Genomic DNA, 71,555 nt, shown 5'->3' with positions numbered 1-71,555 from the left:
GGAGTTCGGCGAGCTTCCCACGGGCACCATTACAGTTCCAGTGCAGCAGGAAGGGGAGCTGCCCAGCTGTGTTTGCGACAGGAGTTGTACTGGCCATGATGGTGTTAGGGGACTACACAGACTGATTAAAGTGGGAGGAAGAGTTTGCCATGATTTGGTCGGCGGCTCTGCAAGCATTATTGTGGCTTGAGTCTGCTTTATGTGAACAATGATGCCAGTGTGTGCTCCAGAGGGAGCAGTAGCGCAAAGAAGGTTCTGAGTCCTTGAGGGACCCAAGCGCAGCTGGAGACAGCCCGAAGAGTCATGAAAGCGAGCTTAATAAAGGCTGCCAATGATTGAGTAGCCAGCGATCCAGAAGCTGTAGGAGGCAGGTTGTCAGTGGGGGCAGTCACATTTGAGGCAGGGGCTGCTGTGGTTCTTCCTACATGTGTATTGGGGGCGTAGGAAGAGCTTTGAGCACTGGTGGAGGGAACTGCGGGCTCTTTGACAGGGTTAGAAATAACCGAAGAAGGCTTGGGTTGAAGAGCCTCACTATAGGAGCCTTTGTTCACTCTTGAAGCATCGCTGCCGGTGGAAATGGAAGAAGACTTGCCTGTGTTGGCAGAAGAGGGGCCCGTTGTCTTAGAGGTGGAGCTCTTCGGTTTCGACTTACGGGACCGCAATGTCTTGCGGGCCTGAACGGTGTTCACGTTATGCTTCTGACTGTATCTGAGTGCGGCCGTCTCGAATTGTTTCACAGGGCACACATGGTCTTTTGCAGAGTGCCATTCACCACAATTGGAGCACTTAACTGCACTGGCCTCTGAACAGTCTGACGTGCTGTGGGCACCTGCGCAACATAAACACACTTTCTTGCTGCTGCACGCATCACTAACATGCCCAAAGCGGCCACATTTAAAGCACTGTGTAGGACGATCCTTGTAGAGGAACACTGGAAACTTAACTTTCCCGATGTGTATAATCTTTGGGATGGGGCCGCGCACAAAACAGATCTTGACGCGCTCACCTTTCTTGTCCATGCGACGCACGTTAGAGACACGAATTGGCGATCGAATGAGCTCCAAGATTTCAGCATCTGTGAGGGAAGTGTCCTTGACACGAACTGTCACAATGGAGTCAGTGATAGGAGTGGGCAGAAAAGCGACGACCCCGGTAGAGCAGAGTCGCGACAGACCTAGTGGTTTGTTAATTCCGCCAACAGTGCGCACATCCACAGCAACAATGTTTTTGGCACAGTTGACACACACCTCGGAGATTTCATTCGGTGCTACGGAATCGAACATCTCCAACTTGCGCAGCTGGAAGGTTGCTACAAAGTGCCCCTTTTCTGTTGGGCGGAAGAGGACGGTTCGTAGATTTGAAGGGCCCTTAGTGGAGGAAGAGCCACTTTTGACAGTATCACTCCCAGAAGGGCTGCTCGGAAGTCGACGGCGGCGTTTCCGCAGCCTTGAGGGTGTCGTGAAGCCATCCGAAGAGTCCTCCGCATGGCGCATTGTATCGTCACTTGAGCGTGATTCGACGTCGCTGCTGGACGGTAGATCATTTCCAGTAACCTGGTCAGAGCTTGCCATCTCTACGCTGGAAGCAGGGCAGGCCGCGGTGACAGAAGCGGCTGCCGTCCTTAGAGCGTGAAGTCGCCTGTTGACGACGTCGAAATTCACCGCCGGGAAAGGGATGAATGCAGAAGGTTGATCCGTCATAGATCTGAAAAGAGCAAAATCCCAGAGACGTGGGCCCCTAAGCGACCGAACGGCCGAAGGTGAAGCGGAGCCGAAGAGCTGTGCCCAAACGCGTCCGCTCACGTCGGAGACCAGAAGGACAGTGACTGCCAAAGGAGGGAGCGAAGACGAGAAGCGTCCTCACCCTGCGAAAGACGCGAAGAGAATGGCTTCAACTGGTGGTGGTGGTGGTGTCGAGTACCCCTTGCCGTAGTTGGCCACGCGAAGTGCTGGCAGCGTCACGACTAAACGGGGAGGGGGGGTGAAGAGTCCACGACGACGGGGGCATCGCTGAGGGCACAAGCAGCCAACATACAAAGGGGGGTCTTCAGGACCGGAAGTAGGGGGAGGGGAAGGGGAGTTCAAAGGTAGAAAGGAGGTTTAAGAGGGTAGAGTGGTGCAGTTAGATGCAAAGGTGTAGATTCGCATCCTTTAAAAAGGAGGCGATGGAGGCTGTTCGCTGTCTTCTCACAGCAATAGTGGATCCGTGATATAGATAGTCTTCGAGGCTGATTGTAGAGTTGGTCAGAAGCGGAAGGTGCTGATTGCGTTGAGACTGATAAGCAGGGCAGTTGACAAAGGTGTCGTGCACTGTTTCCTCTTGATTAGGGCAATGAGGGCAATCAGGCGAGGTGGAGAGTTTGTACTTGAAGAGCAGGCTGGCAGTGAGGGAGCTTCCACTTCTGAGGCGATGAAGTGCGGTGGTGATCGCGCGATTGTAGTGCCGAGTTGGCAGGGGTTGTCGCTGGTGCATGGGATGAAGCCGACTGACCAGTGAAGGGGAGGGTAGTAATGTGGCCACTATCCGGTGGGGCTGAATTTGTGGAGGAACCGGGAATGTTGCGACTCGAGAAGTGTGAGCGAAGTGTGGCAGGGCATCAGCCTCTTCGTTTCGAGGGATGCCTAAATGCGATGGGATCCATTGTAGGGTGATATTCGTGCCTTGGCCGGCAGCAGAGGTGATTGCCCGTCGAATGGAGCGTACAAGCACTGATGTATCATCAATGTTCACAAGCCTACGAAGTGATGCGGCAGAGTCCGTGAGGATGACAACTCGATCGGCTTGAAAGGGGGCAACTGCAATGGATGCTTGAAGTATAGCGCAGAGCTCAGATGTGGTGGATGAAGGGCAGGGGCAACGAAGTTTGACTGCCCAGCGAAGATGGTGAGCAGGGATGACGTAGGCAGAGGAGGCGGTGTTGGCTTGGTGACAGATGGAGCCATCTGTTTAGACATGTAGTGCGTGCTGATACACTGTGTGTACATGGTCAAGGGCTTTGGCCTTCATAACGTCAGCTGAATAGGCTTTCTTTCTAACTTCTGAGGCCAGGAATGTCAAGCCGGACATGTGGGAAAAATTCCCTCCAGGAGGGGAAGTGCTGTGGCAGGTAATGAGCCTTGTTGGGAAGCTGGCTAGGTAGTTTGAGAGCCAGAGTGCCAGGAGATGTATCAGAGCATTTCTTTAGTGAGGTGAGAAGGGAAGATGCAGTGCCGGCTTGATGTAGTCTAATTAGAGTACGTAGTGAATAGACACCAGCTTGATGTTCAAGAGGTAGAGCGGAGGCTTCGATGAGGGTGTCATTCACGTTGGAGAAGGATGGTAGTCCTAGGGCTACTCTTAGGCCAGCTCTGTGAAGGCGATTAAGTTGTCGCCAGCCAGTGGGTGAAGGGTCAATGTATGGAAGAGCATAGGAAAGGCGACTGTGGATTAGAGCCTTGTATAGAAGGAGGAGACTGCGTGGATGATTTCCCCAGGAACGGCCACCCATTCGCTTCAAGATGTTGAGGAGAGGGCGACAGGTGCTGACCAGATGGTTGACTTGATGGTTCCAGAGAAGCCTTGAGTCGAAGTGGACTCCAAGGTATTTAGCGTGGCGAACTGATGGCACAGGAATGTTCCCGAGAGTTAGGCTGGGGTATCCGTTAGGAAGATGACGGCCAGGTGCAGTGACGGGGAGGGCAGCACTTCTAGACGGAGACAGTTCAAGTCCTTTTAGTGCAAGCTTGTTAGCGAGGTGGTCAAGAATAGCTTGCGCTGAAGCCTGGAGTCTTGTTCTGAAGTGACCAGTGAAGGTTACACAGATGTCATCAGCGTAGATGAGGAAGTTGGGTGTGACTGATGTGTCAGGAAGATCACAGTGAATGTCGGCGAGTGGGAGGTTGAAGAGGATGGGGGAGAGAACCCCTCCCTGAGGTACTCCTTTGGTAATGAGTCGGGTGGTGCTAAGTTGACCAGAGACTGCGACGTTGAAGGTGCGGTTGGTGAGATAGGCATTGAGGTAGGCCAGGAGCCTGCCATTGACTTGATGCCTTGTAAGGGCGTCGTAGATGGACTGATGACTAAGGTTGTCAAAGGCTTGCTTAGCGTCCAGAAAAAGGACAAGGGAGAGGTTGCGGCCAGCGAAGGCTTGTCGTAGCTTGGCGGAGAGAGTGAGGAGGGCTGCGGCAGTAGTCCGTCGTTTCCTGTATGCACACAGGTGATCGGGTAGCGCTGAGGTACTTTCGAAAAGCCAGAAGAGTCTACGTTGGACCATACGTTCCAGTACCTTGCCAACAGCAGAGGTAAGGGCAATGGGGGGAAATTGTTGAGGGTGGAAGGCGTCTTTCCGCGCTTGAGAATGGGAATGATGTGAGCATGTTTCCAGCTGGGAGGTATGCAGGAAGTGGCCCAGATGTGATTGTAGTAGTCTAGCAGCTGCAGAAGGGCAGGGCCCTCTAAGTTCTTTAGCATTTGGTAATTGATTCCATCAGCTCCAAGGGCGGATTTCCGCTTGCAGCGGGATAAGGCATGCTTCAGTTCATGTAGAGAGAAGGGGTCATCAGTGGGCTGCGTAGGATGTGAGCCTGGGGGGATGAAGGGGTGAAGAGGGTGTGGTGGAACAGTGGAGGTGGAGAGAGTGTCGGCAAAGTCATTTTCAAGATGTTGTGAAGTCTGTCCAACAGCCAACGCGAGTGAAGGCAGAGCCTTGGACGGAGTGGGGAGACCATCAAGAGACTTGATGACTTTCGAGATGGAGGCAGATGCAGAATGTGGCGTGAGAGATTGAGTAACCTGGTGCCATTCGTGTCGACGGAGACGAAGAGCATAACGTCTGAAGGCAGCTGAGACCTTGTTGTATGCAGTGCGATGGGCAGGTGAGCCAGTGCGAAGTAGAAGCCTCTGAGCCCTTCTTCTGGCTGCTCGTAGAGACAGGAATTTCAAGTCTGGTCGTGGCTGCTTGGCTGATAGGAGGACTATCTTAGTCGCGCGTCGAGCAGCTGTAGTGATGGCTTCGAGAATGTGGTCTGAAGAGGATAGCTCATTACTGATGGTTCTGAAGAGGTCCCAATTGGTGACATGATATTCACGTTGAGAGGGAGAGGCTGAGCAGGAGGGAAATATCCTGATGGGGTAGTGACCAGAACCCCAAGTGTCAGGGTCAGTCTTCCAGTGCTGAGAGTGACATCAATAGCACTGGTGTAGTTAGGAGGACAGAAGTAGGTGGGAGAGCCGTCATTGAGGAGTGCAAGTTGAGAGGAGTCGAGCCATTGAGCCATCTTGTTTCCATTGCGGCAGTTGCGGCGGTTGCCCCATAGGCTGCGTTTTGCGTTGATGTCCCCCCCCCCCCCATTATAAGAGGACAGGGGCAGAGTTGAATGATCTTGTCAAAGAGACGTGTGTCTCGTGTGTGAGAAGGAGACAAGGAAGATAACTGTCCGTTTGAAGAAGAACAGTCTCTGTTCGAAATATCGGCGGCTTCTGTCCTGAGGCAACTCCCTTCCTACATTCTACCGGTTCGCTGGATTTCTACCCATCTATGTCTGTTTGCCTTGTATTTTACAAGCGGCAAATTCGGCGGCGTTACTGCACAGATGAGATACGTCGACCGGAGACTGAATAAGGTCTTTGGTGACAAAGACTGATGCTCGAGAGCGACCATCGGGTTGCTTGGATAATGAGTGATACCCAATGTAAGGGGCAAGACGGAAGTGTTTATTGATCATAGCTTCTTGTATGAGTAGAGCTTCAAAATTGTTCTTGGAAAGTTCACTTTTAAGATCACTGTATTCGTTGCTGAGGCCACGAGCATTCCACTGGAGCACCCGCGGCAGAAGGGGCAGGAGTGTGTTGTGTGACGCCATGATGGTCAGTAGGAAGTCGGCAGTGAAGCGATGGGAGGAAGGTCAAAGTTCAGGAGAGGAAGCTGAGGATGGAGCCCTCAAGTGGGATGACGAGGGTGATGGTATCCCGCCATGCTTGGGGAATACCAGGCCACTGGAGGAGGGCACGGAGGGCAGAGAAAGCAAGTCGCATGAATGTCACAAATACTTGTTGTTGATGAGACAAAGAGGGGGACAGCAGGGGCGGAGGCTTCATAGCGAGTGGATGTGATAGCAGGAGTGTCAAGATGAGCAGCAGGTTGCAAGGCGTTTGTAGTGGCATGGTGACTGCTGTTGTGACTGGTAGTCGAAGAGGCAGGCGAGTGAGCAGCTTGCATAGCGGAGCTGGAGGTGGTCCGAGAACCAGAGGCAGAAGAGGCTGAGGGGCTCTGTCTCGCAGAGCCCTGGTTGACGTTGGAGGAGGCGGAGGTGTTGTGGTTAACAGCGTTCGAGCTGGTTTTCTTATTGCCACGAGTGGCTTTCCGAGCCTCCTGAATACTGACATTATGCTTGGCAGCATAATGGTAAGCAGCAGTCTCTGATTGCTTGACAGGGCAGGATGGATCGGAGGCTGAGTGGGGTTCACCACAGTTGATGCACATAAGGGATGTTGGGTTAGGACAAGTGATGGTGGCGTGCTCACCAGAGCAATTGAAGCACGAGTTTTTTCGCTGGCAGTGCACACCAACGTGGCCATAACGGCCACACCGCTGACACTGTGTTGGTCGATCACGAAATTCAAAAACTGAAAACTTCACTTTCCCAAGATGCACTGCTTAGGGTAGTGGTCCCCTTTCAAAGCACAAACGAACTAGGATGCTGTTTCTGCCGAGGAGGCGGTCACTGAGCACAGGAATGTCGGATTGAAAGCACTGAAGGATATCCTCATCCGCGAAAGAGGTATATTTGACACAAATGATACCTTTTGTGACTTTCCGTGACTGCGGCACGAAGGCAAAAACTGAAACACTGCACAGGTGGGTAAGCTGAAGAAGCTTGTTGACACCGCCGATGGTTTTTACATCAACACCGGCGATGTTTCGAGCACTATTAACACGCACTTCACTCACTTCATTAGGCGCATCAGAGTCAAGAAACATTTACAGTTTACGTACAGGAAAAGTGGAGGCAGAGGTGTCTCGATGAGGGGGGCGGAACAATACGGTGCGAGAACTCACACACTGAGACACTGAAGAGAATGTACTGGTGACTGTGGTGCCACTATCACTACCACTGCTACTGTGGCGATCTCGGTGTCGACGTCGTTTACCCTGACGAGCTGGAAGCTCGAAGCTTTCATTGTTTATTTCACTCATGGAATGGTCGTCTTCAGAAAATGACCGGAAATCGGTGTCGGTAGTAGGATCTGGGCTGGAACGGATTGGGGAGGCTGTTGATGAACTGGCAAGAGGCTGTGAACCAGCTGGCGATGTTGACAAGTTGGCTCGTACGAGTACAGCTGCCGCTTGTAGCGTGTGAAGACGGGACGGCACCTGTTCTTCCAGGTGAGCAGGTAGCTTAGAGGTCTCAGAGCCAAAATTCGCCATAGCTCTGGGAGCCGTAGAAAGGCGCAGCGTAATAGCGCAGCGAAGGTCAGACAAGCGGCCCAGACGCGCCGCGAAACGCGTCGGTCACAGCGGAGACGCAGAGCCGAGGAGGAGCGGTGCGAAAGCACGTCCGCACCCAAGGAGAGCCAGGAGAAGAATGAGCGGTCGGCGGAAGAGGGAGTGCGAAAAGCTATCCTTTCACTCTGAAGGTTGGAGGAGAACTGAGGCTTCAACCGACTGGCCAGTGTTGCCAAATCTCGTTCGCAGGGAGTCGCTAGTGGCGCCCCGAAAAGTCGCTAAAATTGAAACTGAAAATCGCTAAAAAAGTCGCTGCCGCTATTGTGCCCCTTTTCTTCGTTGCATGTTATGAAACAATATGGTGACAGCCCTACCAAGATGCTTCAGCGAATGAGCGCAATGGATGGCCAACATAGAACATGAAGAAATGGGCATGAGTGGATAAGAATGAGAGAAAGTAAATGAAATTCGTCACCTTGAACATCTTCTGCAGAACTTTTTCTCGTTTTGTCACCGGAGGCACTGAACATGGTTTGTTTATCGTTTACAAAAAGTTTCGATGCCTTCTCGTGTTTTTGCGACCTGCTTGTCTTACAACCTCGCATAAATCTCACGCTTGCAATATAGGTGCACAGCACCCTTGTGTCAGTCTTTGACTGGACGAAGCTATCCCTTGAATACTAGCAGCATCACCCAGCTCATGCGGTATTTCTGATGCTACTTAAGAGATTTTTTGGAAAGCGCTTGCGTCTAGGCCACGTGGCGCGTCAGAAATGGGGCAAACTGGAAACAGCTCAAAGAAACGAGCGCTGCGAAGAACAACGAAACTGCACGCTGCAGGGAACACGCTGAGAGATCTCCGTTACAGGTGATTGGCCCTTAGGAGTTAAGGCCAGCAAAAAGTGGCGCGATTTCATAATATGAAATCGCGCCACTTTTCTCTCCCAAACATATTCTTCACTAGAGTTTGTCGGCCACTGAAATGTGACAGGAAAATCACGAATCTTCCTGACTTTATGAAGGAATATTTGTGTCACTAAAAAGTCCCTGCACATGTCAGAAAGTCACCAAAAAATCCGCTAATCCCAAATACAAAATTTTGTCGCTAAACAGACCCCAAATTTCGCAGCACTGCGACTGGCTCCCATGTCCACGGCTGGATTGCTCGCCGCGCCGACCAATCGGAGAGCAGCTCGAAGTCGCTAGAATGCCAGCGGCCGCCGCGCGCGATATGCTGCTCCCGCGACGATCGCTGCCCTGTTTAAATTCATTCTCTGTCATTGTTTCAATTTGCGTAATCTGTCACCGTGTGCGTCTGTCTGTTCTTTCCTTCATTTATCTATTGATGCATAGCCCTTCTTTTTGCCACGTTTTGAGGTGGAATTTTTTTCTTTTTCTTTTTCAAGTACAGCACTCTGGCCCCTTGTGGAAACGGCCAGAACAGTGCCGAAGCTAACGAACGTGAATGAATGAACGAAAGAAAGCATGCATTCATTTCTGACGTGTCGAGACTGCTCGTGGCGTCCGCTGCCCAAAACGGCCCCTTAATGGTGCTGCTGTGCTCGTACTTTTGCTGCAGCCGGCCAGGCGCTTATTTTGCACTGTGCGCGTTGGCAGCGGGAAGCAAAAGGTAGCGAGCGAACGCAACACTAACACTGCAGAACCTCTTGTTGGCTGTTTTCCATGCTAACGCATAAGCGAGCCTCACGCTCAGGCTTCTGGGTGGCCCTGAAGAGGGCCGTTTTTTGTGTCTGCTGTTTTCGTGGGCGCTGGTCTGGATATCCGCGGAGCGAGTCGCCTTGCCAGCGAAGCCGTAGAGGGTGCGCTTGGCGTGCTCGGTGTAAGTCACAGCGTCGCGGATGACGTTCTCGAGGAATACCTTGAGCACTCCGCGGGTCTCCTCGTAGATGAGTCCAGAGATGCGCTTCTCGCCACCGCGGTGAGCCAGACGGCGGGTAGCTGGCTTCGTTAGAAGGGAAGCTTCTTTCTTCTTTGTAGGAGATACAGTGTAGGAGGATATGCTCTAGGTCGGCAGTCTCCTGGCATTGAGCGCATAGTGGGCTGTTGGCAATCCCAATTTTATGTAGAAAGGCTGACGTGAAGGCACTACCAGAGCGGATGCGATGTGTTGTGGCTGCTTTCTGCCTTGGAAGGTCTTTGGTGGGGCATTGGGTTCGATCAGAGGTGGTGGTGCCAATAGTAGCTTGTTGGATGCTTCCTATGTATCTGGATACTGCAATGCGTGTGGCGTTGGGGTCGAAGGGGGCTTGTATGGAGGGGGAAGGTTGTGCGCTTCTGTGGCCAATTTGTCGACTTGCTCATTGTAGTGTCCGCATAACGTTCCTAATTTTCCAGTACAGGACGTCCTCAGGTTTAGGGTGTTGTAGGCGGGCAAGAGCGGCTCGAGAATCAGAGAGGATTACCACTGCTTGTGGTTGTGCTGTTGCTAGTCCTCTTACTGCCTGGAGGAGGGCGGTCTGTTCTGCTGTAGTCGAGCAGACTTGCTCTTGGATGCGACCCTTCCACGAAATGTCCAGTGCTGGCATGTAGTAGGCTGCAGTGCTGGAGCCAGATGTTTGGTTCACAGATCCGTCAGTGAATACTTTGAGCTGCAGGTGATATGCTTCCTCGATGAAGTCTTGTGTAATCAACTGGGCGACCAGAGGTGAAATGTTGTTCTTCTTTCGGATATGGGGAATGGATGTTCTAACTTGGACGTTACAAGCTAGCCATGGTTCCCTGGGACGAGTAGCTGGAAGCAGGGGCTTGGCCAAAATCCTGAAGGTATGGAGGTGGTTGCCGAAACGGGAGGATTTGTGGGATTCTATTCGTCTGATTATTTCATTTCCCGCTGGCGTTTTCCTGAGTCTGTGAAACTGAAGAAGGAGATGTTGGGGGAGGCAAGACGTAATGAAGTAGGTTTTGCTTCTGCTAACATTTCGACGTTGCTGGCGGCCTGTGGAAGCCCCAAGGCGGATTTGATTCCTCCACGGTTGATGATATCCAATTTCTCCATGCCTGCTTTGGAGGGGAGGGTGAAAGGCAAGCCGTGGAGGATTCTTGAGATGGTAAGGGCCTGGTGCACCAAGAGTAGGGAGTGAGGAAAAGATCCCCACGTGGTTCCACAGAGTCTCTTTTGTGGATTGCGGCAGAGAGTCGCTGTAGCCTCGATGGCAGTCAAGTATGGCCTCCAGGATAAGCGTTCGTCAATTATGAAGCCGAGAAGCTTCTGTTCTTTGACCCTGGGGATCAGATTTTCATGTATGTTCAAAGTGGCGGGGTCTTTCCTTCTTTTCTTGTTGATTATCATGTAGGTTGACTTCTCTGCGGAAACGGAGAGGCCTGCTTTGTCCAGGTAGTCTTTGATGGCCGTGAGGGCTTTCTGGATGCTTCTGCTCATCTGAGCGAAATTAGTCCCTGTTGTCCATATGGTGAGGTCGTCAGCATAGACACTAATGTGTACAGGAAGAGAGAAACTGGGGATGGCAAAAGTGATACCAGCCATTACTATGTTGAAGATGACAGGGCTAAGAATGCTGCCCTGAGGCAATCCTACTGGAGAGGGTCTTGTACTGCTTAGAGTAGTTCCCAGGCGAACTTGCATCGTTCCTTCTTGAAGGAAGCCGAGAATGAAGCGGATTGCACGCCCAGTAATCCTGACGTGTTTCAATCTGTTGACAACGACTTGAGGTGTGACGTTGTCAAAGGCCTTTTTGATGTCTAGAAAGGCTGCAAGGAGGGCTTGTCGGGTCTTTTGGCTGCAGTCGGTGTCGTTGTTGGCTGCAGAAGAGAATTCGAGAAGGGTGTCCGAGGTGCAGAGGTTCTTGCGGAAGCCAGTCATTGTGGATGGAAGAATGAAGCGGGTGTCCTGGTGCCATTGCAGCCTGGCGAGGACCATTCGTTCCATTACTTTTGCAATGCAAGACGTCAATGAGACTGGTCGATAGGAGCCGGGTAGAAGAGGAGGTTTTCCTTGTTTGGGGATGGGAACTACTATGAAATGTTTCCAACTTTGAGGGACGGTGCCTGAGGCGCCTATATTGTATTCGTCTAGGAGTCGTTCCTGTGCTTCCATTGTGAGATTCTTGAGAGCTTGATATGTTACACCATCTTGTCCTGGGGTACTAGGCCTGGTACTGTTGTGTAAGGCAGTGGTGACTTCATAGAGTGTGAAGGGAGCATCCATGGTACTGGGAGTTTCCTTGGGGAGTTGGGCAGGGGCTTGCGGAGTTGAGCCTTGCGTAAAAGTGTCTGCAAAGAGTTCAGCGGCTTCAGTTCAGTTCAGCAGCTGGAGAAGTGGTCTGTCCTGGGGTCTGGGAGGGTTAGGGGTGGCTCTTGGTGTCCTGGCAGGTCCTGGTGCCTGCGCTGCCCTAGGCAGCGTCAGGCTGTGGAAGACCGGAGGGTGGCAGCTACAGGCGGGTGTCCAGGCTGTATAGCTCAGGAACTGCAGCAGCTCCATCTGGATACGTCTGCGATGGTGTCGTGGGCCCATGGGGTAGATCATCCAGGCTGTGGTCGGTGATGCCGACGCTGGACAGGTTCCGAAAAAGATCTCTCCGAGAAGCAGTATCTCTGCAGCGGGTGATTTGGTGAGTGACACTCTCCTGGACACCGCAGCGTGGATCGTCGACCTGGCCGATCGTGAAGCCGTACGCCCGTGTGAAGGCACACGACGCACGGAGCCTGAGCAACAGCGATGCCTCGTCCCTGGATAGGCCGGCTGTGATTTAGGGTGGGGGTGCTGTTCCTTCCGCCGATGGCTTGTCCTGGTGGAAGCTGCGCACGTGGAGGGCGATGGTCTTCTTGGCCTGGCTAGTGGTGGATGGTGCTTGACGGACCAGGGTCTTGGTGGTGGCCTGCTGCCAGGGCCTTGCTGGTGGCGAGTGCATGCCGCACACGACACGGGCATTCCGCCGACGCCCGCTGGCCCAGCATTTTGCGGGGGGCGCGAGCTGCCTCCCCGTTGGCCAGAGAGGCGCCTCCGTCGTGGCCGGAGTGCGAGCGCCGTATGCAAGCATCAGTCAGTCGCCCGCTCGCATTCCAACAGATGTAGCACCTAAGTCAGGCAGACGAACAGGTGGCAAGGAGGAGCCAAGCGCAGATACTGAGCCCCAAGTTCTTCCAAGTACCCTCACCTTAGGTAAGAGCCCTTTTCAGGGCTAAACCTGTGATTTCTTTACAAACAGCTCTTTTCAGAGCTAAACTCTTAGTGCGTGTATCTGATAGCTCACTCCTGAGCTAAAACTCTTTGTGTGTACTCTTTATTGTTTGTGCTTTGCTTCGCATTGTGTTGTGAAGTGCAGTGCCGCGAACTATAGTGCCGTCAAAACTAGTGTTGTGCGTGTAGTGCTGTGAGGTGCAGTGCTAAAGAAATTGCAGTCCACTGTTGTGCTGTGAGGTGCTATGCCGTGACACGTAGTGCAAAAACAGTGTAGTGTAATAACAGTGTTGTGCCTTAGACCAGTAGACTGTGGTGAACCATAACATTGAACTCAAGTGACTGACCACATCGACTGCCTTTGCCATTCTATTGTTTATGTACCGTGACGACAATCTACCGAGATGTCGCTGGAAAAGGTCCCGCAAAACCACGAGCGTCCAGCCACGCCTACCTCGAACCACCAGCCACCAGTGGTTATACCACCAACGCCGAAGAAGAGTAAAATGAACGACGACGGCAACGCTTCTCCGCCGTCATCACGTCAATCGAGTCCTGAACGATTCATGAACAATGACGACACCACACCCTTTATGACTGTCATCTACAAGAAATCCAGAAGAGCCGGCATCCCGGTTATCTTCAGCCCGGTGGACCCCAAAGCTTCCCTTGTCGATGTAAACCCCGATGTGATCGCCACTGAGGTACTCCAGGCAACCCAAGAGCGTATCAAAGACCACCACTTCTGAAAGGATGGTAGCCTGACAATCACCGTTGCCACCCTACCCGCAGCACAGTCACTACTCTCCCTAACTTGCCTTGGAAACATCGCCATCACCACCAGAATCCCTGACTCCTAAGCAAGAAACATAGGAAAGATTACCGGCGTTAGGACACCCTACTCTAACGAGCAACTCCTGGACTTCTTGTGGCCCTGTGGAGTAGTGGAAGCACGAAGACAGAAACGCTTCCACAAACAGGCAAATGGAGAAGCCACCTGCTGCAACACCGACAACATCATCCTCACCTTTAAGAGTGAAATAACAATGCCCGACGATGTCAGCCTGGGGTTCAACAGGTACAAAGTCACAGAGTAATTTAGCCCCACCCAGTGCTACCGTTGCCAACGCTTCGGACATCTCGTAAAACACCCCTACACCCCAACGTACACCCCTACAGAGACTGCACCACCAAGAAGGAGTTGCGATGCGCCAACTGCAATGGTCCTCACCCAGCGAACTAAGGTGGCTGCCTGAAACGGCGAACAGCAATCGCTGCAGCAAAGCGCAGTGCCTGCGAAGAAAAACCCACTCGAGACGGACCTGCAAACCCAGAGCTTGTACAGAGCAGGCACAACGCCAGAAAGCAGCCGATTCCTTAACGAAGCGTCAGATGCTTCCCACCCCTGCCCAAGCAAACATCTCACCAACCCCAGAATCCCGCGGCGGAGAAACCCAAGCCTGGGACTGAAAATCAACCAGCAACCACAGTAACAAGCATATGGGACTTAAAAGCTGCCGAGCGTGAAAAGCCCAAGCCACAACGACCACCTAAAGCCGCCAGCATTCCCAAAACCCGAGCACGAATTAAGGGTGAAGCGGTTCCTCCACCACCACATGATGCTCCTCAACCAGTACTCACGCATGCACCTCGGACAGCGCTCTCAGGAGCAACACGGTTTGTGCTCACGTTTGTGCTGCTGCTCGTCACTGCGCTCCGTACCCTCATCGCCGCCATACCAAATTCTACGAACATTCCCAAGTTAACCAAGTCATGGCCCCCGAAACGCAACTTGCCAGCATCCTCACAGCACTCCAGCATGGATTGTCGACAAACAAGATACGAGCAAACAACAGTCTTCCAATGGAACTGCCACTGGATGCAAGCGAAAATCCCCGACTTTACGGAGTTTGTGTCATGTGCATAGCGGAAGGACGCTTTCCGCCATGCTTCATCCTCCCTGGATACATGACATACGAATCTGAAAGACTATCTGGACCTAGTAGAGCAGCCCTTCAAATCAACTGTTCTGAGCCCCACAGCAAAATCCAGACAACAAGCACCAATGCAACAGAACTATGTGCCTCCCGTGTTCGCATCGCCCAAATGGACTTCACTGTTGTCAGCCTGTACATCGAGCCCAAAACCCGGATCAACATTTGTGACTTGGTGAGTGAACTCCAAAAACTACCCGCCCCGTATGTGATCTGCGGTGACTTTAACGCCCACAACGTCATCTCGAGCTCCTCAACCACGGATAAACGAGGAGAAGACAATGAAGTGCTGCTAGACGACCTAAACGTGTTTTTGGCTAACGACGGTCAGCCGACGTTTGCTCCTGCCGACACCGTCATCCACCTTGTGCTCGTGCCCCGCACCATGCTATCCAGAATCACAAGCGTGACTGACATCGAAACCCATGGCAGCGACCACTTCCCTGTGCTCACATCGCTACAAGATCCGTCCCACATCTCGAAAAAACACGCTGTCAAGAAGACAAACTGCGGCAGTTTAAAAAAAAGCACTTGAAGAGGCTGCCTGCACTGAAATGAATATCGCCGATTTCCAGCAAGAAGTGCAACAACGACTTAAGGAAGCAACTGTATTATTCAACGTACCCGCGATTGTCCCATACGTCAACGGAGAATGCGAACGTCTACGTGCCATATGACGGCGAGCTGGACGCAAAGCGAGAAAGACGACATCCCCGGACGAGAAGCCAGGAGAACACAACGGGAAATACGGCGACTATTTCACAAGCTGCGCATCAAACATTGGCGAGATCTATGTAACAAGATACAAAAGAACTCCTCCATTGGCAGGCTGTACGACCACATCAGGAAACAGAAAACACAACCCGGTCAAGACCATCCCTTCACGGCCCTTGCTCTGGCCCCGGACGTTCCTGTCAAGCAACTGGCTGGACAGTATTGCGCAAAGCAGACAGAAAACGACAACAACAACACAAACACGGACCAAACACCCCGTGGAGCACACTACATACAAGACATCCCCCTGGAGGACGAATTTTCCATAGATAAATTGACAGCCGCACTGGGTTCCTGCCCTGCTAAATCCGTACCTGGCCCGGACGGAATCACTTATCAAGCGTTACGAAACCTCGGAGAAAAGGCACTACATCATGACCAGAATTCAGGGACACGACACAGAAAGCCGGCTTCGCGGGATAACAGACAACCATGCAAGAAAGCCGACTTGACAGATTTGCACGAGGATATGGGAGGAGGAAGAATTCGGGGAGGGTCGAGGAGGAGAGATAAGAAAGAGAACTTTTAACGTCATCTGCACGGCAATAACACTGTGGGCACGCGGGGCACACACGAGAGCTCGTGCTCAGGTAAAAAAAAACGCAACGCGTGGCTCAGAATTGAAATATGCATCAAGCCTTTTCTGTTGGTTGGATGTCGTTGCGAAATCAAAAATCGCGCTATAGAAGCTCGTGAAGCGAAATGATTGGTCCGCGTGAGAAAGGCATGATCTTAATATTAATAATTGGTGGCGCCGACTATGATCATGAGCGACGCCGCTGTAGATACATTGGTCTACTTGTGAACAATTTCATGATGCAAAGGCAGCTATGGCCTTAGTGTAACCTTTAGTGGAAGCTAATATGAGCGATGTACTCGAGAATATTTTCTATTGCAACTAAGAAAGAGTAGACAGGGACGTCCAGAGATCGCTATTGCAGACCTGCTGTTCGTCAATCAGTACCAATGTAGTACCAATGCGCTAGCTGCTGGGCTGTCGCCGACACACAGGAGCTGCAACTACGCAAGTTAAGCTAGTTATCGAAAGAGTCACATTGGCGAATGTTCAGCCGTTCTGCTTCTACAGGGACAGGCATGAACTAATCCTATACTGTGCTATTTTATCGAAACTACTAAATTACGTCGCGCCTACGGTAGTGATCTGCAGGCAGGTAAAGCCAATTTTATGAGCAAGTGTACCTGAATTCTAAGAAATGGAATAAAAAATACTATATGATATGTGTATAAAAAAAAAGTACCACACAAATGATTGAACCCAAGAACGCAAATCCGTAATGCGCTCACTATACCACGAGACCAGCAACGCAACAACACAGCGCGAAGAATTTGGTTAGAAATACTCTGAAAGCCATCGTAGGCCTATCGCGTACTTTTTTCGTCGTGGGAAAAAAATTAGGACCTCCTGCAACTGCGCGTAAAGTTGCAGAGCGCACAAGACAGGTCAGTCTTTCATGTCCAAGACACTTTTTGGGGAAGCCCTAGTTTTGACGTACTTAAAGGATTAAGACACGCCAATGTATTCTGCCATGAAGCTAACACGGCGAAAATAAGTCTCTCAGGAAAAAAAGTGTGACGGTCTCATGCTACCAATCCACTTGTGGACAATCGAGGAACCTTCTGCCATCACGCCTAGATGTGGACACTTTTTTCAAACCCTCAGTACTAATGAATATTTTACGGAAAGCAGACGGAATGTATAGCTTCAATGGAGGGCATCGAGTTCGCCGGTTAAGCCAACTTTAAGAGTAGGTGTCCCGCAATTCTGGGAATGCAACTGCTGAACTACTATAACAACATCTGGAAAACTGGCAACATACCCCAAGAATGAAAGATTTCAGCCATCAAGCCCTTACGCAAGCCTTGCAAACACCCCACCTCACTTGAAGACTTCAGACCCATCGCCTCAAGCAGTTGTGTTGGAAAGCTGCTGGAGAAAATGATCTGCGCCCGCCTTGAGTGGTACCTGGAAAGCCACAAGCTCCTCCCCGAGTGCTTGGCCGGATTTCGCAGTAACCGCAACACCATGGACACCATCACATTGCCCTGACAACAGACATCGAACAGGACAAACTCCTTGGATTACTACCCGCGGCAATATTCCTGGACATCAGCAGAGCTTTCGACAACATCTCCCACCGAGCCATATCACGTCACTCATCGACATAGGAATCCGAGGACGCCTCCTTCAGTACATCAGGAACAACCTGCAATTACGCTACGTCTACATGGAAACACCACAGGGTCCAACCAGCCAACACGAAGTTACCAAAGGAGTGCCCCAAGGAGGCATCCTGAGCCCCATTCTTTTCAACATTGCCCTGCTGAGCCTTCCAGAGCAGCTGCCACCACAAGTCAGCACCTCCATGTTCGCTGATGACATCTGCATCTGGAGCTCCCACGTCAACCGAGCGTACGTCGCCCGGCGCTTACAGGCGGCCGTCGACACAACAGTGACATACCTCCGCAAGCGGGGGATGTTCGTCTCTTCCAAGAAAACTGTGATTATGCCATTCACAAACCGTTCCTTCGACAAGTACCCATTAAAGATAAACAACCAGGACATTACCATCGCCAAAAGCAACACGTTCCTTGGAGTGGTACTCGACAGCCAGCTTACATGGTGCAAGCAAGTGGAAGCCATGAAGACGAAAACAAGCACACTGCTCAATGTCATGCGCTCCGCTGCCGGCATCACGTGGGGCCCACAAAAGCCAGTTCTGCAGCAGCTGTGCGGCTCCATCATCCTGCCAGAGATAACCTACAGCCTGCCCTTACTCCACAACCTGAGCAAGACATCCACCTACAAGCTCGAATGCATAAATTCAGCAGGACTCAAGAAAATCCTGGGACTGCCGCGCAGCACACCCAAGAGATAATGAAACATCACCTGCGACATCTCTCACGACACGAAGACCACCCACTCGCCCGGATAGACATCAGCCGACCTTTCTCTGGCTATGGAAAAGCTGTATCCGTACTAAAGCCAAATGAACCGACTGGCTACCGCAAACCTAAGACGAAGTTCCCACCATCATGGAGGAACAACAGGCCATCAACAAGCACTACCATCCCGGGACTAACAAAGAAAGCAGACACGCCGCAAGAAGTCATCAAACAGCTCACCCTAGAAATCTTAATCAACCTAGAAAGACAGGACCGCGATCTACACGGACGGATCAGTCACCAGCGACGGAGCCGCTTCTGCAGCCTACATCCCATCTACCCAGACAACGATCGGAAACAGACTGAGCCACAGGACGTCATCCACTACAGCCGAGCTTCACGGGATTGCATCAGCCCTTGCATACGCCGAAAGTCAAACCTCTCAGAACTAGATCATATTCACAGACTCCAAACCAGCAATTTCCACCATAGCGTCCTGTGCCGGGAACCACGCCTTCAAGGAGTGCACGACGTGGAAGGAGATCCGGTGTGCCGAAGCTAAGGAGGAGGGGAGGAGGAGGAGTGTCGTTGGGAGGAACCCGAGAGGTCTGCCTGCCTGATTAGGCGGCATGTTTCTCGGGAAGGGAAAGGTGGTGGAGAGGAGGAGAGGAAAGGGTGAAGTGGAAGCCCGAGCGGAATCCGCTCGGGGGGAAGATAGCTGCGTCCATGGGCCGACTTCAGGGGAACTGTGCCGGCATACGCCTATTACACATCTGAGGGAAACCCAGGAAAAACCCCAGACGGCACAGCCAGCCTGCGGATTCGAACCGCGGACCTCCCAGTCTCCAAGCGCACGCGTTACCGCTGCGCCACCGGAGCTGGTGCGGAAGCTAACGAGCGATAGTAGTAGTAGTAGTGTAGCGTAAGGAAAAGGGTGAGGTCTGCCTAGCGGGCTGCTGGCAAGTTTCATCCATTGGAAGGGGGAGGGAGGGGGGATTGGGAAAGTGAAGGTGATAGGTGGAAATTAGGGAGGGGAGGAAAAAAAATAATTTGGTCAGGACGGGAAAGGGCAAGGGTTTGGAGGAGTCAGCACGGGACTAAGTCCGCAGGTAGGGTCCTTGCTTGATATATAGTCTTAGAGGAACCAGCTGGGCGAGGCACACTCTGTGGGTAAGTGAGCAGGATGCTTTAGGTAGGGAGATGGAGACAAAGCGGTGAGGCTACAGTCTCAGGTTGAGTTGGGTTTCTTTCAGGAACTGAAGTAGATGGTGCTGAATTAGTCGTCGAGTTCGGTAAGAACTCATGGGGTAGATGAGGTTTGTAATGGTAGTGTCTGTGATGGCCTCGGCTTTTAGTCGCTGGAGAAGGGTTTCTCTAGCTGGAGCTGTTGCGCTGCACCGTTGGAGTAGATGGGAGATACTTTCTGGTACCCCACAGGTGGTGCAGAAGGGGTCGCTCGAACGGTTTTGCAGGTAGAGACGCTTCCTTGTGAGGTCTGTGGAAGTTCTGAGGCGGAGAAGAAGGGAGGCGTCCTGACGGCTTAGTCCAGCTGTGGAACAGGGTGGTGGTAAGCTATGGCGCTCCTGCGTTGACAGGTGTCTATGGAGGCGTCTGTATACACTTCCATGTAGTCCTTGTAGTTGCTGTGGAGGCAGTCGGCTGCGAGTACCTTAGCGACGATGTCCGGTATTTTGTTCTTCTTTTTGATGCCGGTAAGTCTTGTTTGAATGTTAACTTCGTTGTATGTCCAGGGTGGTTGGGTCTTGGCAGGGGCAGGGGTGTTGTTGACAAGGTTGCTGAAAGTTAGCAGAGTTGCCGAGAAACGTGTGTCACTGCGGGTTTCGAGCCTTTGTAGAAGCGCTTTCCCGGCTGCGCTTTTGTGGAGTCGGGCAATCTGCTGGAGGAGGTGCTGGGTGGAAAGCAGCTGCAATGGTAGGGACCTTGCTTCTGCAAGTGTTGCGTCGTTGCGGGTGTTGTAAGGAAGACCGAGTGCGTGCCGAAGGCCACGGCGGTGTAGCTTTTCCAGGAGGGCCAGGTTGGTCTGACTGGGCATGGCGTAGGGTAGTCCAAACATTATTTTGGCTACGGTAGTAGCGTTATGTATTGTGACGGCTGTTCTCTGTGGGCATCCAGAAGAGCTGCTGCCTAGGCGTTTGACGAGATTGAGGGTCACAGTGCATTTCTTTTTTGTGTCCTCGATAAAAGGCACCCAGGACAAGCGGCTGTCGACGGTGATTCCAAGGAATTTGTGTCGTTTGACTTGCTCGAGCGAAGCTCCTTCCAGTGTTACGGGTGGTAGGTTGGACCATTTTCTGCCGGGTCCAAGGAGCATTAGCTTTGTTTTTTCGGCCGATAAGCTAAGTCCCGTGCTTCGGACGAAGGCGTTAGTGACGTTAACAGCCTCCTGGATTGCTTTTCGCAGTTGCGATCTTTCTGCTCCCTTCCGGCTGGCCCATATGCAGATGTCATCCGCGTAGAGAGAGCAATGGATGCTGGGGCAGTGTTCTTCAAGCGCCTTGGGGAGGCCTGCCATGACGATGTTGAAAAGCATTGGGCTAAGGACACTCCCCTGTGGCAGTCCGACGCTCTGTTTTCTCGGCGTACTTAACGTGGAGCCGAGGCGCACTTTGAGGGTCCTATCAGAGAGGAGGGCGTGGATGAAGACTGCCGCCCTACCACTTATGCCGACTGTTTCAAGGTCTTTCATGATGATGTCCACGGGCACAGTGTCAAAAGCGGCCTTGATATCGAAGAAAACAGCCGCTGTCTGTTGCTTGTTCTTGGCTGCATGGTCAACGTCTGCGATTAGTTCTAGTAAGGAGTCCTGGCAGCTAAGATGTCTTCGGAAGCCGGTCATGCAGTTTGGAAGGGGGGACTGTGTTTCTAGCAGCCAGGAGATCCGTCGGTGGAGCATCCTCTCTACCAACTTTGCAATGCAGGAGGTTAGAGAGATAGGGCGGTATGATGAAAGCTGGCTGGGGGGTTTGCCACTCTTTGGGATGGGGACAATGATGCTCTCGCGCCAGGTGTGAGGCAAACACCCTTGTTCCCAGAGGTTGTTTATGTACTCTAGAAGCCTTGAGGCTGCAGTTTCAGGAAGGTTTCTAAGGCACTGATTACTAATCCCGTCTACGCCCGGGGCTGACTTTGCCTTGAGAGTGTGGATGGCGCAGGAAAGTTCCGACTTGGTGAAAGGCGGGTCGATGGCACAGGGGGCTGTTGGTGGAATGTTTGTGACGGGTGTGTCCCTTCCTTCGCCAAAAGTATCCGCGAAAGTTTCTGCAAGTGCTTCGATGGACATATTTTTGGCAAGGGCTAGCGATGGGAAAGGGTTGGAGCCTTTGGCGAGTCCCATTAGTGACTTTGCGACACTCCAAATCTTCCTAGCTGGAGTGTTGCCTGTTAGGGAGGCAGAGAACGCTCTCCACTGCGACCGCTGGAGGGTATTTGCGTGTCGTCGCAGAGTCGCAGATATCCGCCGATAGGTGGTTAGATTTTCTGGAGAGGGATGTTTGCGTAGCGTTCTCTGGGCACGACGGCGCACTGCACACAGGTTGAGAAACTTTAGATCAGGTTTAGGTCCGCCGGGGGCAGCTGTCGCGATTTTGGTGGCAGATGATAGTGCTGTGGTGATGTCACTGATGATGTTTCCGAAACCGGATGAAGACGTGAGGCAGGAGCGGAATAGGGTCCAGTTTGTCACAGGGGTCTTACGTTTAGCGGCACTGTTCTTGTAGGCTAGGGTGATGGTAATAGGGAAATGATCACTTCCCCATGTGTCCATGCCTATTTCCCAATGAGCTGGGACGTCGGGTGAGTGGAGTGTCACATCAATGGCGCTGGAGTGTGGTGCGCGAAAGAAGGTGTGTTCGCCAGTGTTTGCCACCATCAGGTCACTCTCTTCTAGTGCCTTCACTATGTCCTGTCCTCGAGTATCTGTCCTGTTTGAGCCCCAAAGGCTATGATATGCATTTAGGTCGCCGCAGAGAAGGAGCGGTCCAGGCAGGGCGGCCCTGACTTGTTGCAGGTAATCAGGCGGGAGTTGTACGCTGGTGTCGCTGGTGCATGGGCGGATGTACAGTGAGGCGACGGTCAGGACGTGGTTGCCAAGTTGAATCTTAACTGCGACCAGTTCGAGCAGCTCAGAGCATAGCTGTTTGGTCGGGAGCTGTTGTTGCGGCAGGCGCTTGGCGACGAAGATGGCTGCGCTGCCATTGGCGGCGTAAGGGATGGTTGGCGTGACGTACGCGCTGTAGCCGTTAAGCGTCATGTTGACTGGGAGATTGGCTTCCTGCAGGCACAGCACACTTTAGCTTTTCTTCGCTAGGTGCTGTTTAAGTTCGTTTAGTTTAGAGCGTAGACTGGAGCAGTTCCACTGCAGGAAAAGGTGGAGAGGGGCACTGGTGGGGCTATCGCCCATGATGGGTCGGGGGGAGCAGGTTGTTGAGGTATGAGTGACCTCAATGGTATGCTGATTTACGTTGTTTGAGTGTGCTGCCATGTTTGGTTGGTTAGTATTGTGGTACAGGGTAGCGTGCCTGGCCAGGGAGTGACATAAAGGCTATTAGCGGGTGAAGAATCTTGTGATGGTGTCTTCCAGTGGGATGACAAAGGCAAGAAGGGAGCGGAGGGTAGGAGGAAGCCCTGGGCATTCCACGAGAGCGTTTATCACCTTGAAAGCAATGCTGATGAACGACACAATTATTGATTGGGTACCGTGGCCATAAACTGGCGCGTCTGGTCGAGCTTCTTTTGGTCGTGTGTTTGGTGTGCTGTTTATGAGGGGCATTGCTTTGGTTGTTGAGGAAGTGTTAGTCTCGTCTTCCTGCCTTTTAGTTGCCTTCGTCTGTTTGGATTCTTTGGACGGGAGCGTTTTGCTTTCCACAGCGTTACTGTAGGAGTATCCTTTGGGCCTGTCCTTGTTTACTTTTGGCTGAGAGCAGGAGGCTTCTTGTTCAGCTGTGGGCAAAGTTGCTATACTATTTGCGGGTGGCTGGCGGGATTGTTTGACGGTAGGTGCAGCATCTATTCGTTTAGAACCATGCTCCTTTTTCTTGAGGATTTTGCGAGCTTTGTTTATGGAGATGTTCTTTTTCAGGCCATACCTGAATGCAGCAGTTTCCATTTGTTTGATGCGGCAGTCCTTGTTTACTGCAGAATGTTCGAGTCCACAGTTAAGGCACTTTTCTGGGCTGTCTTCTGGGCAGTCGTTTTTGGCGTGGTCGCCTGCGCACTTTAAGCACTTTTCGACACTGGAGCAGGTGGCACTCACGTGGCCAAAACGGCCTCACTTTACACACTGTGTGGGTCGCGGCCTGTAGTCACTCACTAAGCACTTCACAGTACCGATGTGCACCACTTTTGGGCGAGAAGATGCTGCAAAAACGACTTTCACAGATTCGCTGAGTTTGCCGAGTCTTCTGACACTGCTTACGGTAACAGGTGATCGCAGCAGCTGCAGAAGATCTGTGTCGCTGAGCGATAAGTCGGTCACACGGATAACACCAGCGGTAGCAGACTTAGAGGAGGGCAACGAGGCTTTCACTTGAAGCGTACACAGTCGTGTTAGGCTGAGGAGTTTGTTTATTCCGCCTGCAGTTTTTACGTCAACTGCGACAATGTTGTACGATCGGTTCAAACGGATTTCTTGTAGCTCGTTTGGAGCTTCAGAGCTAATGTATTCTTCTAATTTTCTGATGTTGAGTGAAGTTACCTTTTCGTTTGCGCCGATGGGCCTGAAGAGGACGGTAAGGTTTCCACCTTGTTGACAAGAAGAGGCACTTTTCACAGTATCCTCACTGGATTCACTGTTGTGTCGTTCCTGTTGACGCTTGCGTTTGAGCTGACGTCGCGGGAGTTGGAATTCACCGGCGTCCGTTTCCGTTGCTTCGGACATGGCGTCGTCACTCACATGTGAGTCTAAATCACTGCTATTTGCAGTGTGTGGAGAGAGATCCTGTCCCCACTCTGGGTGGGGGTCAGTGGTCATGTTGGATGAGGCTGGGAGGTCGTTCATCGAGTAGGCAGAACGTAGAGCAGTGGCAGTCTTCATAAGCACTTCCAGGCGGAAACTTCTTGCTTTGGATACACTGCCAGGTTTTGGATGAAGTTCGTCGTGGTTTTGCATTTAATGCCCAATGCAAAAGCTCTAAAAAGAGCTGTTTTAGGGCTGGGACAGCCACCCGCCAAGCAGACGCACAAGCGGGAGCGTCCAGACGGGCCGGCGCCAGCGGGGGTAACGACCGACGAGAGTGACCTTGAGCGGAGCAAAGCAAACGGGCGTCCGTTCGCTTCAAGAGACAAGGAGGGAATGTAAGGAGGAGGAGGAGGAGGTGGCGTAGAGAGAAAACGGGGAGGTCTGCCTGTCCAAACCGACGGCAAGTTTCACCCGCTGGGAAAGGGGTGGGAGAGGGGGAGAGAGAGAAAGAGACAGAAGAGAAGGAATCAGTCAGGAGCGGTCGGGGTGGCAAAGTCCAAGGTTGCTGGGGGGTCTTGGAGGGGAGTCAGGCGGGCTCTCGGGTTCCGGGCAGGTCCGTGGGGTTCGTGCGACGCCGTGGGGGACGTAGGGCGGTGCAGGGTGGCGGCGGTAGGTGGCGAAGTACTCCAGGGGTGGCTCATGGGGTCCGGGCAGGTCCTTGGGGGTCGTGCGATGCGGTTGGTGACGTAAGGCGGTGTAGGGTGGCGGCAGCAGGTGGAGAAGTAGTCCAGGGGTCAGGTGAGGGTGGCTGATGGTGTCTGGTAGGTCCAAGGGGGTCGAAGACGCCGTGTGTGACGTAGGGAGGTGCAGGAGTAGTCCAGGGGTCAGGTCAGGGGTGGGTTTGGTGAACTGGCAGGTCCATTGGGTCGTGTGACGCCGTGGGTGACGTAAGTCAGGTCAGGAAGGCGGCCGCAGCTGGAGAAGTCCTGGGGTCCTACGCTGTCCTAGGCAGCGTCAGGCGGTGGAGGTCCAGGGGGAGGCAGCTACAGGCGGGTGTCCAGGCCGGTAGAGCTCAGGAACTGCAGCAGCTCCCTCTGGATGCGTCGGCGATGGTGTCGACGGCCCATGGGGTAGACCAGGTTAACCAGGCTGTGGTCGGAGATGCCGGCGCTGGACAGGTTCTGAAAAAGAAGGTCTCTCTGAGAAGCAGTATCTCTGCAGCGGGTAATAAGGTGAGCAACACTCTTCTGGACACCGCAGGTTCCGCAACGTGGGTCGTCGACCTGGCCGATCATGAAGCCGTACGCCCGGGTGAAAGCGCACGACGCACGGAGCCTGAGCAGCAGCGATGCCTCGTCCCTGGTTAGGCCGGCCGTGATGCAGGGTGGGGGTGCTGTCCCATCCGCGGTGTGCTTGTCCGGGTGGAAGCTGCGCACGTGGAGGGCGATGCTCTTCTTGGCCTGGCTGGCGGTAGATGGTGCCTGGCGGACCAGGGTCTTGGTGGTTGCCTGCTTGCTCAGGGAGTCCGCCATCTCGTTGCTGGGGATGCCTTTGTGGGATGGGATCCACTGCAGCGCGATGCGATGACCGGATGCCAGGAGGAGTTGCAGCTTCTGGTGTGCTCTGAAAGAGAGAGGGCAGTGTTCATAACGGTTGTTTAGCCTCGACAGAGCCCCGCGGGAGTCCGTGAGGATAACCGCTTTGGTGGCGCTCGTCTTGGCGATGATGTCCAGGGCTTCCGTGATCGCCAGGAGTTCTGCATCCGTGGAGGAGAGGAGTCCGGACAATCCTTCATCCCAGGAGAACTGTGTTGCTGGGATGTGGCAGGCCAGGGCGCAGGCGCGTCGTCCAGGGTCGACTGAGGCGTCCGTGTACACGTGCAGGTAGTCCTGGTAGCTCTCATGAAGGCGCTCGGCGGCCAGGAACTGTGCTACCGCATCCGGAACGTCCTTTTTCCGTGGCAGGCCTGGCAGTGTTGTCTGGATGGCGGTCCCGAGGAGCCTCCATGGAGCGTCTGGACTGGGGACTGGTGGGATTGGCTGGAACAGCTGGTCCTGCGTGAAAAGTGTACATGAAAAACGGCTCCGTTGTCGGTCCCTTAGACGCTGCAGTAGCGCCCTTCCGGTTCTTGTCCTGTTCAGTCTGGTGAGCTGGTTCAGCAGGTGTTGGGTGGCTCGTAGTTGAAGAGGGAGAGCGGCAGCCTCGGCGTAGACGGCGACGTTCCGCGCCCCAGGTGGGTGTCCGAGAGCCAGCTTCAGTCCGCGACGGTGGAGCAGTTCCAGGGATTCCAGCGCTGATCTGCTGGGCTTGGCGTAGGGGAGTCCGAAGAGCATCCGTGCGGCTGTGGTGGCGTTGTGGATGGTCAGGAGGGTCCTCTGGGGGCAGCCGGAGTGCCGTCCGCTGAGTCGCTTGGTCACGTTCAGGGTTGTCTTGCATTTGGTCTGGAGGTCGACAGTGAGTGAGTCCTTTCCAAAACTTACCTTTACAGCTGTAACTTCAACCGCGGCTGACGACAGCTGGTCGGTGGGCAGCTGGGTTTGTGCCAGGTGCCTTGCGACGAAGACTGCCGTGCAGCCGTGGCCGAAGTGTGGTATGCTGGGAGAGGTGTACATGGTGAAGCCTGGTAGCCCCATCGTGTCCGGGATGTTGCATTCCTGGAGGCAGATGGCGCTGTAGGTGGTCTTGGTGAGGCGTTGCTTGAGCTCGGCCAGCCTGGGTCGTAGTCCGGCGCAGTTCCATTGCAGGACGCGTGGGAAGGCAGGTGCGGTGGGTTGTTGACTTCGGTGGGGCTTACTGTCCATAACTGAAAGTAGAAAGCAGACTGGCAAGCATTGGTTCCATTACCTTGAAGGCCTGGACTTCTGGGATGTTGCTGGCAGCTGGGATGGCAGCCAGCATGGCACGGAAGGCTGTGATGAGCAGGGGGACCAGCATCATCACCAGCTGGGTGCCCTGGGGAGGTGCAGGTTCCGGCTTGGCAGCAGCTTCCTGTGCAGCAGGCTTGGGAGGGGCCGGCGTCGTCCTCTGGGGTCTGTTGGCGGCAGGCGGCGGCGGTCTCTGGGTCGGGGTAGGGTCCCTGGGCAGATCCCAAACACTGGGGGTAGCATTAGTGTCAGGGTTCTTACCTGAGGCCGGTTTGGCTGGCGCAGGCTTCTTGGCAGGGGCCGCTGGCTTCGGCAGTGCTGGGAAGGCGTCGGCGCTGCGGACGGGTGCTGGGCGTGTTGGCTTCACGACGGCAGGGTTGATGCGGCCGCTCCGGGACGGGCGGACCTCGCAGGCTTCCGTCTTCACTGCAGCGATGGCGGCCTTCCTCCTGGGGCATCCTCCGAAGCTGGCTGGATGGGGAGCTCCGCAGTTGGCGCACCGTTGCTCCTTCCGCGTCGTGCAGTCCTTGAAGGCGTGGCTCCCGGCGCAGGCACGGCAGCGCTCCGACCGACGGCAGTACTTGGCGACGTGTCCGAAACCCTGGCAACGATAACACTGGGTGGGTGAGAAATACTCACTTACCTTGAACTTGTTGAAGCCGAGCGGCACTTCCTCGGGCATTGCGACGTCGCTCTTGAAGGTGACGACGACGCTGCTCGTTGCCTGGGTCCTGGTTGTGCCGTCCGGGCTCGGGCGATAGCGTACCTGGCGGCGGGCGTCGATGGCTCCGAAGGGGCGCAGGTATTCCAGCAGCTGGGCGTCCGTGTAGCTGGAGTTGACGCCGACGATCTTCCCCACGTTCCTGGCGTAGGACTCCGGGATCCGGGTGGTGACGGCGGTGGTTCCGAGGCACGTGACGCCGAGCAGGGCCTTGGCAGCTTGCAGCGATGCGACGGTCACGGTCAGGCTTCCGTTCCGCGAGAAACGGTGATTCCTCACTCGTTCCTGCGTGGATTTGAGTACCTGCGCAGCAATCAAATTCGGGTCAGTGTTGAGGAGACTTACCTCGGGGTCGACGGGTGTGAAGACCACTGGGATGCCGGCCTTTCTTGACTTCTTGTAGACGACTGTGACGAAGCCGTCGTCGTCGTTGCCGTCTTCTTGCACGTGGCTGGCATCGCTCGTGCTACGGGACCTGGAAGGAAGTGAGACATCATCAGAGAATTCTTGCCTTGGGCGTTTCACTGGCGTGGACGGGAGGCTCCTCGCTGCCACGTGGTCCCGCGACGGGGTCGCCGGCGGTAGCAGCATGGCGGGGTCCTGCTCGAGGCTCATTCCTGGAAAAGAAAAAATAGAAAAAGGGTGAACGAACGAGGCACTAGCCCTGAAAAGGGCTGTTAAGGCTGGGAGGCGCTAACACGAAGTTAGGAGGATCCCAAAAGCACGTCCTCACTCGACAAGAGCCGAGAGCGAACTGGAGGGAATGTAACGAGCGATTCTCGCGAGCATTTTGCGGCGCCGGCATTCTAGAGACGCTCGGTCACGTGGCGGAGAAAGCGCACCAATGGCGCGCCGAGCACGGCCCGACTGAGCCCGGCGGGAAGCAGCGAATCGCGTTCCGGCGTGCCGTTCCATAGAAAGCAAGACTTGCAACGAGCGACAGGAAACGGACGTTCCACCTCGCTCTCGGCTCTTGTCGAGTGAGGACGTGTTTTGGGAATCTCCTAACTTCGTGTTAGCGCCTCCCAGCCTTAACAGCCCTTTTCAGGGCTAAGTGCCTCGTTCACCTATTTTCTGTTTTTTCTTTTTATTTTACAGGTATGAGCCTCGAGAGGGATCCCGCCATGCTGCTACCGCCGGCGACCCCGTCGCGGGACCACGTGGCAGCGAGGAGCCTCCCGTCTACGCCAGTGAAACGTCCAAGGCGAGTCTCCCCAGACGACGTTTGACTCCATTCCAGGTCCCGCAGCACGAGCGTTGTCAGCGGCGTGCACGACCAAGACAACGACGACGACGGCTTCGTGACAGTCGTCCACAAGAAGACAAGGAAGGCCAGCATTCCAGTCGTCCTAACGCCCGTGGACCCCAAGGTAAGTCTCCTGAACATTGACCCCAATCTCATTGCTGCCCAGGTACTAAAATCCACCCAAGAGCGTGTGAGGAACCACCGCTTCTCTCGGAACGGCAGCCTCACCGTGACGGTCGCCTCTCTCCAAGCTGCCAAGGCCCTCCTCGGCGTCACGTGCCTCGGAACCACTGCCGTCACCACCCGGATCCCGGACTCCTACGCCAGGAACGTGGGGAAGATCGTCGGCGTGAACCCCAGCTACACGGACGCCCAGCTGCTGGAGTACCTGCGACCCTTCGGAGCCATCGACGCCCGCCGCCAGGTACGGTTCCGCCCGAACCCGGACGGCACAACCAGGACCAAGGAAATGTCTAGCGTCGTCGTCACCTTCAAGAGCGACGTCGCCATGCCCGAGGAAGTGCCGCTCGGATTCAACAAGTTCAAGGTAAGTGAGTACTTCTCACCAACAAATGTTATCGTTGCCAGGGCTTTGGGCACGTTGCCAAGTACTGCCGTCGGTCGGAGCGCTGCCGCGCATGCGCCGGGAGCCACGCCTTCAAGGACTGCACGACGCGGAAGGAGATCCGGTGCGCCAACTGCCACGGACCCCACCCTGCTAGCCTCGGAGGATGCCCCAAGAGGAAGGCCGCCATCGCAGCAGTGAAGACCGACGCCTGCGAGGCTCGCCCATCCCGGAGTGGCCCCATCAACCCCGCCATCGTCAGACCAGCGCGCCCAGCACCCGTCCGCAGCGCCCAGGCCTTCCCAGCACTCCCGAAGCCAGCGGCCCCTGCCAAGAAGCCTACAACAGCCAAACCGGCCTCAGGTAAGATTCAGGACACTAATGCTACCCCCAGTGTTTGGGATCTTCCCAGGGACCCTGCCCCGACCCAGAGACCGCCGCCGCCTGCCGCCAACAGACCCCCGCGGACGACGCCGGCCCCTCCCAAGCCTGCTGCCCAGGAAGCTGCTGCCATGCCGGAACCTGCACCTCCCCAGGGCACCCAGCTGGTGATGATGCTGGTCCCCCTGCTCATCACAGCCTTCCGTGCCATGCTGGCTGCCATCCCAGCTGCCAGCAACATCCCAGAAGTCCAGGCCTTCAAGGTAATGGAACCAATGCTTGCCAGTCTGCTTTCTACTTTCAGTTATGGACAGTAAGCCCCACCGAAGTCGACAACCCACCGCACCTGCCTTCCCACGCGTCCTGCAATGGAACTGCGCCGGACTACGACCCAGGCTGGCCGAGCTCAAGCAACGCCTCACCAAGACCACCTACAGCGCCATCTGCCTCCAGGAATGCAACATCCCGGACACGATGGGGCTACCAGGCCTCACCATGTACACCTCTCCCAGCATACCACACTTCGGCCACGGCTGCACGGCAGTCTTCGTCGCAAGGCACCTGGCACAAACCCAGCTGCCCACCGACCAGCTGTCGTCAGCCGCGGTTGAAGTTACAGCTGTAAAGGTAAGTTTTGGAAAGGACTCACTCACTGTCGCCTCTGTTTACATCCGTCCCAGCTCAACGGTTACGGTGGACCAGATACCTGACGACTTCCTGCAGCAAGTGCAGTCCTCCCTGCCAGGCCCTCTGCTTCTCTGTGGGGACCTCAACGCGCACCATCCGCTCTGGGGTTCCTGCGACGCTGACCGCCGCGGCCGACGCCTAGTGCAGTCCCTGGAGGACTGCAGCCTGCTTGTCGCCAACACAGGTGAGGTAACCTTTTACAGGCCACCAGTATCCAGCGCTATCGACGTCACCCTGCACACCCCGGACGTCCCTGCGCACTGGGAAGTCGGAATGGACAGCTGGGGCAGCGACCACTTCCCGATCGACGTGACCCTGGCCTACAAGCATCGGGCCCCGAAACGACGGACCACCATCGTCGTGTGGGACTCCTTCCGAGCCTGCCTGGATGGAACCCCTGCCTCCCAGGATATCTCCGAGGACATCAGGACAGCCCTGGCCGCCGCAACCAAGTCCGGGACAGCGCCAGCAACCGGACCGAAACCTGACCTGAAGTACTTCCGTCTGTGTGCTGCGAGGCGCCGCGCACAGAGGGCCCTGCGTCGGAACCACTCCCCAGGGCGTCTGACGGTATACCGACGAGTTTCCGCCGCCCTGCGCAGATATGCGGTCACGCTGCAGCGCTCCCAATGGAAGCGGTTCTCAGCCTCCCTGACCAGCAGCACATCGGCCCGGAAACGCTGGTCTGTCGTCAACGCCCTGGGGGGGAGGAGGAAGGCGAACCCCTTCAGCTCCATGGCTCTAGCCAAAGGGGTCTCCCTTGAGGAGCTGGCAGAGGACTTCGCCGACCTGTTCGGCGCAGGGAGGGACGTCCCTTCCACGGCGGCGCCTCCGGCATCCCCCACGGACATGGACCACCCCTTCACGGCCGGAGAACTGCGCTTCGCCCTGGACCACCTGAAAGCCAAGTCAGCCCCTGGGATGGACGGTCTCACCTACCAGTGCCTGCGGAACCTACCGGACAAGACAAGTTCACGGCTCCTGGATTCCATCAACCAGTGCTGGGACCAGGCATTGCCACCACCATCCTGGAAAGAGAGCGTCATCGTGCCGATATTGAAGCAAGGGAAGCCCCCGGGCGAACTGAGCTCCTATCGGCCGATATCGCTCACATCATGCCTGGCTAAGTTGACAGAGCGGTTGCTACACCGCCGCATTACATGGCTACTTAATTTCAAGTCCTTTTTTCCCCTCTGCATGACAGGTTTTCGACGCAACCTTTGCTGCCAGGACTCTGTGCTGGACCTGGTCTCGGACGTGGATGACGCCGCCCAGCGCAAGTGCAGAACGGCAGTGGTGTTCTTCGACATCAAGGCCGCCTTCGACAGCGTCCCCATCAACACCGTCATGGACTCCCTCGTCGGCCCTGGAATCGGAGGCAAGGCAGCTGCTTTCATTCACGCTCTACTTTCCAACCGCTCTTTCAGGGTCCGACTGGGATCGACGCTGAGCTCCCCACGTCCTCAGAACCTCGGTCTACCCCAAGGCAGTATCCTGAGCCCCCTGCTCTTCAACCTCGTCATGGCTGGACTCCCAAAGGCCCTACCATCAACAACACCTCCCCTGCAACTCTCCATCTACGCGGACGACATCAGCCTGTGGACCAACGGCAAGGACCCCTGGAAAGTGATGAAGACCATCCAGAAGGGCGTGGACGCTACGACCGAGTACATCCGTGGCCTCGGACTCACCCCGTCAGCCGAAAAGACCAGGGTCATGCTGCTTGGTTCCACGGCAAACTGGCGTACGCTGCCCGAACCAATCCTGATGGAAAACACGCCCCTTGAACAGGTACGTGTCCACCGTTTTCTCGGAGTAACCTTGGATTCCAGCTCCTCCTGGGCTCCACTCGTCAAGGACCTCCAGACCAGATGCAAGACAACCCTGAAGGTGACCAAGCGACTCAGCGGACGGCACTCCGGCTGCCCCCAGAGGACCCTCCTGACCATCCACAACGCCACCACAGCCGCACGGATGCTCTTCGGACTCCCCTACGCCAAGCCCAGCAGATCAGCGCTGGAATCCCTGGAACTGCTCCACCGTCGCGGACTGAAGCTGGCTCTCGGACTCCCACCTGGGGCGCGGAACGTCGCCGTCTACGCCGAGGCTGCCGCTCTCCCTCTTCAACTACGAGCCACCCAACACCTGCTGAACCAGCTCACCAGACTGAACAGGACAAGAACCGGAAGGGCGCTACTGCAGCGTCTAAGGGACCGACAACGGAGCCGTTTTTCATGTACACTTTTCACGCAGGACCAGCTGTTCCAGGCAATCCCACCAGTCCCCAGTCCAGACGCTCCATGGAGGCTCCTCGGGACCGCCATCCAGACAACACTGCCAGGCCTGCCACGGAAAAAGGACGTTCCGGATGCGGTAGCACAGTTCCTGGCCGCCGAGCGCCTTCATGAGAGCTACCAGGACTACCTGCACGTGTACACGGACGCCTCAGTCGACCCTGGACGACGCGCCTGCGCCCTGGCCTGCCACATCCCAGCAACACAGTTCTCCTGGGCTGAAGGATTGTCCGGACTCCTCTCCTCCACGGATGCAGAGCTCCTGGCGATCACGGAAGCCCTGGACATCATCGCCAAGACGAGCGCCACCAAAGCGGTTATCCTCACGGACTCCCGCGGGGCTCTGTCGAGGCTAAACAACCGTTATGAACACTGCCCTCTCTCTTTCAGAGCACACCAGAAGCTGCAACTCCTCCTGGCATCCGGTCATCGCATCGCGCTGCAGTGGATCCCATCCCACAAAGGCATCCCCGGCAACGAGATGGCGGACTCCCTGAGCAAGCAGGCAACCACCAAGACCCTGGTCCGCCAGGCACCATCTACCGCCAGCCAGGCCAAGAAGAGCATCACCCTTCCACTTGCGCAGCTTCCACCCGGACAAGCACACCGCGGATGGGACAGCACCCCCACCCTGCATCACGGCCGGCCTAACCAGGGACGAGGCATCGCTGCTGCTCAGGCTCCGTGCGTCGTGCGCCTTCACCCGGGCGTACGGCTTCATGATCGGCCAGGTCGACGACCCACGTTGCGGAACCTGCGGTGTCCAGGAGAGTGTTGCTCACCTTATCACCCGCTGCAGAGATACTGCTTCTCAGAGAGACCTTCTTTTTCAGAACCTGTCCAGCGCCGGCATCTCCGACCTCAGCCTGGTTAACCTGGTCTACCCCATGGGCCCTCGACACCATCGCCGACGCATCCAGAGGGAGCTGCTGCAGTTCCTGAGCTCTACCGGCCTGGACACCCGCCTGTAGCTGCCTCCCCCTGGACCTCCACCGCCTGACGCTGCCTAGGACAGCGTAGGACCTCAGGACCTGCCAGGACACCAAAGCCTCCCCTGACCTGACCTGACCCCAGGACTTCTCCAGCTGCCGCCGCCTCCTGACCTGCCTCACGTCACCCACGGCGTCACACGACCCAATGGACCTGCCAGTTCACCAAACCCACCCCTGACCTGACCCCTGGACTACTCCTGCACCTCCCTACGTCACACACGGCGTCTTTCGACCCCCTTGGACCTACCAGACACCATCAGCCACCCTCACCTGACCCCTGGACTACTTCTCCACCTGCTGCCGCCACCCTACACCGCCTTACATCACCAACGGCTTCGCACGACCCCCAAGGACCTGCCCGGACCCCATGAGCCACCCCTGGACTACTTCGCCACCTACCGCCGCCACCCTGCACCGCCCTACGTCCCCCACGGCGTCGCACGACCCCCACGGACCTGCCCGGAACCCGAGAGCCCGCCTGACTCCCCTCCAAGACCCCCCAACCTTGGGCTTTGCCACCCCGACCGCCCCTGACTGATTCCTCCTCTTCTGTCTCTTTCTCTCTCTCCCCCTCTCCCACCCCTTTCCCAGCGGGTGAAACTTGCCGTCGGTTTGGACAGGCAGACCTCCCCGTTTTTCTCCCTACGCCACCTCCTCCTCCTCCACCAGCCGCCGGCTCTAAAGCGAAACGCACCGCCTCGAAAATATTGTCGCCACCGGCGTGCCAGCTCGGAAGATCTCTCATTGGCTGCGCATTATATGTATAAATATTTGGATGTTCATTGGTGTAAAAAACTGGCGTCAGTTTCCTTTGCGCTGATTGGGCGAGAGTCATTTGACTGAGGAGCGAGCATCCGAACGCGCGAACCGCTCAACGGAAGCAGTCGAACGGAGGAGAAAGAAGAACGACATCGCGTCTGTCCGGCCACGCGTGTTCTCTTGGACTGCAACCGTTGTGCACGTAGACGCTACGGGGTAGTTTGAGGGTGTTGAATGCTTTAGATTTAGATTGCGGCGAACTGCTAATGTGAGAACGGAATGGCACATCCACCTGATCATCACAACAGCGAGAAGACGAACATGACATGGAATCCCTGCACTTCCAAAGGACCCAGAAATCGTCAGAGAGGAAGCCTGCACTCTTTCCGACGTACTGCAGGTGAACGGTAAGACAAGTTTGATTAGTTTTTTGTGACTGAAGGAAGTAATGCAGGTTTATCACTTTAAGTGTATTACGTACAACATTTACGAGTCACTCGGTACGTTAGCGGCGTTTCAATGTGCAGTGCATTGCCGTAACTTGTACGTTTCTGATATGCTGTTAATCAAATTATGTGTGGTTATGCTAGTTGCCCCTCATGCGCGTCGCAGCCGTTCATTCACTGTGATCTACGAACATTCGTGACAAATGCCTCGGTGTTCAAATACGAAATCAAGATAGATTGCCTATCATAGCAGTGATTTTTGTGCAGAGTTACGGATCATCAATATATTTTTTGTTTTGTTTTAGTTCTCCCGCAGCCATCGGCAACAACGACGCACATAGCTCAGCATTGGCTTTTGAACGGCCCTTGGATGTCGAAGCACCTAAAGCTCCAGTGAAGCATGTTACAAAACGTAAAAAGATATGTACTGTAGCTTTTTCGAGGCAGTTCTCGAGGACAAATAAAGTTGATTTGTTATACACAATCGCTTTTTGATTCTCTGCCTCGGGACAGCATGATCGTTGCTCTACAGCAAGACAGCAAGCGCCGAAGACAAACAAACCAACGGACAAGTCTGGAGGGGCAGGGGGGACGAGAGGAGAGACGAAAAACCCGAGCAGAGAAGGGGAAGGAGGTTGGGAAAGGAGGTCGGTCTGCGCATGCGCACTGGGCCTCAGCTTTTTTCCCGCGCAGCAGCTCGGGGACGCTGTGAGTGGCTCTTCGAGATCACGTGGTTTGGGCGCCCGCCATTTTCCCTGGACCATTGCGTAAACGGCAGCTTCCGGCGGATGGTTCCACTCTCACATTCCCCTCTTCGCTCTGGTTGAGTGAAGACGTGTTTCGCTACTTCCCTGCCTTGGAGGCCCGCTTGCACGCAAGCGGTCCCCATACCCAGTAAACAGCCCTTCTCAGGGCTTCATTTATCGTGTTTCCTGTGCTACTAGCAGGCCAGCTGAAAAGCATGGCTAGCGACATGGTTCCCGAGCACGCCCGAAGGCGAGGGACCCCTACTCGAGTATTGGTACAAGGAGGCGAGACTCCGCCGACTCCCCAGAAGAAGACGCGCAAGGTGAGGAGTGAAAGTTCTTCATCGGAAGCCTCGTCACGCTCTGTTAGTCAGAACCGCGACAAGGAGAGCCAGCACGAGAACATGGAAGATGACGACGGCTTCGTCACTGTTATTCACAAGAAAAACCGAAAAACTGGGATACCCGTCATACTCCGCCCGGTGAATTCGGGTGAATCCTTCCTGCACGCGAACCCCAACGTCATAGCAAAAGAGGTCCTCCAAGCCACACAGGAGACGATCAAAAGCCAGCGCATCGCCAAGGACGGAAGCCTCATCGTATCCGTTGCCTCCTTGCCTGCTGCAAAAGCTCTCCTAGCACTCACAAGCCTAGCTGCCATTGCCGTGACTACCCGTGTTGCCGATTCCTACGCCAGGAATGTTGGCAAGGTGATGGGCCTACGTGCCCGCTATACAGACGAGAAACTCCTCGAGTTCCTGCGTCCCATCGGAGTGATTGACATGCGGCGCCAGAAAGCCTTCCGTGAACGTGACAGTGGTGAAATGCAAGTGAAAAACTCAGCTAGCATAATCCTCACTGTCAAGTCTGACATCAAGATGCCCGAATCCATTGACACCTACAGGGTTCACGAGTATTTTTCGCCGACACAATGCCACAACTGTATGCGATTCGACCACCTTGCCAAGAACTGCAGAGGTTCAACCCGATGCAAAATCTGCGCCGGACCCCACAACCACCGTGAGTGCACCTCACGACGGGAAAAGAAGTGCGCCAACTGCCATGGGGCTCTCACGCTGCCACGTACGGCGGCCGTCTGCGCCGTAAAGCTGCCCTCGCAGCAGTGAAAGCTGAAGCCTATGGCGAGCCTACACCCAAGCAGCAGACGGGACGTGAAAAGGCCACAACAACGGCACAATCCAAAGCCATCGCAAACAAGCAACAAGCAATGCATCTGCCATTATCTTCCCAGAACTCACAGGAACAATTTCCTCCGCTCCCGCAAAGGCCGCCGAAGGTGAATCGTCAAAGAAAATTCTCTGGGAAAAGCTCCTCATCCCAACCAGCACCACAGCCCCCGAGAAGTGTGTGGGATGCTGCACAGCCTGCAGAACAGCGACAGCCCCCCGCAACCGCAAGTAGACGCGGCACACGCCCCAGCCATGCACAAGACGCACCTACTGAGTCTTCCCTGGTGCTGCAAATCATCCCCTTCTTGTTAGCAGCCCTCAAAGCAGTGGTTGCAAGTCTGCCCAACGCCAAAGAACTTCCCGAGGTGAAACAAGTCCAGACTTTCGAGGCAGACCTTCTACGAATCATCACTCAACCAGTCATTGATAAAGTGTGCAAGCGTGCTACCATTATGCAGTGGAACTGCAACAGCTTACAGGCCCGATCAAGTGACGTGCGCAATTTCCTACATCGCTATCCAATACCTGTGCTTGCGTTTGTGGAAGCCGACGTTCCTGCCTCCCACAGGATAGCCAATCATGGGATATATGTGTGTCCAGGTGCTAAAAGCCGTGTGTTAGTTGCCGTGGGAAAGGATATCCAATGGGTGCTCCTCCAGGCAGCGACGAGCACCATGATTGACTACGTCGCCGTCAAAGTGCGCACCTCTTCGAGAAGCTTCACAGTGATTGCAGTGTATATGCCTCCAGGACAAGCTACTGACCTTAATGCGATAAGGACAGTGACATCCTCCCTCTGTGCACCCCGCCATCATCTGTGGTGACATCAATGCTCACTCACCTTTATGGGGCAGTAGAAAAACGGACCGCAGAGGCCGTCAACTGGAAAAGCTTTTCATGAAATGTGATTTAGCGGTGCTGAATGACTGCTCACCTACGTTCCTGAGCGCCGCTACAGACGCTCGGGAGACTCAGCCCACTGGAGGGAGGCCAACGCCCTTCGTGAAAAAATTCGTAGGCGACTAAAAGCGCTGGTCAAGAAAAACTGGACAGACACCTGCTCTGCACTGGAACCATCGGCCCACCCGTCGAAGCTGTGGACCAAAAGCCTAAAGTCACTCCCAAAGCCGCTCTCCCCTTTCCGCGCCATAGCCCTCATGCACGGAGCCACTGAAGAATCGATTGCCCAGGAATTCCTAGCAACAGTAACAAGACCATCAATCGCTGCCTCAAACCCACTTCACACACAGTCTGCAAGGGCTGCGATTGTTCACATCAACGTAACCCAGCCAACTGCGTCCCCTGAACTGGACGCAGATTTCACCCTTTCAGAGCTCACCCAAGCAATTCAAAAGGCTGCTACCAAGAAATCTGCCCCCGGACTTGACAAAATCACGTATAAGCATCTAACAAACCTCGGACCGACCTCCACGGAGCACCTTCTGACGCTTTTCAACGAAATATGGCAGTCTGGGAACTTTCCACAAGAGTGGAAAACCGCACAAGTCATTCCTGTACTAAAGCCAGGCAAGCCAGCAACTGAAGTGAACTCCTACCGTCCGATAAGCATAACGAGTTGCGTTGGAAAGACAATGGAACGTATGGTGCTCACAAGAGTGCAGTGGTGGCTGGAAAAACGCAATTTTTTCCGGGAAGAACTCTCTGGTTTTCGAAGAGCGCGCTGTGCTTCAGACTGTGTAACTGACCTCATCTCCGACATTGAGCACAACATGGCCCTTTCCTACATCACCCTGGCGGCATTCCTAGACCTACGGCGGGCTTTTGACAGGGTGAGCCATCCCCATGTGCGCCAGGGACTTCTTCGTGCAGGAGTTGGAGGCCGCGCCTTCACCTGGATCTCCCAGTATATCTGTGACAGAACAGTTGTGATGAGGACAAGAGAAGGCAATACAGTACCAGTGTCATCTCAGCAGAGCCTGCCACAGGGGGGAGTGATGAGCCCCACTCTGTTCAACATCATCATGGCCGAATTGATCCCTTTGCTGCCAAAAGGGGTGAAGATCACTGTGTATGCCGACGACGTCTGCATGTGGGCGTACGGACGTTATCCCAGCCGATTTCAAGCGACCCTTGAGCTAGCACTGGAAACAGCTGCAACCTTCTTCCAAGAAAGAGCAATTGACCTCTCATCGGACAAAACTGTATACATCCCCTTCACTAAGAAGCGGTTGAAGAACTTCACCCTCAAGATACGAGGAGAAGAAATCGTGCGAGTAAACAGCCATAGGTTCTTGGGCGTCAACTGCACAAGACGCTAGCCTGGACCCCAGAGTTAAAAAAGCTGAAAAACAACACCAAGACGTACACCAACATCATGAGGATAATCGCAGGCCACGGGTGGGGCAGCACCAAGGCACTTTTCAACGTCCACCAAGCACTCATCCGACAGAGCCTGGCTCCTAGCATCCTCCACCTCAACAGCATCACCCCTACGCAGGAAAACAAGCTCAACAGCATCCTAGCAGCAAGCCTGAGAGTGTGCCTCGGTGTTCCCAGGACAAAAAGAGCCGCCCTGGTCATCGCTGAAGCCCGTGAACCCCCTGCAACTGTCCTGAGAAGCCAAGAGAAAGAAAGACAGCTGATCCGCTTACTGACAAGGCACACCGGCCACAGCCTCATCAAGAAAATTGAAAGCCGGTACAAATCTAGTGCAGCCGGCACGCTCAAACGCCTCCAAAGACAGCTTCCTAAAAGAAGACTCCACACCCTGAAGCAAGACAGGCCGCCCTGGCTCCTGCACAGGCCCAAAGTCCACGACACAATCCCAGGCATCACCAAAAAATCTGAAATCGATGCATCTGTACTGCTGACCCTCACGATGACATATATGGAGGAACGCCATGCGAGTGAAAACGTCATCTACACCGACGGATCAACGAAAGAAGGACGATCGGCCAGTGGTGTAGTGGTTGGTAACACCAGGAAAGGCTATAGGCTGTCCCATAGGACGTCGTCAACTGCCTCAGAACTGCACGGTATCCTTAAGGCCGTATGCTACATAAAGACGTGCAGCCCAGCAGACTGGCTGATCTGCACTAACTCTAAGCCATCACTGCAGTCAATCATCAGAGGAGACACCGAAAATTTCCTGCTCTACAGAATATTGACCGCCACAGACGACGCTACCCAAGGAGGCCATAGTGTGACATTCCAGTGGATCCCCTCACACTGCGGCATCCCCGGCAATGAGGATGCGGACATCTTAACGAAGGGAGCACTCGAAAAGACGAGGCTAAGTGCCATACCTTTCACGAAGGCTGACGCCAAACGCCACCTCGAACTGGGGACGCAGCAACGATCGATTTTGTGGTGGCGCAACAACCTCCGGCCAGGCGACTACCTCAGCCACATCGACCCTGACCTGGCCACAACCTTTCCACGAGGGCTCGACAGACGACTTCAAACCTCCCTCCACAGAATCCGGCTTGGTGCGCTCTACAGCAAAACGACCCTCTACCAGATGCGCAGTTCACCGACCCTGCTCTGCACAGCTTGCAACACTCCAGAGGATACTCTTCATGTCATCATGCAGTGCCCTGTTTTCCAGCGACAAAGGGATAAACTCCAAGCAACCATCAACAAAATGGATCGGCGACCATTCAGTTTTGTCAAGCTGCTTGGCGCATGGCCCAGTCAACAACAACAGGACAACTAAAGCCCTCCGCACCTTTCTTAAAGGGACTATGAAACGATCTTTTTCTTCGTTTCGTTCGAAAGAAGACATTTTTCTGAGTCTAGAACCGAAATTTTACTTTCGTCGCGCGAGCGGATTTCTCGGGAGCGAATTTAAACGGAGCGGCGAAGGGAGGACAGCTGGCGCCGCGCCGTGACGAGCTGCCGAGCGGAGACACAACGGGTAACTTGACGCGACCACGGCCGGCTCAGCAACACGTCATCGTGACGTGTTGCCGAGCCGAGGAATCCCGCCAGGAGCATGCGCCGTAGGATCCCGCGTATGCGTTCATCGGGAGTGGAAATCTCCATGACAGCAGCTTTCGAGCGATCGGCAGATTTCGGCAGTGGCGGCAGCCACAGCGCGAGCTCGCTGCATTACTTGCCATTGTGCAACACCGGTGACGTAACGGGGAACCGAAGAGCGGTCCGTACAGTTACACCATCGGCAGGGAAATATGCGCGGGAGAGGAGGAACGCGTAAGAGACATTTCCAGCGCGCGCTCCTCGCAGAGTGGAGCGATTTCGTCCGGAAAAATTTGTGGCATATTAGTTTCTCTGCGGGAAGAACAGTTTCCATCGAAAAAAAGTATGGGGGTTCGGGAAATTTCATAGTCCCTTTAAGGACACCGGAATATCTACCACCTTCTAACCCCATACCGCACCGCATGAAGAAGACCAGGACAAAACTGTGAAAGACAAGAGTGATGCCCAGAACAGAGCATCACAAGTGACAGCAGTGAAGTGATATACATCACTCAACATCCCAGAAGTGGAGCTGCAGGTGCCACCAATGGCTACCAAATAGCACCAACCCCCTCTCAGTTTTAGATAGATAGATAGACATTCCACTTCGAGTACGTTGTTGGAAGCACTGCCATCATGCCACCCCAACCTTCGTGCAAAGCGTTGAAGAAGGCCTGAACCAGCGTCTTTGAAGTGTTCCCAGCCCCTTCAGGGGCCCTGCTTCGTTGAACAGCACTATGGGATCCAAGGGAACCGAAGAGAAAGCATCCATAGGGAATATCGTTCCGTACCATCCACGGAGGGATGGATTCAACAGCGGGGGAGTAATGTGGACGAGGAAGAAGGGCCGACGGTGTTAGGTGGGGGAAGAAGACGAAAAAGGAATAAAGTTCTTCTAGAATGAGTCCCGGTTTGGGACGGTTGTATGCACTTGTGACTCCGTCGCTCATTGGGGAATTCTACAAGCACTTTTCAGTGCTACCATCCATCTTGCGTGTGCAGCCCCAGCTGTCTACTGGGGCGAGTGTGTGTGTGTGCAGTGTAACCTGAGCGCCCGTGTGAATTTAGGCTATCATACAGCCGAAGATGTCCACAGCCATGGAACTTTCCAAGGAAGGCGGCGACCCGACCTCTTCAAATGTAGCAGGTGGGACAGCCTCCACTCCTAAGAGACCTCGCTTTGAATCAGAGAACTCCTCCATTGAGTCGTTAATCGCAAACGAGGATCCACAAAAAATGAATGAGGGTAATGATGAGACTCCCTTCATAACGGTTGCCCATAAAAAGACCAGGAAAGGCGGAATTTCCGTCATTCTAACTCCCGTTAAGAAAGATGGTTGTTTCTTAACCGTAAACCCAAACACCCTAGCTAGTGAAGTGCTCTTAGCAACACAAGAGCGGATAAAGAGCTAGCGCATCTGTAAAGATGGCAGCCTTGTGATCACTGTTGGCTCTTTATCCGCCGCTAGAGCATTACTGAGCCTCACATGCCTAGGCAATCTGGCTCTGACTACTCGCATACCAGATTCCTACGCCGGATGGGGCCCAACTGGTCCTCCTGATAATCCCTTTCATTTTCACGGCACTCAAGGCTATCATACACTGTAAACTGAAAAACACCCTTATGGGTGTAAATGGCTTGTCCTATAACTCACACTACCACTTTTTACACCGTATGGTCTGGAACACCCTTTTTAGAGGGTGTATTCTGTGTAAAACACCCTTTGAAGGGGTGCTTTTCCTTGAAAATGCCTTGTTTTTCACCCTTTAAACACCCTTTTAGGAGGGTGTTTAACACTTTTACACCCTTTCGAAAGGATGTAAGCTCCCGCGGCAGCATGCCGAGCCATGCAGTCCGATGTTTTTGCTTGTATGGCAACAACCACCCTATAGAGACGGCACAGTTCCAGCCGTGGTTCCCCCGCAGAAAATAAACTGGAGCGCAGCGCGTCACTGGCAACCCTCATCGTCCTAGCAACACTGGGTGAGCAAAAAAAAACAATTAAAATAAAATGAAAGCAAAACAGTTGGACATGCGTAAGGGAAGAGATGAAGATCGCAACATCGTAACGCCGTCCGTGCTCGTGAAATGAGCGGCGTTACGATGCTGCCATCTTCAGACGATGCCAGTAATGAGCCCGGGCATCCCCGGTAGCCTAAATTGGCGTACCAGATTGATCATATACTGAAATACAGTTCGTTGGAGTACGTTCGCTAAGCTTAGTGCGACAAAACTCGTCTGTAACGGTGATGAAAATGTGTCTTTGCAATTAACACGTACACCTGTAACGAGTCAAAGATATTAGCGAGCTTCCTGACATCCCTCCCTGTCAAATATTGTGTTTTCAACTCAAGCTATCGTCTATGATGTGATTACCTAATGAGCGGAGCTGTCAAGCCAATGTAATTTTTTCTCTCACGAATGAAAACACCATTTTCAATACCAGTGTAGAAAGGGTGTATATAACGTAAACACCTTTTTCGACACCAGTGTTACTTGAAGGGTGTAAACGCATAAAAACACCCTTTTTGATACAGCACTTGGTGTAATAAAGAGTGTATTTTCTTACACCTTTTTAGCACCCTTTTTGCGGCGTTTGGTTAACCTTGTGGAATTAAAAAAGGTGTATTTGCTTAAAAACACCTTTTTTACCCAGAAAGGGTGTTTTTGAATTTACTGTGTAGCTGCAATGCCAAATGCCCGTTCTGTCCCTTGGGTACAGCAGGCCTTAGCGTTTGAGACGCAACTCCTCGACATCCTCTCTTCCAAACAACATGGGCAGTAAAAGCCTGACTCCCACACACAACCCTCTCACTAGAAACAGGTACTCCAGCACAACCATCTTTCAATGGAACTCGCACTGGATTAGTGGCAAAATCGGAGATTTCACGGAGTTCGTGAATCGCCATAAGTTCCCAATACTGTGCATCTCTAAAGCCAGGTTCCCCAAGCCTTTCTCCATTCCTGAATATCTTCTTTATGAATCAGCCAAAGCAAATCCTCCGAGCCGGTCCGCCATACTCATTAGAAATAACATACCTCACACTGTCCTTTCTATTGTTTCTTCTGACACTGTGGAACGTTGTGCTCTTCGAATCCGCCTTGGTAAGCTTCAGCTAACTCTCATAAGTGTGTACATTCAACCTAGATGTCCCATAGATAAATCCTCCTTAATAGCTACCGTCAACTCTTTGCCTCCTCCACACATACTATGTGGAGACTTTAATGCACATAACACAAACTAGGGTTCTAAGAAAACTGACAACAGGGGCATTGATATAGAAAAGCTCATGTGTACAACAAACCTCTGCATCAATAGCGACCGCGCCATAACCTTTCCCAGAATTGAAGCAGTTCTCGACATGACTCTGGTCTCTCAATCCATAGTCCAAAATATCCAATGTGTCACTGACATTGAAACCCATGGCTGTGACCATATCCCTCTCCTGCTCACAATTACGAGCCAATCACTAAAAGCGCGCAAACGCAAAGTCACAAAAATAAACTGGGGACGCTTTCGTTGCGATGCAGAGAACATCACTGAGGGGAGCACAGATCCTCAGGAATTCATAAATCTGCTCCAGGACTGTCTCACCAAGAACACTAAATCCTTTGTTGTCCTTGAACGTGTGGGTTACATTAATGGAGAATACGAGCGCCTTCGGGTCGCCAGGAGGAGGGCTGAACGACGTGCTAGGAAAACAAAAAATCCTGTACACATACGTGAAGCTAATCAAATTCAAGCAAAAATCCGCCGCCTCTTGCAAAAACTGTCACAGAACACATGGAAGCATTTCAGTGAGGGTCTTTGCAAAAAATGAACTCTGACAGAACTTTACCAACACGTAAAACGGAAACGAGACTTGCCACAACAGGAACAGCCATTTACTGCACTTTCCCTTTCCACCGGCACTCCCATTCTTCAGCTCGCAGATCAATACTGCCACAAACACTCACGGCAGGCTGCACGCCTTCTCCCTCTGAGTACCCAGAGCTGCCTGCAACCAAAACAAAGAAACACAACGAACTGGATGATGATTTTTCACTCAGTGTGCTTAGGAGAGCATTAGAGACCTGTCCAAAGCACTCCTCCGCCGGACCTGACGACATTACATATGAAGCATTAAGAAATCTAGGTGAAGAAGCCCTGTGGCACCTCCTGGGCATTTTTAACAACATATGGGAAACGGGAAACATACCAGACGAATGAAAATTTCCAACATCAGACCAATACAAAAACCAGACAAACTGCCAACCAGTCTGGACGCTTTCAGGCCAATTGCACTTAATAGCTGTATTGGCAAGGTCTTGGAAAAATGGTCAAAATCCGTCTCGAATGGTTCCTAGAAAATAACTACATATATCCAGAATGTATGACGGGTTTCAGGAAACACCGTGGCACAATAGACTCTTTAATAGATATTATCTCATCAGTCCAACACCAGAAATCCGTATGGAACTTTTCTGCTGCAGTTTTCCTAGATATTCGAAAGGCGTTCGATTCCATAGCACACTCTGCCATTCTGAAGGACATATTGCGAATTGGAATCAGAGGCCGACTGTACCAATACATAAACAGCTACCTAACAAACCGACAAATATACATGGCAACTACAGATGGCGACAGCTCCTTACACAAGGTAAACACAAGAGTCACTCAAGGAGGCATCATAAGTCCAATACTGTTCAACACAGCCATGCTATATCTACGCTGATGATATATGCATATGGGTTGCTCACCACAACGCCTCAGTCTCGTGGCCCGCCTACAAGCGGCGGTGAGCACAACTGCGCATTATCTCAGCTTACGTGGAATGAACATCTCAATAGACAGAGCGGTCATGCTACCGTTCACACAACGTCCATTCCACAAGTACCCTATCAAAATAAACAGCACTCCAATAGCAATCAAAACAAAGCACAAATCATCGGGGTTACAAAAGACCGACTCCTCAGCTGGGCACCGGAAATACGCTCCATCCAACGAAAAACAGCTGGATACATGAACATCCCTAGAAGTATCCCTATTGAAAAATACTTCAGAAAATCTTACAAAAGAAATCTCTCAGACTGCTGAAGGAATTTCTATGAGGTTATGAGACTAAATCTTACAAAATTTCCCTCAGAGTTTCTCACAGGGATCCTGTAGGATTCCAGGGAGGATTTCTTACAGGCAGGGGCAATGCAGCTTTCTTACAGGGCTTCTTACAGGGTGGCCTGTGAGGCTTTCTCACAGGATTTCATACAGGCCTCGAGACCCGCAAGAAAGCCTCTGAGAAAGTGTAATGGGCCACCTTGCAAGAAACATCCTAAGAAAGCTGCACTGCCACGTATGATAATTGAAGGATCCCATACTTACTTGCTGAGAAGTATTGAGAGTAAGTCGCATGCCGTCACTGTAAGGAATGTTGCAGAACATTTGTGGCCCAGCCAGTAAGTTCAGAAAGGCATGACCCAACGCATTGTACACGTACTTGAAATGTCCAATGCGACGACCAAGAAATTTCTTCATGTGATTATGACAAGTTTATGTTTCGCACATTGGGAACGCGTAGGCTTTCTTCCGTAAAAGCATCATCCAACTTTCTCGAGACGAGAATGGGTTACGACCACGTACTCGAATCCAATGCGTTTTCCCGCTGGCTGCCGCTTCTTCCGAGTTTAACCTAGACGAAACAGCATTTTAAAAAGCACGGTTAAAACAACATGTGTGTGCGTGAGAGATAGGCATAGAAATATGTAACATACCGTTTGCCCAAAGCACAGTTGCTATAACCATCTCACTGCATTCTACCTTCCGATCCACAGAGTACGTGCGAACAGGGGTAAAGACGCATAAAGAATGAGAATGCGTAGTACGGACGAATATATACCACACACACACGTGCTACATACCCCAAAAGCGACGAAAATCCTGAATTCCTGGTGAGATTTGCATGAGATGCTTAGCTGCGTCCATGCGCTTCATCGTTTCAAAGCAGACTAACGAACTTGCTGGCAGTTGGAATAAACGCTGTTTCTGAATCGCGCTGTTTTCTCATAGAAATCACAAGGCCAGACCCTGAATTATCCCACAGGATATTTTTACATTGGTGTGCCTGTGATGATATGTATTCGAATCTGCATCCTTTGTGGGAAATTCAGAGAGACGAAGACGCTTCTGTAAGAAATTCTGAAGGAATGCTATGTTTCTATGAGATTTTCTGAAGTATTTTTCAATAGGGATGGCAGGACCTACGTGGGGACCCCGAGGCACATCCTAATGCAGATTTATCGCACTCTAATACTCTCCAACTTGAGATACAGTCTACCTTTGTTATTGCGGGTGGCTAAAACAAATCTTAAGAAACTCAGCCAAACTCAGGCCTCAGGGCTGAGACTTGTTCTTGGAGTCCCTCACACGACAAGACATTCAGCACTCCTAGAAGAAGCACGAGAAATACCCATCTCCTTGCTTATCACACACTAAAGGTACATCTACGTCATAAAACCGCGCACGTTAAGCATCCTCTAGCCAATCCTGGCACCCAGCGAATGGGCTCAGAAGCGAGCAAAACAATGCTTCAGTTCCATCCATACCTGCCGACGGATTTCCGACCTGCAAAAAGGGATACCATGCCACCACGGAGGCTCACAACACCTGAAGTCCAGTCACGAATCCCCGGGATGCCAAAAAAGTCAGAAACAGCAACATCTGTAGTCACACAGCTAGGACTTGAAAGGATAGCTGAGCTCCAGGATAGGCTAACGCTCATCTACACAGACGGCTCCACTACAGATCTGGGTTCAACCTCTGCAGTATATTTCCCACACAAGGAGGCTATCCTGTCCCACAAGCTAAGCCACAGAACTTCCTCAACAGCAGCTGAGCTGCACACCATCCTCACCGCCCTCAAACTTATCCAAACAGAAGAACACCCCACAGAATGGGCTATACTCACTGACTCCCAATCTGCAATAGCAGCTGTTTCCTCTCCCAAAGAGTCAGAATGTCCCTCCCTGGAGAAGGAAATACGCACATTCCATACAAGCTCAATCTATGCTGGCCACTCAGTCCTTCTACAGTGGATCCCAGGGCACACCAACATACCTGGAAACGAAATAGCTGATAAAGCAGCTGGCGACGCACGCGCGTTAGATACAACAACAGCAATACCTCTTTCAAAGTCAGACAACAGAGCAATAATCCGGGAAATTACAAAGGCTCAGATCGATCAACTATATCAGGATCCTGAATGGAGAAACAGAAGATTGACCCATCTGACCCATGTAGAAAAAACCCAAAAGCTCTTGTGTGTGTGTGTGCGCGCGCGTCTGTCTGTGCGCGCCTGACTCTTTGCTTTTCTTTATTTATGTATGTATTTATTTACCGGTGTGCTCTCTTTTCTTTCGTGGGCGCCGTTTTGTGTGGTGCGACGCCACGGCAGAATAATAATAATACTAAAAAGGGAGGGAGCGACATAAATTAGCAGACAAGCGGGAGTGATAGAGACACAACAAATCAATCAATAAATACGCAAACACACTGCGCACGAAGCTGCAACCGTTGCGCTCCCGCTACTGACGCGCGGAGTGCGAAAACAATCGTGGAAATTAAAGGAATAAAAAGCATAACAGGAGGCACAGTTGCAGGCAGCGAAAATCATGGGGACACAATCAATGACTAGGAAAAAAAGAAAAGGATGCCATCAGCACTCTGTGTTCCCAGGTGGGAACCCTCCCAAGTACTGACCGAGCCCAATGCTGCTTAGCTTCGGTAATCGGACGAGAACCGGCGTATTCAGCATGGCATGACCGATGGCGAGAGGGCATGCTTAACTCCACTAGTTGTATCGTGCGCTCGCGGACGAGCGCAGTTGAACGCGCTTTTGTTGAAGGATGCCAGTGAAAAGGTTAGCCAGCCACGGTACTCGAACCAACAACGCAACAACGCATTTCCATCGCGCTTTGGTTGTCCCGGCACGCGGTTACGTTGGTATTTCGGCGACGAGATAAACCAAGCAGCTCGCGCCTAGTTTGTGGGACTACTGCATGGTTACGAGCAATGATAACCGCTGTCATGATAGTGACGATAATACTAACAACGACAATAACAAGAAAGAGAGAAGCGGCGCGTAGCGGGAATGGCTTGTAGAAGCGGTGTGGAGTTGAATTTTGGAGAACGCGGCTCTACTACGTTGCGGTTTTCGGAGGGAATGGGACGGACGGAAAAATAAATATATAAATGAATAAACAAACAAACAAACTGATAAATAAATAAACAGACAGACAGACAGAACAGTAAAGCGAGTACACGTGGGGGCGGAGTGGAGTGGCGTAGAGAGAAAACGGGGAGGTCTGTTCAGCCGCTTGGAAAAGGGTGGGAGAGGAGGGAGGGAAAGAGAGGGAAGAGAAGGAATCAGTCAGGGGTGGTCGGGGTGGCAGAGGTCCAAGGTTGCTGGGGTGGTCTTGGGGGGTATGGATGAGTCAATCAGGCTCTCGGGGTCCGGGCAGGTTCAAGGGGTCGTACGACGCCGTGGGTGACGTAAGGCGGTGGAGGATGGCGGCGGCAGCTGGAGAAGTGGTCCTGGGGTCAGGTCAGGGGCGGCTTTTGGTGTCCTGGCAGCTCCTGGGGTCCTATGCTGTCCTAGGCAGCGTCAGGCGGTGGAAGTCCGAAGGGTGGCAGCTACAGGCGGGTGTCCAGGCTGGTAGAGCTCAGGAACTGCAGCAGCTCCCTCTGGATACGTCGGCGATGGTGTCGTGGGCCCATGGGGTAGACCAGGTTAACCAGGCTGTGATCGGTGATGCTGGCGCGGGACAGGTTCTGAAAAAGAAGATCTCTGCAGCGGGTGATTAAGTGAGCAAGACTCTCCTGGACACCGCAGGTTCCGCAGCGTGGGTCGTCGACCAGGCCGATCGTGAAGCCGTACGCCCGGGTGAAGGCGCACGACGCACGGAGCCTGAGCAGCAGCGATGCCTCGTCCCTGGTTAGGCCGGGTGTGATGCAGGGTGGGGGTGCTGTCCCATCCGCCGTGGGTTTGTCCGGCTGGAAGCGCGCACGTGGAGGGCGATGCGCTTCTTAGCCTGGCTGGTGGTAGATGGTGCCTGTCGGACCATGGTCTTGGTGGTGGCCTGCTTGCTCAGGGAGTCCGCCATCTCGTTGCCGGGGATGCCTTTGTGGGATGGGATCCACTGCAGCACGATGCGGTGACTGGATGCCAGGAGGAGCTGCAGCTTCTGGTGTGCTCTGAAAGAGAGAGGGCAGTGTTCATAACGATTGTTTAGCCTCGACAGAGCCCCGCGAGAGTCCGTGAGGATCATCGCTTTGGTGGCGCTCGTCTTGGCGATGATGTCCAGGGCTTCCGTGATCGCCAGGAGTTCTGCTTCCGTGGAGGACAGGGATCCGAACAATCCTTCGGCTCAGGAGAACTGTGTTGCTGGGATGTGGCAGGCCAGGGCGCAGGCGCGTCGCCCAGGGTAGACTGAGGCGTCCGTGTACACCTGCAGGTAGTCCTAGTAGCTCTCATGAAGGCGTTCGGCGGCCAGGAACTGTGCCATCGTATCCGGAACGTCCTTTTTCCGTGTCAGGCCTGGCAGTGTCGTGTGGATCGCGGTCCCGAGGTGCCTCCATGGAGCATCTGGACTGGGGACTAGTGGGATGGGTTGGAACAGCTGGTCCTGCGTGAAAAGTGTACACGAAAAACCGCTGCGTTGTCGGTCCCTTAGACGCTGCAGTAACGCCCTTCCGGTTGTTGTCCTGTTCAGTCTGGTGAGCTGGTTCAGCAGGTGTTGGGTGGCTCGAAGTTGGAGAGGGAGAGCGGCAGCCTCGGCGTACACAGTGACGTTCCGCGCCCCAGGTGGGAGTCCAAGAGCCAGCTTCAGTCCGCGATGGTGAAGCAGTTCCAGGGATTCCAGCGCTGATTTGCTGGGCTTGGCGTAGGGGAGTCCGAACAGCATCCGTGCGGTTGTGGTGGCGTTGTGGATGGTCAGGAGGGTCCTCTGGGGGCAGCCGGAGTGCCGTCCGCTGAGTCGCTTGGTCACGTTCAGGGTTGTCTAGCATCTGGTCTGGAGGTCCATGACGAGTGGCGCCCAGGAACACCTGGACTCTAAGGTTACTCCGAGAAAACGGTGGACACGTACCTGTTCAAGTGGTGTGTTTTCCATCAGGATCGGTTCGGGCAGTGTACACCAGTTTGCCGTGGAACCAAGCAGCATGACCCTGGTCTTTTCTGCTGACGGGGTGAGTCCGAGGCCACGGATATACTCAGTCGTAGTATCCACGCCCTTCTGGATCGTCTTCCCCACTTTCTAGGGGTCCTTGCCGTTGGTCCACAGGCAGATGTCGTCCGCGTAGATGAGAGTTGCAGGGGAGGTGTTGTTGCTGGTAGGGCCTTGGGGACTCCAGCCTGGACGAGGTTGAAGAGCAGGGGGCTCAGGATACTGCCTTGAGGTAGACCGAGGTTCTGGGGACGTGGGGAGCTCAGCGTCGATCCCAGTCGGACCCTGAAAGAGCGGTCGGAAAGTAGAGCGTGAATGAAAGCAGCTGCCCTGCCTCCGATTCCAGGGTTGACGAGGGAGTCCATGACGGTGTTGATGGGGACGCTGTCGAAAGCGTCTTTGATGTCGAAGAACACCGCTGCCGTTCGCACTTGCATTGGGCAGCGGCGTCCACGTCCGAGACCAAGTCCAGCACAGAGTCCTGGCAGCAAAGGTTGAGTCGAAAACCTGTCATGCAGGGGGGAAAAAGGACTTGGAATTAAGTAGCCATGTAATGCGGCGGTGTAGCAACCGCTCTGTCAACTTAGCCAAACATGATGTGAGCGATATCGGCCGATAGGAGCTCAGTTCGCCCGGGGGCTTCCCTTGCTTCAATATCTGCACGATGACGCTCTCTTTTCAGGATAGTGGTGGCATGCCCTGGTCCCAGCACTGGTTGTTGAGGTCCAGGAGCCATGAGGTTGTCTTGTCCGGCAGGTTCCACAGGCACTGGTAGGTGAGTCCGTCCATCCCAGGGGCTGACTTGGCTTTCAGGTGGTCCAGGGCGAAGCGCAGTTCTCCAGCCGTGAAGGGGTGGTCCAGGTCCGTGGGGGATCCCGGAGGCGCCGCCGTGGAGGGGACGTCCCTCCCTGCGCCGATCAAGTCGGCGAAGTCCTCTGCCACCTCCTCCAGGCCTTTGGCTAGAGCCAACCCTTTGGCTAGAGCCATGGAGCTGAAGGTGTTCGCCTTCCTCCCCCCCCCCCATGGCGTTGACGACAGACCAGAGTTTCCGGGCCGATGTGCTGCTGGTCAGGGATGCTGAGAACTGCTTCCATTGGGAGCGCTGCAGCGTGACCGCGTATCTGCGCAGGGCGGCGGAAACTCGTCGGTATGCCGTCAGACGCCTGGGGGAGTGGTTCCGACGCGGGGCCCTGTGTGCGCGGCGCCTCGCAGCACACAGACGGAAGTACTTCAGGTCAGGTTTCGGGCCAGTTGCTGGCGTTGTCCCGGACTTGGTTGCGGGGCTGTCCTGATGTCCTCGCAGATGTCCTGGGAGGCTGGGGTTCCGTCCAGGCAGGCTCGGAAGGAGTCCCACACGATGATGGTGGTCCGACGCTTCGGGGCCCGGTGTTTGTATGCCAGGGTCACGTCGATCGGGAAGTGGTCGCTGCCCCAGCTGTCCATTCCAACTTCCCAGTGTGCAGGAACGTCCGGGGTGTGCAGGGTGATGCCGATAGCAATGGATACTGGTGGCCTGTAAAAGGTTATCTCACCTGTGTTAGCGACGAGCAGGCTGCAGTCCTCCAGGGACTGCACTAGGCGTCGGCCACGGCAGTCGGCGTCGCAGACACCCCAGAGCGGGTGATGCGCGTTGAGGTCTCCACAGAGAAGCAGAGGGCCTAGCAGGGAGGACTGTACTTGCTGCAGGAAGTCGTCAGGTATCTGGTCCACCGTGACCGTTGAGCTGGGACGGATGTAAACAGAGGCGACAGTGAGTTCGTTCTTTCCAAAACTTACCTTCGCAGCTGTAACCTCGACCACGGGCGACGACAGCTGGTCTGTGGGCAGCTGAGTTTGTGCAAGGTGCCTTGCGACGAAGACTGCCGTGGCTGACGTGTGGTATGCTGGGAGAGGTGTACATGATGAAGCCTGGTAGCCCCATCGTGTCCGATATGTTGCATTCCTGGAGGCAGATGACGCTGTAGCTGGTCTTGGTGAGGCGTTGCTTGAGCTCGGCCAGCCTGGGTCGTAGTGCAGTTCCATTGCAGGACGCGTGGGAAGGCGGGTGCGGTGGGTTGTTGACTTCGGTGGGGCTTACTGTCCATAACTGAAAGTAGAACGAAGACTGGCTAGCATTGGTTCCATTACCTGGACTTCTGGGATGTTGCTGGCAGCAGGCATTGCAGCCAGCATGGCACGGAAGGCTGTGATGAGCACGGGGACCAACATTAGCATCAGCTGGGCGCCTTGGGGAGGTGCGGGTTCTGGCTTGGCAGCAGCTTCCTGTACAGCAGGCTTGGGAGGGGCCAGCGTCGTCCTCGGGGCTCTGTCGGCGGCGGCTGTCTCTGCGTCGGGGCAGGGTCCCTGGGCAGATCCCAAGCTCTGGGGGTAGCATTAGTATAAGAGTTCTTACCTGAGGCCGGTTTGGCTGCTGCGGGCTTCTTGGCAGGGGTCGCTGGCTTCGGCAGTGCTGGGAAGGCTTCGGCGCTGCGGACGGGTGCTGGGCGCGTTGGCTTCACGACGGCGGGGTTGATGCGGCCGCTCCGGGACGGGCGGTTCTCGCAGGCTTCCGTCTTCACTGCAGCGATGGCGGCCTTCGTCTTGGGGCTGCCTCCGAAGCTGGTTGGGTGGGGACCCCCGCAGTTGGCGTACCGTTGCTCCTTCCGCGTCGTGCAGTCCTTGAAAGCATGGCTCCCGGCGCAGCCGCGGCAGCGATAACACTGGGTGGGTGAGAAGTATTCACTTACCGTGTACTTGTTGAATCCCAGCGGCACTTCCTCGGGAATGGCGACGTCGCTCTTGAAGGTGACGTCGAGGCTGCTCGTTGCCTGGGTCCTGGTTGTGCTGTCCGGGTCCGGGCGGTAGCGTACTTGGCGGCGGGCGTCGATGGCTCCGAAGGGTTGCAGGTATTCCAGCAGCTGTGCGTCCGTGTAGCTGGAGTTCACGCCGACGATCTTTCCCACGTTCCTGGCGTAGGACTCCGGGATCCAGGTGGTGACGGCGGTGTTTCTGAGGCACGTGACGCCGAGCAGGGCCTTGGCTGCTTGGAGCGAGGTGACCGTCACAGTCAGGCTTCCGTTCCGCGAGAAACGGTGATTCCTCACTCGTTCCTGTGTGGATTTGAGTACCTGGGCAGCAATAACATTTGGGTCAGTGTTGAGGAGACTTACCTGGGGGTCCACGGGCGTGAACACCACTGGAATGCCGGCCTTTCTTGTTTTCTTGTACACGACTGTGACGAAGCCGACGTCGTCGTCTTGCAGGTGGCTGGTAGCGCTGGTGCTGCGGGATCTGGAACGAAATGAAACGTCGTCAGGAGAGACTCGCCTTGGACGTTTTGCTGGCGTGGACGGGGGGCCCTTCGCTGCCACGTGGTCCCGCGACGGGGTCGCCGGCGGTTGGAGCATGGCGGGATCCGGTTCCAGGTTCATTCCTGTAAAAGAAAAAGAAAAACACAAAAGGGTGAACGAGGCACATAGCCCTGAAAATGGCTGTTAAGGCAGGGAGGCGCTAACTCGAGGTTAGGAGATTCCCAAAACACGTCCTCACTCGACAAGAGCCGAGAGCGAACTGGCAGACAGACAGACAAACAGACAGAGCAGTAAAGAGAGTACACGCCGCAGACGACACGAGCATTCCGCCGACGCCCGCTGGCGCAGCATTTTGCGGGACGCGCGAGGTGTCTCCCCATTGGCCAGAGAGGCGCCTCCGTCGTGCGAGCGCCGTATGCACCCACAGGGGTGACACAAACCCGCCATTGTTGTAACTACCCTCAAGCTTTTGGCAAAACTGCCATCTTGTCCTGGTCGCACGTCATAGAAAACTGTTGGGATTGTCATTTTGAGGTCATGTGACTTTGTTTACATGTCGGTTTGCCGCTTACCGACATATTTTCACCGTCATAACACCAAGAGATTACCGTATTTTGCCAGCGTAAACTATGCGGTGCTTTTTCCGCAACATGGTAGCCCATTTCACCTTAGTTTAGGTACATCACATCGGCTCGGTAAGTCTTAACGAGCGGTCGTCATCACATCTTTGGCAGTTGTCAACAATACGAGGCTTTATGTGTAAAACTGCGCGTTTTACTGCGAGATTAGTGGATAAAAATAATTACCGTGATCGAAAAACATCCAAAACGTCGTCCAGAAACAACAACCGCATTGTTTACAAACGGTTTGGCCCCCAATCATGGGCACCGCCATCTTTAAGGTCACGTGCGCCTTGACGTTTGCTGTGACGTGCGACCAGGACCTGTCCAGGATGCATTGCGATCCCCCAGCACGCTTTCGTCTACGGAGCAATGCGTTGGATGCCACCCCTGTGTATGCACCAGCCGCCGGCTCTAAAGCGAAACGCACCGCCTCGAAAATATTGTCGCCACCGGCGCGCGAGCTCGGAAGATCTCTGATTGGCTGCGTATTATATGTATAAATATTTGGATGCTCATTGGTCTCCAAGAACTGGCGTCAGTTGCCCTCGCGCTGATTGGGTGAGAGTCATTTGATTGAGGCGCGCGTATCCAAACGGTCGGTCGAACGGAGGAGAAAGAAAAACGACAGAGGAGACATCGCGTCTGTCCGGCCAGGCGTGTTCTCTCGGACTGGAACCGTTGTGCACGCAGACGCTAGGTGTAGTTTGAGGGTTTTGAATGCTTTAGATTTAGATTTTGGCGAACTGCTAATGTGAGAACGGAGAAATCGCCAGAGAGGAAATCTACACCCTTTCCGACGCACTGCAGGTGAACGGTAAGACCTCTTTGATTACTTTTTTGTGACCGAAGGAAGTAATGCAGGTTTATCACGTTGAGTGTATTACGTACAACATTTACGAGTCACTCGGTACGTTAGCGGCGTTTCATTGTGCAGTGCATTGCGTAACTTGTACGTTTCCGATATGCCGCTAATCAAATTATGTGTGGTTATGCTAGTTGCCCCTCATGCACGTCGCAGCCGTTCATTCACTGTGATGTATGAGCATTTGTGACAAGTGCGCTTTGGTGTTCAAATACGAAATCAAGATCGACTGCCTATCATAGCAGTGATTTTCGTGCAGTGTTACGGATCATCAATAGATTTTTTTTTGTTTCAGTTATCCCGCAGCCATGGGCAACAACGACGCGTTGGCTTCTGAACTGCCCTTCGTTGTCGAAGCACCTAAAGCTCCAGTGAATCCTGTTACAAGACGTAAAAAGATATGTACTGTAGCTTTTTCGAGGCAGTTCCCGAGGACAAATAAACTTGATTTGTCATACACCATCGCTTTTTGATTGTCTGCTTTGGGACAGCATGACCTAACCCTAACCTGATTGCACAAGAGGTACTTCAGGCAACCCAGGAGAGAATCCGCAATCACCGTATGTCCAACGAAGGGACTCTCACGATCACTGTTGGATCTCCTCCTGCCGCAAAAGCCCTCCTTGCTCTCACGTGCCTTGCAAACATTGCGGTCACCACGCGCATCCCAGAGTCGTATGCCCGCAATGTAGGCAAAATCACTGGCCTCAGGACACCCTACTGTGATGAGCAGCTGTTGGAGTTCCTTCATCCTCTTGGCGCCACAGAATCCCGGCGTCAACGTTCCTACTACACTGACGAGAACGGAGACAGCGTGTCCCGTCCTACTAGCAGCGTCATCATCACGTTCAAATCTGACATGCTAATACCCACTGAAGTCCCCCTGGGTTTTCACAAATACCCAGTTCAGGAGTTCCTTTCGCCAACGCAGTGCTTTCGATGCCAGAGGTTCGGCCACTTCGCTAAGAATTGCCGCGGTCCGCTTCGCTGCAAAGCTTCCTCAGGTCCACACAATTACAAGGACTGCACCACCAAAAAGGAAAGGAAGTGTGCCAACTGTAGCGGCCCACACTTATCCAACTATTGTGGATGCCCCCGTCGCCAGGCTGCCGTAGATGCAGTAAAGAAAGTAACATGTGACGTTAAGCGATCACACGTGGGTGTCATAAACCCTGAGATAGTCCAACCACTACCTCCCAAAACTCCACCCCCTGTGCCAGAACGACCGAAAAAGGCGTTCCCTCCTCTCAGTGCACCTCTGCTTCCCACGCCAAAGCCACAGAGGCAGCCAAAAGAACACACAAGGGATAAAAATCCTAAACCCCAACCCAGTGAAAACCAATGGCACTGTAGAGGAACACCACCTCCTCTACATTTGGTGACCCGAACGAAGAACACCATGTTCGGCGCAATTCGGCCTTTCACCATCCCAAATTTCTGACAACACCACCGACTAGCACTACCACGGCACGCTCTCCCTGGAAGCCACCGCCATTCCTCATCATGACGACATCACGACCGCTGCTCGCCGATCAACACGCCGACCGCTCCCGTCCCGCTTCTGTCCACGCTACCGATCCGACCGACTCGCAACGACCCGACCGACCCGTACCGACCGACCGACAGACCCGCAACGACCCGACCGCTCACTGATCATCGCATCCGCCCACCGACCATCGATTCAAGGCTTCCAGGGACCGCTATCCACGGCCCCCGGCACACTCACCACCCTCTTCTTCATTTCTGCATCTCAACTCTCACTCGCTGCCGGCCGCGACACCTGAGCAACGTGCTCGCCTGCCGGTTTCGGCAGTCGCGGCAGCCGACGCCACGGCACGCATCAGCCGGCGTCTCGGCAATCCTCACGGCTACGCAGCCTCACTTCCTGGGACCCTACGAGCTCTCGCTCCCGTGCCGGTTGCGGCACCCCAGGCCACGACTCCAACGCCAGACCACGCCTTCGACGACGTCAACCTTCATCTCTGGCAAACCTCATTTCGGCCGCTCCCGCCCCACTCATCGACCTCTGCCTGCAACGTGTGCTGTGCCGCCCGTGGACATGTCCAGCAGTGCGCGTCATCCACGGTCACTCTTGCTCTTTCCCTCCGGTACAGACGTGATTCTTCTATCTTTCTTATCGCCGCTCCGCGTCTGAGGGGGGGAGCACTGTAGCGGGCCGTGGACAACGACGAAGATGGCCACGCGCCTGGAGCACCCGCCTCAGTTCCACCGGCGCGGCCATGGAGATAGGCCACCGTCATCGCCTCTCCGTGGCATACCATCATCGCCGGTCGGGGCTCATGTAGAGGACCAACACCTCCTCTACATGAGGGGGGGAGTGATGTGGCGGCCCGTGTGTGATGACGAAGACGTGCCTCTGCTGCCACGCGCTACGGCTCTGGCACGGCAGTTCTACCGGCACCGTCCTAGCGTGAGGCCACGCACATCTGCCCGCTGGGACATTCCATCATCGCCGGTCAGGACTCATGTAGAGGACCAACACCTCCTCTACATTTTGTGACCCGAACTATGAACACCATGTTCGGCGTAATTCGGCCAAGCACCATCCCAAATTACTGCAAGTCCACCTCCGAAGGTACGGTGCAACGTTCTACCGAGGAACCGCTAGGCGACGACGGCAATTCACCGCGGCTCCACTCATCGCAACGCCCGACCGCGCCACACCATGGTCCTACCCACCTTACCCATCTACCCAGATCACGTCGCCATGGTCTCGCACTCTGCGTCACGTCGCCACACGCTTCACGATGGCACTCCTCGGGCTTCCACCAGCGGCACCTTCCCGAGCATCACGCTCATGTACCGGTCGCGGTACGCCGCTGTCGACCGCGCCACCCGCATCTGCTACGCCAGCGGTCCAGGAACCCTGCCCGCCTCGCCTTCCCACCTGGCTTTTGTGCAACATAGTGGCAGTCCAGTCCATCCAATTGCGGTCAAGGGGCACCAGGACCAACGTTCAACCGGGGTCACGCACGGAGGCCACAGTGAGTTTACTCCCGGTCTCCACGTGCTTCACGATGGTCCTCCCCGGCACTCTCCGTGGTGACAACACTACGAGCTCAACGCTCACGAACCGGTCGCGGTTCTGTCGCCCCACTCTCTTATCACTTCGGCCTACATGCATGCTCTCCGCTTTGGCCCGCCCCTGGAACCCTCCCGGCCAGCTCTTGTCCGCACCGTTCAGCCCGCCACTTCTGCCCACTCATCACAAGACGCAAGACCAGCCGTCCCTGTACTGCGTGTCGCCCGTCTTCCTCCTCTTCCTGTATCGACGCGGAATCTCAACCGCCAGCTCTACACCGCTCCGCGTCTGAGGGGGGGAGTGATGTGGCGGCCCGTGTGTGATGACGAAGACGTGCCTCTGCTGCCACGCGCTACGGCTCTGGCACGGCAGTTCTACCGGCACCGTCCTAGCGTGAGGCCACGCACATCTGCCCGCTGGGACATTCCATCATCGCCGGTCAGGACTCATGTAGAGGAACACCACCTCCTCTACAGCACAAAGGACCACCACAAACTGAGGCCCCAAAGCTGCCCCCAAGGAGGCCCGCTCCCCCTGTCCCAAACACGCCTGGTCCACTTGATGGTGCACAGCTTGTGCTCCAAATCATCCCGTTCCTCATGACGGCCCTCAAGGCCTTAATTGCAGCCATTGCGAGCTCTCAGAATGTTCCAGAGGTTAGACAAGTACTAGCTTTGGAGCCTCAGCTTCTCAGCCTCCTATCCCAACGCCACTATGGACGGTAATCCACAAACAAAGACGCAGTCACCCAAAGTACCACACAGCGGCACCACTATTTTTCAATGGAATTGTCATTGGATGAAAGGAAAAGTCGGGGATTTCACGCAGTTTCTTTCCAAATATCAATTTCCTATTCTTTGTATATCAGAAGGCAGATTTCCCCAGCACACTCAGGATTCCACAGTATAGCATATATGATTCAGACAGACGGGGTATGCCCAGCAGGGCTGCACTGCTCGTGAGAACTGATATTCCACACGTTCCACTCCAAATATCAGGAACCATCTTATCTGAAATCTGCGCCAGCCGTGTTCGCCTCGGAAATTCGAATATCACTATAGTCAGTGTATATCTACAGCCATCTTGCAACATTGATATTGGTGAACTCAGCCGAGCAGTGCAGTCTCTGCCCCCACCATACATAGTGTGTGGTGACTTTAACGCACACAACACAGCATGGGGCTCACACAAGACTGACAAAAGGGGCTCAGATCTCATCGATTTCATTGAATCCACTGATCTTGCCATAACAAATGACGGCAGCCAACGTTCCCTTGCAGTGACGCGATATTGGACCTCGCACTTGTATCACACACACACTCCGAAATAACATCCAATGTGTCTCTGACATTGAATCTCACGGCAGCGATCACATTCTATTGCTCATCAGCTACACGGGTCACAAAAAATACAGCGTTAAACGCTCAATCCCCAAGGTCAGCTGGGGAAAGTTCCGTACTGAAAGAGACAAACACATTGAAAGCGCTCAGCACATACAGGAGCTCACGACACACATTCAGCATCAGTTAAAATCAAACACAAGCAACTTCGTTGTACCAATCCATGTAAATGTTGTGAATGGTGACTATGAACGCCTTCGTGCCATCAGAAGACGTGCCGAACGGCAGGCTAAACAAACCAAACTCCCAGGACACATACAAATAGCAAAAAAGATCGAAGCCAAATTCCGACGGTAACTACAGAAACTCACCCAAGACACATGGCGTCGACTGTACGACAGTGTAAAAGATAATGGCAGGCTACGCGATATGTACAAATACATTAATCACCAAGCGGAACAACCACAGCAAAAACACCTCTTCACTGCCCTAGCGGTTGCAAAGAATGTACCAATCATTGACATATCAGACGAATATTGTCAAACCATCATTGCAGCTCCTCCCACAAACATAGTGCAAACTTGTGATCCAGTTCCCAGTATTCCTTGTCCACTAGACAGCCCCAAGCAGCACACAGATGTCAGACCGACATCGGCCTCATGTGCTCCTGCCGACATCCCAGACATCTGCCCAATATACACCTTGCAACATCCCCGGAGTTGGGCCGATGTCCTGTTTCGACACAACTTGCAGACACGCCCGACGTCGGCCCAACATCTTTTTTGCAACATCCCCAGAGTTGGGCCGATGTCCTGTTTCAACACAACTTTCCGCATTGTATCCGTTGTCAGGCCAACATTATTTCCTATTTTGTGTTTTGCATGCATACTTCGGAAATGTCGAATGTGGCACTGTTTGAACAAGATAGGCCATTTGCAAATGCATGCAGAAAGACACGACAGGCAAGTTACGTGAACGAAATTTTTTTATTTGATCACTTCAGTCCTTTCAGTGCGCTCTTTCCTGCCGCCCTCACGGTCCCCGGAACAAGTCAAATACCGCCCCACTCGAGCGGTGATATCTTTATCTGTCACTGGCAGCCTGAGGACATCCATACGTTTGTGGACTGCGGCTTTAGAAACAAAAAAAGAAGCCATTAGTGCCCATAATATACATATGTGATGTATTGAGCAGGGTAGAGAAGAAATGCACAGACAGGGGCTAGCTGCTACTTCACAGAACACAAGTACTACAGAACCTCTATAAAGAAACAATGTGGAATGCACTAATTAAGAAGTTAATGAATGCATTTAAGTTCATTAATAATTTGTCAGTTAACTAATGCCTCACTCAAATGCTGCCGAGACATAACGGTAAAAATGGTACGCATGGAGCTCCAATTTCTTAGCCATAAAGATCCTGTAATGTTGAAGGAAAGTCCGCCCTGAATGAACACATTTATGTGGTAGAGCCTTACAGTAAAAAGCTCCAAATTGTCAGCAACACGTATGATCACTTACAGCTACAACCTTCACAATTTTCCTCCATTAGTCAGTGCCCTTAATTCTTAGTAAGTGTCACAAGGAAGACTCCATAGTAAGCTTCGAAAACGTTACTTACCCAGGACACAAGAAAAAAGTCTTGTCCCCTTGAAAGCTTTTTTGCCATTGCGGCCCTCAACAGTCAACTGTTGCTGCAGCTTCTTTCTTGTGCACGTTTCCATGACCAGTCTCACAACATCGCTTAGCGTCCTGCCCCCAACGACAGCTAGGCGGTCAACCTTACATGAATGAAAATGTTTATAAGTACTTTCCTGAATTCGACAGAAGGTTTCTAAGGGTGCAAATCAATCTGATACAAATCTGCTAACACAGCAAAACACAATGTGCACTCTAAGACAAACTAATTGTATGAATGATGAGTCACAAGCTGGACTACATTTGCCAAAACGGACTGTTCTGTTGGTGTGTTATTCAAATGGGTGTTACGAAACAGCTGGTACTTGTTACTCATGCAAGGAATGCCATTCAAGAAGGGCATTTAGTTTCTGTTCCAGTGCACTTATGTGTTCTTACAAGTGCTTCCCTCGTGGTACTGTCCTGAAGCCTCTCTTCCAGGACTTCCCACTCCTCAAGAGTGGCTCCTGGCTCCTGGAGGACCTCCTCCAGGACATGAGTAACGTCGCTTTGTGTCGCAGTTCCTCCTCCTGTCCTTTCTTCTAAGGCAGCAACTCTATGGGACAGGTCTCGAAGTGATGTTTTGATTTCTAACAGCAACTTCAGGGATTTCTTCTGGTATGCTAAAAGGATCGCAATGAATTCAGTCACTTTTCAAATATTTACCATAGCAAATAGGATTAAACTAACACTAATATGCTTGGATAGCCACTTCTTACATGGCTGTGATGAAGGTGCACGAATTGTGGTTGTTTCTGCACTATGCATTACAGCAGCAGTGCATCCTACATCCTAATGTGCAGCTAATGAGCTGAAACCACAAAAGGAGCGACCGGTGTTCGCATTAGACGGGCACATGTTTTGCAGCGATGGAGATGACTGGAGTAAGCACTGACTTGATGGCCAGATGGACCACCTTCCAGGGCAAACAAGCCAAGGTCATGTAATTTCTGTGCTTGCAAAGGGTGTAATTCTGGTTTCAGCTCATTTGCAAAGAAAATCTACGCCATATACAGGCCCATGAGAACTGTGGTGTGACTTACCACTCAGGACAGCTCCTTCAGAATTTTCTCCTGCCTGACTGCTACTCCGACTTACAGGGGCACTTCCCCCAGATGAGAAACCTAATGTACACAATTAGAAAACAGAACATTAAATATATATCATATTGTAGCTCAGCACTGAGGAGACTTTGTAAACTTTCAGACTTGCAGTGCCTGTCTGCTTGAGGCCCACTGAGAACTGTGACGTGACTTACCACTCAGTAATCCATCAGGATCTTCATCTGTGCTGGGATTTGTATCTGTGTACGGGTTGCACCCACTAGACGTGAGGCCTGGTGTGCATAATACAACAGTCAAAGCATATATAATACAGGTCACCTTCAAGCTTGCCGATGAGGCAACCTCATAAAATTGCAGACTCACAGGGTCCAGGAGATGATGCATCACGGTTGGCCCGTACACAGATGCTTGGTGGTGGCGACGGCGTTGCGGACGCTAGAATTTGAATTGTTGCAGGTCAACAACGACTGCACAATTTCGAAGAACGAGCTTGATTCGTCACAATTTACAACTTCGGTCATAAATAGAGAGCGAACTCTCAGGCACATGCCCTTTCCTCGGGAAACGTTCTAAAGTGCTCTTTCAGTGTTCCAAGCACGTAGCAGGTCGAATGGGCCCCGTTAGTGCCTTTTTATGGTTACTGCCGATAAGTGCATCAACAGGAACTGTACTTGCTACTTTGTGACCCCATGTAAAACTTTGGAACACAATGCATTAGACGTAGCACTCGTTGAAAACAAACTTCTGAAACAACCAACATACTCACTCCATAAATTGTTTTTTGACAGCAGGACACTTTATAAGTTCCCATTAGAATCACTCAGCAACGTTCCGTCCCAGGCCACGTTTTTTTTTAGTGCCTTAAAATCCGCTTTCCAATCAAGCTCTGTGTGATGATTTAGCTTTGTCGGGTATGATCTTAGGAATCGTTCAATTTCAAATTTGACAGCAGAGCAACATATTGAAAAAGAAAAAAAATACTCACCAGAATTGCTGGCCAGGCTGCCAATAATATGCGCTGTGCAAATAAAAGTTAAAGAATCAGCTAACATTTCAAGGAGCGAAGAACATTCAATTTAGAAAATGTTATATACGGCTTACGAGGTGATGGAAGCTGCATCCTTCTCTTGGCTGGTGGAATAATGGTAACTATGGAACACAATTATATTGCATATAGTATCACTCTGACACCAACGCACAGTACCCAAGGTCTCAGGCATATAATTACCGGTGCCAGTATCCTCTTCAGCACTGGACTCAGATTCCAGATGGGACGTATATTCGGCTTCCCTGGCATTCTTCTTTGCTTTCTTGTAGCTGTCTATTGTATAGAAATGCAAGGACTCAACACAACAACATGCCATGTTGCTTTTGTCACCTCTAGCAATTTTGTTGCAAGCACAAAAGATGTGTCGTAGAAGTATTTAGGCAATTGTTAAACTTACTGAACGACGCCATGCATACGCAGGGGCACAGGTCCCAATCTTCTTCTGGGTCTTGTCGATTTCTGATCACTTCAGCAATTTTTGAATTTTATTTTTTGCCTGGCCAAAGGCATATTTTGCCACCCACAATCCATTTCGTTGGTACCAGTTCCACCGTGTCGTTAGCAAACTTGACAACAGTGTACAGTTTGCTGAAGTGCATAAAGAATATATCATTAGACCCCTTGTGAGTGACTTTTCACTCCAAGAATCAGCACTGATAAAATTTTCGCTGCAAAAACACATTTACACTGTGGAAATACACTTAGAATAACATTGCACGCGTTTTTGCGATTGAAAATCACTCGAAAACTGCTGGAATTTTCAAGGAGACCCTGGTTGACCGAAGGTATTCACATAGTTGACAGGTGCACGTTTCACGATAATTTCATACGTCTTATATAGCTTTATGACAGCTGCTATTGCAAATTAACGCAACCCGCGTACATACTCATTCTGAAAGACAGCTGTGTCTCACGAATGCGCGTACAAAGTGATCAGAGGCGAAACGTTCACGAAAGCTTACCTTGGTCTGTCTGCCTCCTTTGACTTGGACGCGACAGGTGCCATGCTCAGTCCGGCGAAAGCTACCACACAATGTATAAAAACTACTTCGGCCAACAGACTACTCCAACAGAAAGGGCGAAAACACCGTGGGACAACAAAAACTACAAGCTACAACGCTGATACCATAGGATTCAAAATAAAACTATGTAACGCGACCCACAACCTCCACAACAAAGCAAAGCAGGAACCACGCGGAAGCAACCAGAAAGTGATGGATGGATGGATATGGATAGGATAGTACAGTGGGATAGTAGTGCGTAGTGCCCCCTGGGGGCCTCTTTGTATTAAGGGTCCAGCACAGGAATAATTATGATGGTGACAAACCCTTCGATGCGCTGTCAGTTTGAAACCCATCTGAAAATGCTGGAATATAAAAACAAGAGGAAAGTGCAAATGCTGTCTTAATATTTATTTGTCGAATTGTGAAGAGCAACAGGAGGACCAACGAGAGAACTTCCGGAATCATTGTTCTTTCCTGTTTTTCGTTATTGCCTTTGCGGTGCACTTTACGAATTTCGCTACTCTGTGCTTTTCACTGTGATCGTTTCTGTGCTTTCTGACAGTGATTGTTTCAACTTTTTTGTGTGTGTGACACGCTGCGTGTGTTCTTATTTGTCGTACTTTTGTTCTACTATGTTGTGCCTTGTGTTATTTTGAGCTATTGCGTTTCTAGTTTGTGCCAACCGCGTCATGTCGCGGTGGACACGGTATCGCGCAGTGCGAAGGGAGTTTGAAGAAACTGTTACTGAAATTGTGAACAGTGAGGCAGCGGAGGTACGTGCACAGTTCGTTCGACTGCAGTCGGAAGACGACATCAATGAACTGTTCGAACCAACAGAGGAAGGCACTGTTCCACACAGTGCTGCGGAAGAAACAGACTCTGATGTCTCGTGGGACGAACTGTGTGATGAAGCGGTGGTGCAGGAAGAAGATTCTGCAGTCTGTGAGGAGAACCGAGATATTAGTGAGGAGGACTTAGTAATGAGGTTAGCCAAGCTTTCCCTAAAGCATAACCTCACACATGCCTGTATCAACGATATTGCGGTACTCCTGAGGTCTTGTGGCTTCGAGCTTCCTGCGGACGCCAGGACCATTCTAGGGACGCAAAGAAAAGCCCATGTGGACCAGAACGGTACTTTTGTCCACTTTGGATTGGAATCGGGACTTCTAGAGTGCATTCAAGGAGGGATTCTGCCTGCTCAACTCATACTGCAAGCAAACATCGATGGCCTCCCTTTATATAAAAGCTCTTCGACGTGCTTCTGGCCCATTCTATGTATGGTAACGAACCACGGCAAACAACAGCCATTCTTGGTCAGTGTTTACTGCGGCCCAGGAAAACCGCCGAACCTGAAAGCATTTTTGACGCCATTCCTTAAGCAGGTTGAACATCTTGCTACAAATGGGATACAGTTTAAAGGGAAGCATGTGAAAGTTAAGCTTGATGCTATAATATGTGATGCCGTTGCACGCAGCTTTCTCAAGTGCATCAAAAGCCACAATGGCTACCATGGTTGCGAACGGCGTGTACAGAAGGGTGTGCACAAGGAAAGTAGATTACTTTTCATAGAACTGGACGCTGCTCTGCACACAAATGCAAGCTTCCGTGAGCAAAGGTGCCAAGGCCATCACACAGGAGAAACACCATTTCTAGATTTGGACATGGACATTATCTCAATGTTCCCCCTTGACTACATGCATTTGCTGTGCTTAGGAGTGATGCGGAGACTCCTACACATCTGGACGGGTGGGAAGTATGGCCGAGGAAGGTTGACCACGGAGCAGCAGAACGTCATGAGTGGGAGGCTCAATTCCTACCGGAAGGACTTTCCCCGTATATTTCAAAGAAAGCCCAGGGGAGTCGAGGAACTAGAGAGGTGGAAGGCCACGGAATTCCGCACCTTCTTATTATACACAGGACCAGTGGCACTGAGGAAACTGTTAACTGACGTGCTGTATGACCACTTCATCCTGCTTCATGTAGCGGCAAGGATCCTTGCTACCCCCTCCTTGTACAGAACATATAACGCCTACGCTGACAAGCTGCTTAAGTATTTCGTCCAAGAAATGGGAGAACTCTACGATGTAACACCACTCGTGTACAACGTCCATTCTCTTGCGCACCTTGCAGGAGACTGTTTACAGCATGGTCCCCTTGACTCGTTCAGTGCCTTTCCCTTCGAGTCATACTTGGGTAAACTGAAACAGATGCTGCGAACTACAAACAGGCCTCTTGCACAGCTAAGCCGCCGAATTTCCGAAATTAAGAACACTGCAACATCTGTCCCCAGCAAAACGGTGTGCCAGAATGTCAAGCCAGGTTTCTGCTACCTCCTACACTGCGGTGGTGTTGCGCGTGTCCAGGAGGTGCGTGCATCACAAGTCCGAGCAACCGTGTTCTCCAGCAAGACAGACTTTTTTGAGAAACCTTTAACATCATCCTTCTTGGGCATATTCCGGGTGAACAGCTGCAGCGGCCACTCTGAACGCACTTTGCCACTTAATGTTTTTGGTCAAGAAAAGCAGTGCCTACTGCTTAACTACAAATCAGAATATGTTGTCATGCCACTTCTACACCACGTCCAGTAGTTTAGCTGTGGTGCTTCCAATAGCATCGCTTTGCTAATGCCCCAAGACCTTTTGAACCATGCAAAAGGCCCTTCTCAGGGCCAAACCACATGATTTCTACAAAGGCTTGCCTCTGCATTAGAGAAAACCCCCAGAGAAGATCAATAAAATTGTTTCTGTCGTTTCACAAATTTAGTTGTGTGGCCTTAAAGGTTCAACGTTGGAGAATGAAAATTGTTACCGACTTAACGCAACGGGAAATTTATTTAGACGTTTCGTCTCCTATGCGGGAGACATCATCAGTGCAAGGCTAGGGACAGGAATGAGGAGAACCAGTGACCAAGTTGGTGACAATTTTCATTCTCCAGTTATGACGCCCAGCTTTTGGAATATCTTCGCTTAAGTTCAACGATGTTTGCAGCATTTTTATGTGTAACCTTTCTTAAAAAGCCGTGTATCCTTTCTTTGTTTTCTTTTTCAAATTCACCAGGGATTTTGAAAAGGCTGCGAAGAACGCGCGCAATGAGTTGTCAATATGCTCCTACGTTTACGTGGCGTAACATTCAAAGATCACGATGCCTGTTGTTCATTTTAAAATTAATATAATGTGTTGTTTCTTGCATATTTATTCGCTACTCTTATGAAGTACTCCGGTCGTTTGTGAAAAAATATTTCTGTGACACTTCTACTCGTAAACGGATAAATTACTCTTTTTTACATCTCGAGCGACATGGCCACACGTATAAAAGTACTCTCTGCATCTGTGCAAATTCACCAGGGATTTTGAAAAGGCTGCGAAGAACGCGCACAATCAGTTGTGAATATGCTCCTACGTTTACGTGGCGTACCATACAAAGATCACGATGCCTGTTGTTCATTTTAAAATTAATATAAAGTGTTGTTTCTTGCATATTTATTCGCTACTCTTATGAAGTACTCCGGTCGTTTGTGAAAAAATATTTCTGTGACACTTCTACTCGTAAACGGATAAATTACTCTTTTTTACATCTCGAGCGACATGGCCACACGTATAAAAGTACTCTCTGCATCTGTGCAAATTCACCAGGGATTTTGAAAAGGCTGCGAAGAACGCGCACAATGAGTTGTGAATATGCTCCTACGTTTACGTGGCGTAACATTCAAAGATCACGATGCCTGTTGTTCATTTTAAAATTAATATAATGTGTTGTTTCTTGCATATTTATTCGCTACTCTTATGAAGTACTCCGGTCGTTTGTGAAAAAATATTTCTGTGACACTTCTACTCGTAAACGGATAAATTACTCTTTTTTACATCTCGAGCGACATGGCCACACGTATAAAAGTACTCTCTGCATCTGTGCAAATTCACCAGGGATTTTGAAAAGGCTGCGAAGAACGCGCACAATCAGTTGTGAATATGCTCCTACGTTTACGTGGCGTACCATACAAAGATCACGATGCCTGTTGTTCATTTTAAAATTAATATAAAGTGTTGTTTCTTGCATATTTATTCGCTACTCTTATGAAGTACTCCGGTCGTTTGTGAAAAAATATTTCTGTGACACTTCTACTCGTAAACGGATAAATTACTCTTTTTTACATCTCGAGCGACATGGCCACACGTATAAAAGTACTCTCTGCATCTGTGCAAATTCACCAGGGATTTTGAAAAGGCTGCGAAGAACGCGCGCAATGAGTTGTCAATATGCTCCTACGTTTACGTGGCGTAACATTCAAAGATCACGATGCCTGTTGTTCATTTTAAAATTAATATAGTGTGTTGTTTCTTGCATATTTATTCGCTACTCTTATGAAGTACTCCGGTCGTTTGTGAAAAAATATTTCTGTGACACTTCTACTCGTAAACGGATAAATTACTCTTTTTTACATCTCGAGCGACATGGCCACACGTATAAAAGTACTCTCTGCATCTGTGCAAATTCACCAGGGATTTTGAAAAGGCTGCGAAGAACGCGCACAATCAGTTGTGAATATGCTCCTACGTTTACGTGGCGTAACATTCAAAGATCACGATGCCTGTTGTTCATTTTAAAATTAATATAATGTGTTGTTTCTTGCATATTTATTCGCTACTCTTATGAAGTACTCCGGTCGTTTGTGAAAAAATATTTCTGTGACACTTCTACTCGTAAACGGATAAATTACTCTTTTTTACATCTCGAGCGACATGGCCACACGTATAAAAGTACTCTCTGCATCTGTGCAAATTCACCAGGGATTTTGAAAAGGCTGCGAAGAACGCGCACAATGAGTTGTGAATATGCTCCTACGTTTACGTGGCGTAACATTCAAAGATCACGATGCCTGTTGTTCATTTTAAAATTAATATAATGTGTTGTTTCTTGCATATTTATTCGCTACTCTTATGAAGTACTCCGGTCGTTTGTGAAAAAATATTTCTGTGACACTTCTACTCGTAAACGGATAAATTACTCTTTTTTACATCTCGAGCGACATGGCCACACGTATAAAAGTACTCTCTGCATCTGTGCAAATTCACCAGGGATTTTGAAAAGGCTGCGAAGAACGCGCACAATGAGTAGTGAATATGCTCCTACGTTTACGTGGCGTAACATTCAAAGATCACGATGCCTGTTGTTCATTTTAAAATTAATATAATGTGTTGTTTCTTGCATATTTATTCGCTACTCTTATGAAGTACTCCGGTCGTTTGTGAAAAAATATTTCTGTGACACTTCTACTCGTAAACGGATAAATTACTCTTTTTTACATCTCGAGCGACATGGCCACACGTATAAAAGTACTCTCTGCATCTGTGCAAATTCACCAGGGATTTTGAAAAGGCTGCGAAGAACGCGCACAATCAGTTGTGAATATGCTCCTACGTTTACGTGGCGTACCATACAAAGATCACGATGCCTGTTGTTCATTTTAAAATTAATATAAAGTGTTGTTTCTTGCATATTTATTCGCTACTCTTATGAAGTACTCCGGTCGTTTGTGAAAAAATATTTCTGTGACACTTCTACTCGTAAACGGATAAATTACTCTTTTTTACATCTCGAGCGACATGGCCACACGTATAAAAGTACTCTCTGCATCTGTGCAAATTCACCAGGGATTTTGAAAAGGCTGCGAAGAACGCGCACAATCAGTTGTGAATATGCTCCTACGTTTACGTGGCGTACCATACAAAGATCACGATGCCTGTTGTTCATTTTAAAATTAATATAAAGTGTTGTTTCTTGCATATTTATTCGCTACTCTTATGAAGTACTCCGGTCGTTTGTGAAAAAATATTTCTGTGACACTTCTACACGTAAACGGATAAATTACTCTCTTTGGAACCCCGAGTGACGTGGTCATGCTTATCAATGCTGCTCCTTACGCCTCTGCAAATTCACCAGGGATTTTTGCAAGCTGCGAAGGACTAAGGACACTAATTTGTGAATGTCCTCCTACGTTTACGTGGTGTACCATGCAAAATTAAGGAAGCATGTTTTTCATTTTCAGTCAGTATAATATGCTATTAATTGCATATTTAATTACCGCTTCTATGAAGCGCACCAGACATTTGTGAAAACACATTTCGTTGCAACTTTTGCCCGCAAACGGATAAATTACTCTCTTTGGAACCCCGAGTGACGTCGTCATGCTTATCAATGCTGCTCCTTACGCCTCTGCAAATTCACCAGGGATTTTTGCCAAGCTGCGAAGGACTAAGGACACTAATTTGTGAATGTCCTCCTACGTTTACGTGGTGTACCATGCAAAATTAAGGAAGCATGTTTTTCATTTTCAGTCAGTATAATATGCTATTAATTGCATATTTAATTACCGCTTCTATGAAGCGCACCAGACATTTGTGAAAACACA

General features: G+C 52.4%; 2 protein-coding genes and 1 pseudogene across 2 annotated transcripts; 1 reads left to right on the top strand and 2 right to left on the bottom strand.

Annotated features, from left to right (window-relative positions):
• The first annotated feature begins 39,396 nt into the window (after nt 1–39,396).
• On the top strand, nt 39,397–40,737 carry LOC135389625 (uncharacterized). Its single transcript, XM_064619662.1, has one exon. It carries the CDS (start codon nt 39,397–39,399, stop codon nt 40,735–40,737), a length of 1,341 nt encoding a protein of 446 aa, XP_064475732.1.
• Nucleotides 40,738–48,684: 7,947 nt separating this feature from the next.
• On the bottom strand, nt 48,685–48,803 carry LOC135379911 (5S ribosomal RNA; annotated as a pseudogene).
• Nucleotides 48,804–49,968: 1,165 nt separating this feature from the next.
• Nucleotides 49,969–50,301, bottom strand: LOC135389619 (uncharacterized). The gene has a single exon (XM_064619655.1). The coding sequence runs from the start codon at nt 50,299–50,301 to the stop codon at nt 49,969–49,971; it is 333 nt and encodes a 110-aa protein (XP_064475725.1).
• Between the last annotated feature and the right edge of the window lie 21,254 nt (nt 50,302–71,555).

This window comes from Ornithodoros turicata, chromosome 1, assembly GCF_037126465.1.
Source record: "Ornithodoros turicata isolate Travis chromosome 1, ASM3712646v1, whole genome shotgun sequence".
NCBI classification, from domain to species: Eukaryota; Metazoa; Arthropoda; class Arachnida; order Ixodida; family Argasidae; genus Ornithodoros; species Ornithodoros turicata.
This window is presented reverse-complemented; position numbering and strand designations above follow the sequence as displayed.

Coding starts and splice junctions, on each gene's coding strand:
- LOC135389625 (XM_064619662.1), top strand. CDS start 39,397: ATGAGGATAATCGCAGGCCACGGGTGGGGCAGCACCAAGGCACTTTTC.
- LOC135389619 (XM_064619655.1), bottom strand. CDS start 50,301: ATGATCCTCACGGACTCTCGCGGGGCTCTGTCGAGGCTAAACAATCGT.